The sequence below is a fragment of the Centropristis striata genome, chromosome 15, assembly GCF_030273125.1.
Source record: "Centropristis striata isolate RG_2023a ecotype Rhode Island chromosome 15, C.striata_1.0, whole genome shotgun sequence".
Classification (NCBI taxonomy): domain Eukaryota; kingdom Metazoa; phylum Chordata; class Actinopteri; order Perciformes; family Serranidae; genus Centropristis; species Centropristis striata.
In genome coordinates, this window is record NC_081531.1 from 36,880,291 (window position 1) to 36,952,379 (window position 72,089).

Below are 72,089 nucleotides of genomic sequence, written 5' to 3' on the forward strand. Positions count from 1 at the left end.
TCCCAGAAGGGACGTAAACGGTTGTAATCTGTGACCTCACAACGAGTTCCCACTAATCCTGCACACTGGACCTTTAAATTATCAGCTCACTGAAAAATGATTTGCCACTGCAGATAATGCCTTTGGATTTGGTGTTTTGGTTGGAGATTCGAAGATTGGGTTTTAGGAAATTGTGACAAAAACGAAAAAATAGAAAAAAAATAGACTAAACGACAAAATGAAAAATGTGCTAGCTGCAGCCTTAATGATAGTGTTTTCTGACATTATCGGTTGCTTGTCCAACAGGCTGTTGGCGTTTGAACAAAAAAAATAGTACAACAGGAATAATACTATGGAGAAAAGTGAGCCCAGCTGAGCTCATCTGCAGCCTGAACTGTCCCTTCCTCTATTTAACTGTCTCCTCTACTGGACTATAACCTAAAAGGCACTGCAGCTCCAACACAAGGCTATATAAATGCAAAAACTCTGACACAAAACTATGTTAAAATATGTTTATCAAAATAAACAAAAAGCAACAAAAGTACACGATGATGAAACAAGCAATGCTCTCTTTGCATAATGGTGGCGAGATTCAGAAACACTGCAGAGCTGGTGTCACATAGTCTCATTAATCAATGCAATAATAACTATTATTATATTATAGCACAACGCAGCATGTACTCTGTGGTCTTAACAGAAAATCCTTTAAAAAGGCTAATTTCAAGTGAACGTCTATTGAATTTATTTAACAGTCCATCAGTGATCAAAATAGCAAGGCTCCACATTATTTATGACTATTGAAGTTGATTAATGGGATGTTTGTTAGGAGAATCATGTGCATAGAAGATGCATTATTATTATTATTCCTGCTGCATGACCATGCAAGCAGATTCCAGCGCTGCAGGGAATAGTTAGCCTCTGCCCTGAGTGTGCAGCCACAGGCCACGCTTGGAAAACACTTGAACTGAATTTTTCGCTAGCAGTTCAAACCACCTCAGGGCAAAAATACATGTCACATAATTAATTTTAAAATTGGGTGACCTTTTCCCTTAAGAAATCTGTGCTATATAAATCAGCACGCCAATGTCACGGTGCTGGAGACAGCCGGTCAAACGGTGGTTAACATATTATAAAACACGCGACCTCATTTCTCACCTAAAGTTAAATCCTTGTTTGGATGCATATTATTGAGAAAAGAGAAAGTTCAGCGTGTTGCTGCTGAATGTCTGCACGTGTCTGAAAGTCAACAGTGGAACATCAGAGTCAGTACGTGAGCAGTTTTTGGATCTGACTCTGTTGTGCTGACTCCGACTCCGCTGGCTGGAGACTCAGTATCAGGTGACCTTGGTGATTGTGGAGTGTGTGGACAAGAATAATGAGCCGCCTGCTAACAGAGACTCAGTGGGACCACTAAAGGTGCTCAGGGGGGGATTGACACTACCACAAGATATTGCGTCTGCCTAAGAAGGAAGGTGAAAAAGAGACAGAAAAGCAAAGAGAGACCAACAATGAGCCAGAGTGTGTCACCAATCTTTCTCTACGCCAGAAACAAACACTCCATTTTGATCCCAAAAAAAGCATTACAACTAGATAAAGCCGTCTATAAATAAACACAGCTGTTGTCGAGACTGACAGTACTTCCTGTAGATGCATTTAAAATATAACTTTCAATTCTTCAAATAAAGATGTGAGGGTAGAGCTGAGGAAGATCACATCAGCCTCTTCCTTCTGTCAACAGACAGGCCTCCTCACCTCACCTCCTCCAGTATCATCACAACATCACAACATCTCACAACAGATAACCACAGCCTGGGGTACAAGTGGACCATTACCTGCAAATATGAGCTTTCAATCCACAGCAGCACCAGAGCAGAGAGGGAGAAGAAATCACTGAGTACATCTAAAGGGAGGACAGGACCAGTAAACAGGTCCATCACCACAGCAGAAAGCCTCCTGTCCTTCACAGGGTCTGGATTTACATGCTCCCTCAACATTTTGGCCTACGTCAACATACAAATACCACCTTCCCAACTCAACTTGCTCATTTTTTTCTTTTTTCAGGTAGCAGAAGTCATGGAAAGTAACTTGTACTTGAAGGGACTGCCCTTAGTTCTAATGGCCCGTTATTCTGATAGCTGAAAAACGTCCTACTGGACCAAAAGTCCATCTGTCTGACAGCTGATATCCCAAAAACAAAAGCCTTATGAGCCGTTTGCTTCTGTTTGTTCAGGTTGGAGGGTTTCAGTGTGTATTTTCAGAGCAATGGGTGGTTATTTTCGGGTCGGACAGATGCACTTTCAGTCATTTTTTGTGGACAATCCGGGCTATAGCATTATGTTAAAACAATGCAGACCACTAATCAATCAGACAGAATCCTCCCTAGAATGGTCACCTGAAACTTGCACAAACCAACCGTGTTGAAGGAGCCAATCTACCTCTAATAGCAGCTGCAATTTTTGCATTAACTTTAACCCAGATTATCATAAAAAGGTAGCCTGCAAAACTATGCAGTGCATCACGTCCACTACAACTAACAATGGATGCAGTGCAGACATTCCTGTTGGGTTGCTAATGAAAGGATTCAGTGAGTGGAGATTATGACATTGCAGTGTTAGTACTTATCATCCACAGTATCCATAAAGTGAAAGTGAAAGAAATAAATGAACACGAGGAGCAACGTAACAAATACAGTTGATCCTTGTTGGACTCTCTGAACGGTTGGATGAATATGAAAATGATGGTAATCACATGATCTCAACCTGCTGAACACCTTTACTGTGGTGTGATGTTTTCAACATGCTTTCTACACAAAATTAGGGAAATTATGTTGCAAAAAACATTGTCTATCCTTCCATGAGAGATCCATTAAATCAACAACAGGGAAGCTGGTTTAGTGGTTCATAGTGGCCCATCAGCTCCGACCGTCTATTGTACATAAACTGGAGCTAATTCACTGATGGCCCCACTTAAATCGAGCTGTACAAGTGTGCTTCTTTTTCCATTATTCACTGATGTGAAGCTTTTCAGGACTAGGGTTCTTCAGGCCCTGAAAATGATGAGCTCACAATAGGACAACGGAGAGACAAACAGACAAAGAAAGTGTGAGAGACGGCGTGAAGCGGCGTGGCGGAGCATCGGGACAGAAGTCCGGAAGTGAAAAGCAACACCAGGTGGCCGAGCGTCTGGAGGCAGGCAGTCAAAGAGCAGCGTTGCCTTGACAACTGTGATGCCGTGTTGATGATAATAACGGAGCACCTCACCACCAGCAGCCCACACACCTAATGCAAGAGTCTGTGTTTCATGCATGTGCTGCATCTACACATTCACTTCATTTAAAAGCACTATTATTATTTGATTAGAAACAATAGCATGGCCTGTTACTGGCTACACATCCAGCTGCTGTTTGCCTCTGGATCAGCCTCAACACAGGCAGCATTCTGCCCCTGAGACTTGATTATTATTGTCTTTTCTCTCCCTTTCTTCTCTATCTTTTCAGAGACAGTACAGTTCATCACTCGCCAAAGGCCAGCATCACGCCGTAGGAAGAGGAGCGTATCTGATCCAGCCAACCAGCCATCTGTTCACCCAGCCGCAGTGGGATCTGATCAATACAGCCACAGTGGACGCTGAATGTGGCTGCTGTGGTCTCCCACATTGACTGGAATAATGGATCAGCTTTTGGGTCACAGTGGACTCATTGTAGCAGCAGCATGACCACTGAGGTTCCTGCTCCACACCTCTTTGTTTCAACTCTTTTAATTAAGGAGCTGGGCAGCAGAATTCCCTAACAGGCTTAGCTATTGGCAGCCTCGCAACCACAACTGATTGTTCAATTCAGGGTTTAGTAAGTAAAGCTCTGTATGGACAACACATAGCGCTTTCATTTGTCAGGGTGTCGGGCCCTAATGCTACATTCTCAGATGAAGTGTGGGTCCAGGTATTCATGGTAAACTGGGTCCATTTCAGATGATCGCTCACTGATCTGATGTGGACCAACCACAGTCCGTTCCTCTTCCGCTGCATCAGCTGGTAATTTCTGAGCACATAGCCACTGCAGCATCCTACCACCTCATCCTCCTCCACTCTCTTCTCCTCCCCCACCCTCCCTCCCTCCCTCAACCCCCCTCTCCTCCGCCTCCTCCTTTCCACCTGCTTTTAAATGCATGGCGCTGCCCTGCCAGGCCAGTCTATGCAGGCAGCATCTCTCCTCTCAGCCCCTCCAGAGTGAAGGAGGAGGAGGAGGAGGAGGAGGAGGAGGAGGCCGTGGCACAGGATGGATGGTTATCAGTCTGTGCAGCCAGGGGCTGGCGGGTGGGGGGGGGAGGTGGTGTAAGGGAAGGAGACAAGGTCGGAGTGAGCCAGCAAAGCCCCCCTGCTCCTCCGTGTACTACCAATAATCGATTGGGAGATGAGAGGCGACCTGAACGTGGACAGCTCACCAGTCTGACGGAGAGGAAATGGTTGAGCCCGGCTGTAGGCTGTCCTGCTCCCAGCAAATAGGCCACCGGCTACATGAAAAGCCTTAAATAGTCCACCAAGCCCTGCACTGAAATAAGGTTAGACATTATGTCCACATTACTCTCCCCTAAAAAGAGAATGAATAATGAGCAGAGACCCCCATCTTCATGGCAGATATGTAACATGATGCAGTACACGCCATGGCCTGATGCATGGAGGAGGAACCAGCCTCAGCAGCATCCAGCACCACGTCCTATATCCCCACAACGCATTAGTCTCCAGATCTGCTGTACATCTCGCTCATCTGTTTCATAACGGGAACACCAGTCATGTCAAACCCCCCAGCTGGATTAAAGCCTCTCCTGAGCAGGGCATGGTAGGCCCAGCATCCAGACACAGTCCGATGGGGGTAGAGCTGATAGATAGATAGATAGATAGATAGACATATATCTGATCCATAAATAAAATGATCGAAGCACAGCCACATAAAGCTCCGGCCGCTCCACAGCTCCATACATCACCGCTCTGCGCACAGGATGCAGGCCCTGCTCCAACAATAGGCCTATGCATAATTTTGAGCCATACATATGTCGTTTGGTAGCATAATGCTAGTCGGCCTTTGTCCGATTGATTTAGTTTCCCGGACCGACAGACAGACAGACAGACAGCATACCTGCATGATTTCTCTCTTTAGGAACATTATTGAGTCTCGTGTTGTGCGCAACATTGTAACCATTGTCGGTTTGTGTCCAGCTGCTCCCTCCAGAGGAGCCTTCATAACGGGGTCAGCAGCCTGACTCTCCTCTCTCTACCACTACACTCTGACTGATAATGGGTTTTGCAGCGCAAACGGGTCATTTAGTCAACAATGGCTGTGATTAGACTAGCTCCATGCTCCGCGGGGTCACATGCTTCATCCAGCTCCTTTACAATAATACAGCTTCAAGCTGATTTATCCTTCAACACACAGCGGGCATGTATGCTCCTTTTTTATCCGCAGAAAAAGAAAAAAGCCTCCATCCATCCATCCTCCGAACAAACAAATGACATCATCCTGTGAAAGCCATGGAGAGCATCGTAAATAAAACATAGCGGCTCGCTTCACACTGATTCTATGGCTGCCGTCGCTGTTTCCAACACTTTGGTAACACTCACCAGGTTCAGCACCGTCTCCACGATGTCCCTGTTGCTCACCTCCCCGACCTGGATCAGGCCCACCAGCACGGCGAATTTCATCTGGATATTCCTGATCGGGACAGCGGGGTTGATCACCCCGGCCGGGAGGACCATAGAGCCGGCTGAAGACACCATCCTTTCCCCGGTGGAGCCGGAGCCAGCGCCCGCGGCGACCTGCTGCTGCTGCGGCTGCGGCGCGGAGGAGCCCGGACCCGGAGGATGGGGGTCTGGGTCGGTGAGCGAGGAAGCAGAGCCCGGTGGAGGTGGTGCTGCAACCGGCTTCTCGCTCGACATTTCCCCTTGGAAACAGGGAGGAGAGGAGCGGTCGCTCTGTCTCTCACCTGCTGTAACGCTGCTCTGCTGCTGCTGCTGCTGCTGCTCTACTGATCATCCACTGCAGGAAAACAACTAAAATCACCCTATCCTCCTGAAAACGTGTAGGGATTCATAGGGCTGGAAAAAAGGGGGGATGGAGGTTTGACAGAATGGTAGCCTACGCTTCTTTCTCTCTTCTCCTGTCTCTCTCTCTCTCATTGGCAGGTTGCAGTCAGTGCGGTCGTCGAGGAGAGAAACGCCATGTTGACGCCCCCTGTCTGCGGCAGCGCGCTCTGGCCACACATGCGCACTGGGGCAACTTTCTGAAGCAGAATAACATGGAGCCATCCATGCATGGGTTCATACAGAGCTCAGCATCACCTACACAACTGGCTGTTTTTATGTTTTGTTTGTTCCATTAAATAGTTCTTATTTGTGTCTTCTGAATATTTCATGGCTCTGGAGATGTAAATGTGGGCCGAACACAGAGATTTAAACAGAAATAGCAGCAGTTCGTGGTGGTGGGCACGCTGTGGGTGCAGTTCAGGGGTAATACAGATTGAGTTCAAGCAGTTTAGGGAGTCTGGCTTCCAGACGGAGGCTGTTTATATATTCAGAAGTCATCCATCTGTCCCACTTATCGCTGTCCCTAGTTTAACTCCGCTACCTTTTGTTTCCTCATTAACGTCACAGGATTGCTCTCCTGACACTCATCTCAGGAGAGCTTTTGGATGATTTTCTCACCTCTCCTCTTTATTTCTCTAGTGTCCTTACCTCCCAGCAATCATTTTACCCACCTTGCCACCTGTCTCCTTCACCTCCTCCTGCCCTCTGCTTTACAAAACATCATCTCTTACAGGCCCTAATGAGGAAAATATGACTCTCAAACTATGTATACTCTGTTAGCCTTTGTATGTCAGTAAACAGAATGCACTTTAAGCAAACTATTAAATTGCATTTGCACTAGGCTATTGAATTTGTTTCCTTATGGCCGACATGTCTTTAAGAGGTCGTAGCAGGCTCCGTTATAAAGTTAGAGATACTGTGGGAAATATTGTTAACAAAATCAATTGAGGAAATTGAAGATGGATAAATAACAATTTAAGGCTAAATATTGGCAAGGATTTTTCAGAGGACTCTCTTTACCTCAAGATATCTGAATGAAACTAGGTTCTATGGAGTCCAACTTCATTCATGTGTGATGTTTGTCCCCATAGTAGCATTTTATTGGAGTGAGATCAGTTTTTGCAGCTTGACCTCAGTGTATAAAATGAGCTGCTCATTAAACTTCATAACCACACACTAGTATGAATCATTTCCAGGGTAGATTATATAATGAGGGAGTTTGTGAAAGAAAATTCCAAACAGAAGTGTTTGCAATCCAGATGCCCAAAATGTAAATCTTGCAGAAATCTCCAAAATGTCCAAAATGTTTTCTATGGTGTTCCTCAAGGTCTTAGTGCCTTAATGTGGTGTTTTTAAGAGATTCTGTTAAAAAATGCATAGACGTTTGGTACCCTTAAAACAGGAGCGTTAAACTGATCCATGAAAGTTCCAGATGGCCACGAATCAGTTTGACAACCCTGCACAGCTTGAAATCGTCTAGAACTGAACTAACACATGAACATACAGTACAGGCCAAAAGTTTGGACACACACCTTCTCATTCAATGCGTTTCCTTTATTTTCATGACTATTTACATTGTAGATTCATCAAAACTATGAATGAACACATGTGGAATTATGTACTTAACAAAAAAGTGTGAAATAACTGAAAACATGTCTTATATTCTAGTAAGCAAAGGGTGGTTACTTTGAGGAATCTAAAATACAAGACATGTTTTCAGTTATTTCACACTTTTTTGCTAAGTACATAATTCCATATGTGTTCATTCATAGTTTTGATGCCTACAGTGAGAATCTACAATGTAAATAGTCATGAAAATAAAGAAAAACGCATTGAATGAGAAGGTGTGTCCAAACTTTTGGCCTGTACTGTACATTATGGATGCAAACTGTATTAATTTCCTGCATGCATAACTGTTTCTGGATGTTTTTCTTTAAATGTTCTGACCGTTTCCACCAGTGGCTGCACAGACCACAGCGACTGGTTCTCTACCTGTACATCAGCCTGTTTCACTCTCCAGCAGGACACATCTGCTGGGGCACATTTCCATTAGCAGAGCCACTATAGAGGCTGATTCATCTGTCTTCATCTGAGTGTATTTTCATATGTCAGACGCTCGCTCCCTATTTTGTTTGAAACTCTTACTGCTGTCAGAGGTGACGAGGTGGCGCTGACATGGGACTGACTGACATTTTCTCTGTTTCAAACGTGCTGCATGTGTAAGTGCAGGAGATCATTAGAACATTTTACAGATGAGCAGAGGCCATCTCTCTCTTTCTGTCTTTTTCTTTCCCCCTCAAACCCAATCTACAGCACAAAGGAAATGAAGGACACACACACACACACACACACACACACACACACACACACACACACACAACACTTGCATCTGTTACACACTTTCCCTCACACTCAGAGAAGCAATTTAACAAACTAACACATGCTATCTTGCTCTTGGGTGCACATCCACTTGGGTTCACACACACACACACACACACACACACACACACACACACACAGTCTCTCACACACACACACACACACACACACACACACACACACACACACACACACAGAGGCAGGCTCCCTCTGTGCACACAAACACACTCCTCTTTGTTTTCAGACAAAGGCGTGCTTCTGCAGCTTTGTCATGATTCCACAAAAGACTTCTTTAGCAGAAAGAGAGGTCTTAACCGGGATCTGGTTGGTGATTGGGTAAAAGCACCAACATTGTTCTTCTTCTCTCTCCTCCACCTCATCGCTCTTATCCCTCCCTCACCTCCTGTGAAGGTGCAGTACTTGCGGGCAAGCAGTCATTTTCCCTCTCTGTGGCGGCGGCGTACCTCTGTAGAGCTGTGGAGGTAGTGGAGGTAGTGGAGGTGGTGGAGGTAGTGGAGGTGGTGGAGGTAGTGGAGGTGGTGGAGGTAGTGGAGGTAGAGGAGGTAGTGGAGGTGGTGGAGGTAGTGGAGGTAGTGGAGGTAGTGGAGGTGGTGGAGGTGGTGGAGGTAGTGGAGGTAGTGGAGGTGGTGGAGGTGGTGGAGGTAGTGGAGGTGGTGGAGGTAGTGGAGCTGTGGAGGTAGTGGAGGTGGTGGAGCTGTGGAGGTAGTGGAGGTGGTGGAGGTAGTGGAGCTGTGGAGGTAGTGGAGGTAGTGGAGGTGGTGGAGGTAGTGGAGGTGGTGGAGGTGGTGGAGGTAGTGGAGGTGGTGGAGGTAGTGGAGGTGGTGGAGGTAGTGGAGCTGTGGAGGTGGTGGAGGTAGTGGAGGTGGTGGAGGTAGTGGAGCTGTGGAGGTAGTGGAGGTGGTGGAGCTGTGGAGGTAGTGGAGGTGGTGGAGGTAGTGGAGCTGTGGAGGTAGTGGAGGTAGTGGAGGTGGTGGAGGTAGTGGAGGTGGTGGAGGTGGTGGAGGTAGTGGAGGTGGTGGAGGTAGTGGAGCTGTGGAGGTGGTGGAGGTAGTGGAGCTGTGGAGGTAGTGGAGGTGGTGGAGCTGTGGAGGTAGTGGAGGTGGTGGAGGTAGTGGAGCTGTCTGGTGGGCTGATGATCACAGTGCTGCAGCTTCAGAGGGTTGTGGGCTGGTGAGGAGCAGCAGAGGTGACATGTGTCAGAGAGGGTTTGATCATTGCCGACTGGAGAAAAGGCAATCTGTTTCTGGGCAATTTTCTTGCACGTCTTGTTTGCAGTTAGATTTGGTTTGACAAGCATCTACTATCAGCTGCTATCAGTGAAATCGCTGATGATTCAGTCAAGGCCCGGGCAGAAAACCCACCACAGTTAGGACCTGAAACAGCAGGACAAAGGTTTGCTTTTTGTCTCTTCCACTTCCAAACGTCTGCTATTAGGGACAACAGAGACGCAGGCCTGTAGATGTATAAAGGGCTGACCTCAGACTGGTACAAACACAGGTAATAACTTCCTGTTTACACAGACGGATGTGAGTCATAATCGAGTTGTTTATGTGTGGGTGTGTGCATCCATGTGTACTGCTGTGTGTCTGTTCCTGTGTGTGTGTGTGTGTGTGTGTGTGTGTGTGTGTGTGTGTGTGTGTGTGTGTGTGTGTACTAGAGAAGATGGAAAGAAGCTGATTAGTGAGCTGGCTCAACACATCTAATTGCTGTCCTCATACATGCCATTCGTCAATTAAGCAATTTCATAACATTTAAGTGAACGGATCAGATTTTACAGAGAAGATGCATTTGATTTAAACACTAATAAGAAGAATAAAAACTAATGAATTAGGTTTTATTGAATGCTTTTCTTTTCTTCCCTTAACTTTGTCTGTTTCTGATATTTTTCTCCGTTTATCAGTAGGGAGAGCAGGTTACAGTCCTTGAGCTAAACACTCAACACCAAGCTTCTTTGTGAATGGGTGAACGAGGCTTTATAGCTTTGTCCAGTAAGATAAAAATAATATTTATTTATTTATTTATTAAGTCCATTTTACCGGTTACTGACATTTGATAGCATATTTTTATGTTGGTTATAAACAAGATATTTATTTATTAATGCTAATTTATTTCAAAGAAACATTCAGCTATGGCCTTAATGTCATCTTAGCCTCTGGGGATAATGGACAGGACTTCAGGTTTCTTCCTCTTCTGTGCTCCAGGCTTGTTCACCAATCAATCAACCTGGTCTCCCCTCAAAAACAGCAATATAGCTCGTTTGTACAGGCAGAAAAATACGACTCATATTTACATTTTGGACCGTCCTCCTGCTGACGTAGTAGTCGTGATTGACAGCGATGCAGAGTTTAAATGCTGGATTTCACCTGAGAGAACGGGCTTTGTGTCCCATGTGAAAACAAAGTCAACTATTTTTACATACCTCATGGTGGTCACATCACCCTCCTAACTACTACTTCTGACATTTATTTACTCTTTAAACTGTCTTTTATCAATCAACACTTTATTTCGGACACAGGGTCGGTCCACATAACAATAAAATAAAACACAATGATAAAAAAAAATAAAATAAAATCAACAAGACAGAAACAAAAAGGATAGAGAGACTCCATGGTTTGTGTAGAAAGAGACATAGAAGTTAATTTACAGGTTGAATTAAAATAAAATCCTCCTATTTGACTTTCCAGTGGGACAAAAACACCAGTCTTGGGTCCAAGTCCAGGATTTGTTCAACCCAATGGACCACCTCTCCAGCCCGCCCTCAGCAGATTTTATTACCTAATATTCTGATTTCCTCCCATCCTGTGATAATTACTATGATCACTAGAGGTCGCCAACAAAAAGCATCAATATGGGTCATTAAAAGCATATATTTATATGGGTTATATTATCTAAAAATTATAATAATAATATAACTACAAACAGTGAGTGAGATCAGTCTGAATTTAGACGCGAGAATGAAGAAAAACGATGTCGACGACCAGATTCTTTCTCTGCATATGAAGGCAGATAAATTAAAAAATAAACTAAAGACGAAAAATCTTAATTTGCATCAAACACAATAACCAATGGGTCCTGAGACTGAAGCATTGATGTGTATTAACAGGTGTATTAATCTCTCCCTACTGACGGTTGTCCTTTTTTACTTGCTTGATGAAAAAGAAGAGTTAATAATAGACTAAAAGACTAAGTCCACACTCTGAGGGCATTAGACCGGATTTTCTTATTGGCTCCTTTACTTAGATCCTCTACAATCTTGGGACTACTTTCATATTCCCTGTCGCATTCACTCGGTTGCTCTAATACTGGTGGAATTGCAGAGGACGATCCTCAAAGGACATCACAAAGCAGCTTATTAAAGTTTTAACGATAAAAAAAGAGTGCCCATGGATCTGTCTGAGGGAAGAAGCGCATGAGAAAAAAAAAGGTAATCTTGCTTAAATCATAACCTCAATATTGGTCATTGTCATATTTTAAGGATTACACACTCCTCCATGGGTTAAGAAGATTAGACCATCTTTGCTCTTATGAATCCCTTTCAAACCCCTCTGGATGAACTCAGACGTGTGCAATGATGAAGCCTCTTTTGTCTTAGTCAAGGAAAAATTGCCACTTTGGAGATAAAGAATGGACAGGAACAAAATATTCCAATAGTGAATATTTTTAAACGCATTATTCTGTCTAAACTATTCTTCATTTTCATTATCCAAACGGAGAGAGGCATCACTGAGTGGTAACCAGTGGCGGTTCTACCCAGGGGCCTCCAGGGGCCCCTTCCCCTGTGAAGAAGCCTTTGGCCCCTGCTGTGGCCCCTGTGTCAAATTAATAATAAAATGATCAATTTATAACAATGAACGACGGAACAATTCTTACCTATTTTTTGCTCAAACAATATTTCATTGTACACTAAAGGAACCCAGATTGTGTATAATAGTTGAATTGTGCAATAAAAGCTTGTGTATATATATAAAAAAAGATCATTCTGAATGTACTGCACTTTCAAAATGAAAAAAATCAATTGTGCACAAAAATGAGAAATGTCATTGTCGAACAAAAATAGTTGTTATTGTTGGTAAGTCTCATTGTTTCAATCAATGTATTTATGTCTTCCAAATATATTTAAATTAGATTTTTAAATAACCTAAAATAAAGGATTTGAATGCTTAAACATCATCTCTTAAAAATCAATTTCTCACCTATTTTTTGTTCAAACAATATCTCACTGTACACAAAAGGAACCCAGAATGTGTACATTGTATAATAGTTTATTTGTGCAATAAAAGCTAAATATAAAGATCATTCTCACTGTACTGCACTTTCAAAATTACAAAAAAATAATTGTGCACAAAAATGAGAAATGTCATTGTCGCACAAAAATAACTGTTAATGTTGGTGAGTCTCATTGTTTCAATCAATGTAGTTCTTCCAAATATGAGACTTTTAGCTAAAATAAAGGTTTTGAATGCTTAAATATCATTTTTGACGATTTTTAATGTGGCCCTCTGATTAAACACTGGCCCCTCCTTGGCCCCCACAGTAGAACTGGTCTAGAACCACCACTGGTGGTAACAGTCCCTCTGGTGAGGGAGCTGCCACCAGGGATGGAGGGGTCCCACACTCAAAAAAATAACTCATTGGATGAACTCAATTCAATTGTGGGCAGAATTTCCATCCAACAAATATATGTAGCCCAAACTCAAAACAAGTGCATCGATGCAATATAAAGTACTCACTTTTTTTTACATTTGGTCAAACTCAAATTAAAAACATGTATGTATTGTATTTAAATTGAGTTACCTCAACTCATTTATGTCGAGGAGAGCTAAAATAAAGAAATTGTGTTCGTTCAACCTAAAAACATAGAATTGGAAAACTGAAAGTCATTCTTTTTGGGTTGAAGGGAAGGACAGGGGAGTACATTAATACATTTAGGTTACACTTCTTAAACTACTTTTGATTTGATTTTAATTGATATATTTTCATTGGATAAACAATACATTAATGTGTCACATCTAAGAAGGGCTTGAATCATTTTTTTGAGTGCAGCCTGGGATCAAGGACTGGAGCTCTTTGACTCTTTGACTCTTTGACTCGCTCTAACGTGGAGCTGCTGAACTGTGAATAAGTCCAGCTGAGATGAAACGGCTCTTCAGTGTGATGGAGAAGCTCCGGTACAGTCTGTGGCCCTGACGGCTGTCCAGTCTGCAAGGCCAGCTATTAGAATGTGAAGACGAGAGAACAGCGAACAATGTAGCAACATCTGCTTGTTAGCAGCATCAGCGCTGCTGTTGTCAGAAACACGTGACTGGATCCAGTATGACTCAATCTGCCAACCCCACGGACCCTCAGACCCCCGATGACTCAATTATTATGCGGCTGAGCGTGGCTCAAACCCTCAGAACTTTATTAAAAATTCTGCTCGAGATTTCCAAAGATATCAAATCTGTCATGTTGAATTACTGCATAACCAGATGCACGCCACAACCAGAATGTTCTATGAGTTCGGACATTTTACTCAATACAAAAGTGAGATTTAACTTTGGAGGCAGTGGAATAAAAAGCTGGAGAAGTGTGAACTCTATTTGAAGGAATGTACGGGGAAGATTAGTGAATTAAAGCAACTTCGCACATGAGCTCAGGTAACATACTGTCAAACAACAGTTAGTACAATATCTGGTGAAATACGATTCTATTTAATGTTGTGAAGTGGTCACACATTGTGGAATAAGCTACTTGGTCAAGTTTAGAAAACTATTTTGTTTTGTTTAAAAGAAAGACATATCATAGATTACAGCAATTACTGATCCACATAACGAGATGCTGTAGTGACAGAACATCACAGAGCTGAATACAGAGGTTGTCTTACTTGCATCGTTATTTAATGCAGCTGTTCTCAACCTTGGGGTCGGGACCCCAATTGGGGTCACGAGATGATTTCTGGGGGTCGCCAAATCATTTTGGAAGTCAGCTCTGTCTCCACTGTTCATGTGTTAATGTGTTTTAGTCTTTTTGGTCATTTTGTGTCTTTTTTTGATCATTTTGTGGTCAATTTGTGTGTTTTTTGGTAATTTTGTGTCTTTTTTTGATCATTTTGTGGTCAATTTGTGTGTTCTTTGGTAATTTTGTGTCTTTTTTTGATCATTTTGTGGTCAATTTGTGTGTTCTTTGGTAATGTTGTGTCTTTTTTGATCATTTTGTGTCTTTATTTGATCATTTTGTTTCCTTTTTTAGGTAATTTTTTCTTTTTTGGGTGATCTGAACTGTGCGTGTGAGATTGTGTTCAGTGAGCGGGGGTCGCGGACAACATGGATGTTAAATTGGGGGTCGCGACTCAAAAAGGTTGAGAACTACTGACTTAATGTACAACGTTGACTTTTGGTTTCATAAAGGACATGGAAAGCTGTGTCCCGCAGAGTTTTTACTCTATACTACATCACATGACTTCCTACTTTGCTCCTGTCATTATTACTTTGGCCACTAGAGGTCAGAGCCTAAAAAAACAAATGTCAATATGGGTGGAAATAAGCTGCGCCTCCAACTATCCTAACTAACGAGTTATATATGAATTAGATTGCCTTATTTTTTGCAGGTATGAGTTGAATAGTGACTGGGATGGCCCTCCTGTCACTTCTCCTGCCGTCATCGAAGAATGTTTAATATAGTAACCTCCTTTAGTGTTGCCATGTTTGTTATTTACATCCTGCCAATCCACTAGTTTCATACGGTCATACAGACTTCTCTGGTGTGTGAAATCCTCCAGTAACATGCATTTACACAGGCAAGTACAGCATGCCAACGATTCTGTTAACAACCCAGTCGGTCAAATGTGAAGTTTAACAGCAAGTATATTTCCATGTCCAGCTCCAGAAAGGGCTCAAGATGTGTTGAAACCTCCAACAGACCTTTCTCCTGGCATATTGACTCATCAATAACAGAAGTAACACCAATAAAAGCTGAATTTCTATTCCCTATTCTTGTTCCAGGGTCCTCACATTGTGCATGCTGGATCACTGATCTAAGAGGAGTGGAGATAAAAAAGTGCCATCACTGATGTTATTAGTTGCTCTTGTGCTTTTATTGCCATAATGAGTCAAAATCTGCCCTTTCTGCTGCAGCAAGTGCTGTGACAAATCAGTGATGTTATGCACTGCAGCAAGCAATTTAGATAAAAGTGTCCCTGCACACCATACAATGCATGTAGATGCTCACCTGTCTTGTATATCTTTCCCTCTTCCACCTGTATTATGAGAACCCTGAATCTTCATTCAAATGTCCGGCTTTTCTTGCTCTAAAGCAGGGGTCTCAAACTCAAATTACCTGGGGGCCGCTGGAGGCAGTATCAAAATGACCAAAAAAAGACACAAAATGACCAAAAAAGACACAAAATGACTGAAAAAATTAATTATTTTAAAAAGAAACAAAATTACCAAAAAAGACACAAAATTATTAAAAAAAGACACAAAATAACCAAAAAAGACGGAAAATTATCAAAAAAGACACAAAATGACCAAAAAAAGAAACAAAACTACCCAAAAAGACACAAAATGACCAAAAGACACAAAATTATTTTAAAAAGAAACAAAATGACCAAAAAGACACAAAATGACCAAAAAAAGAAACAAAATGACCAAAAAAAGAAACAAAATGATATTAAAAAGAAACAAAATTACCAAAAAAGACACAAAATTGCCAAAAAAAGACACAGAATTACCAAAAAAAGTAATTAAAGGGACCTTCCACACACAACACGGTAAAGTGCCATTCATATAAAACTCACATTAAACTTTCATATCAAGGTGGGGGCCACAAAATATTGTCACGAGGGCCACAATTGGCCCGCGGGCCGCGAGTTTGAGACCCCTGCTCTAAAGGTTTTAATATGGATGTATATAAATAATGGCAACAGTTCACTTGAAAATATGGTTTCACTGCTTCTGACTACAACAACATTAAACTTCACAACTTGTCACATCTGTAATAATGTGTTTTCCACTGTCACTTTTTACTAGAAGTGCTGAACAACAACAACAACAACAGAGCATAGAAATACTGGTCTGAGTGTCCATGCTTCTAACAGACAGACCAGCGGGTCTGTCTCCTCTCCTTCCCGTCCTTCAGAGCAAATGGCCAGAGCAAGCAATGTGTGTGGACATTTTTACTTCTGCAGATATTCCGTCTAATAAAAACCAGATGCCACCAAAAGGCGCTCTGAGCACGAGGAGCTGGGCACCTGTGCTTCTTGGACACATCACACCTTTTGCTTCATTCTAGACAGTCTGAGGTCAACGTTTCCCAGCTGAAAGGACCAACTCCTCACCTCCAAGTGTTTAAGCTGCACAGCCACAAACAAAGAACCATCTCCAACCTAAACCACAGAATAGACTGTTTGTTAATTCCACCCATACCGACTCAAACATCAGCAACATGTCATTATACATACACTTACAGTTTGCAGTTGTAAAGGCTGCAGTTCCTGTGAATTTAGGCTAAAAAACCACTGATCTAGGTTTAAATTAAAAAAAATTAATGCACATTTGCAACATTTAAAATTCTTTATTGAGCATGATAGTGTTTTGAAAGTAAAAAAAAAGATTCAAAATCACATTTTATGTTGGACTAAAGAACTAAAAAAAGACACAAAATGACCAAAAAAGACACAAAATGACAAAAAAAGACACCAAAAGACACAAAATGACTTACAAAGACATGAAAAGAATTCAAAAATGGACAAAATAGCCCAAGACTCCATAGAGTTAAGTTGTTAACCCATTTCTTGTTCCCTGAAAAAGGCCTACTTGTATAATTCTGAAATGTACATTATTTTCCAGTTTTGGTTAAGCTTACCTTTTTTTATTTACCTCTGGCAGTTCACCACTTACCTTTGGACCCTTTCAAGCTGTTCATTGGACTTGAACTGCTTGAATTTCAATAAAAAACTGGAAAAATTGGGGTGTTCTAAAACTTTTGACCGGTAGTGTACATAAATGATGGAAGTGAAATAGTAACGGGGTGATGTGAGCAGCGGAAGTTACATAAAATGTAATTTACTTTTGTTTTCATACAGGACATGAAGCCCAGTCTCCTGGGTGAAGGAACCCGAGTGTGACATCCGCCATAGAAACTCTGTGGAGGAACGTCTAAAACGTAAATATGAGTCGTATTCTGCTGCCTGTACAAACGCCCCACATTGATGTTTTGGAGGAGAGACCAGTCTCAACAGAAATCCTGGCTGACAGTGAAGTATTTAGAAGTGTAATAAAGTCTGAATAAATTTGCCCTGAGTATAAAAGTAGGACTCCGATATTGGATGACATTCAAGTGTACTTATTATATCTGAAATTCAACAAGTCGAGTTCTGAGTTGTCTGGAAAGCAGTGTTTCTTCTCTGCTTTCTGCTCTGAGAGAGACAAAGAGGAGCTCACGTCCACAAACACTGATTGAACTTCCCGAGGATGGAAATAACAGACAGGAACTCTTCATTTAGCTGGTGTTGCCCTTTAATGTATGCCACATCTGCATGGATATTTGTGCCTAATTTGTTGAGGTTTTGCTTAGGGGTGGGCGATATGGCCCTAAATGAATATCACGATATTTCAGGCTATTTTTGCGATAACGATATTCTTGATGATATTACGAAATACTTAAAAAGATATAGAAAATATGATTTTTTTTAGTCTGTATAAATAAATAAAAATCTAAAATGTAGTGTGAAGTGCAAATCTCAACAGTTGCCAAATACAAAAAAATGTACTCTTGACTCTTGAGTATGAGCAAATAATAAAAATAACCATTTAGGGGTTCCAGGGGCATATTTTAATGACATTTTGTAAAGGAGAATAAAGGTTCTTGTATGTTTTATTTAAGGCATCTTATTTTGACAGTCTTCTTGTAAGTTCTGTGGTGGATTCTGTTAACACACTGTGCTCTTATTTTGAAAGCTGAATGTGTTTAGCGACAGAGAGTAGGTAGCTTTTTGTGATTAAAACAACTTTAACCACGACATCAAGAAGTAGGAACGTTGCCAATATCACGATATGCATTTTTTTAACCATAAAAAAAATATACCGATATTATTGTGAACGATACGATATGGCACACCCCTAGTTTTGGTTTTATCTGTCAGTCTGTGCAGCACTATGAAGTCACATTTGCTCAAAAACAGGCTTAACTCCAACTACCTGACCTTATGTACTGAAATAAAGTGATTTTTTTTCCATTTTAAATCATCTGCATCACATTTTCCTTTTATTAATTGTGCATGCTTTTGGTTATAGTATGCCAATAGCAGAGTGTACACTCAAGGGTACTGTACACACCGCTGCTAACATGGTCTCATCAATAATTCATTGATTGGATAATTTATTCATTAATGACCTTATCGTGGTTGTCTGGAAGAAGACAGTGGATTAACCAGTCTCAGAGGAGACACATCTGTTTCTGCTCTCAGCTTTATGATGTGAACGTGCTGCAGATAAAGAGCAACAACATCTGAAGTCATCACTACAGAACTCAGCTCAGTTCTTTGGATGGTGTGAATCATGTCGCTCGCTTTAATCGTTGAAGAGATTTGTTTTTTCCCAAATCCTGCTATTTTGGTCTGTTAATTAGAGAGTTACATAAGCAAGGCCGGGTTAAGATCAGCCATCACTCCTACAATCATTTTCTTATATCTGTGAAGCAGGAGAGAATATTGAAAGAAAAATAGACAAAAACTGATTTGTTTTTATTTTTTACACATCTAAAACGTATACTCCAGTAGATGAATACTATAATAAATACATGGTCTACATGTCTTTTTCTGCAATCGTCGTAGTTGTTCTTTCTTAATTGAGATCTGATTACGATATGGTTGAAGACGTACTTTTTGTGCACATTGAGTTTTTTTGATGACCAAATTATAATATTTATAATTATTGCTATATGCTATAAAATGTTTTACTTTACTTCATGCAAATGCTCGGAACAAGAAATACAAATTTTCTTTTGTTGTAACTGATGTGTATCTGTTAACTCTCATCATGTACAAACATACAGATGAAAAACAGACCATCTTGAAATGGGATCACAAAGCAACAACCATAGAGTGCAGAACATTTGGACGTTCTGTGACATCACCTCCAGGTTTCTGAAGAGCCGATGTGAAGCTCACTTGTCTCATAAAGCAGCCATGTCCTTAATTATGCAAAACTTTAATATCTGAAATAATTAAAATGAGTGATTTGTATATGAATGGGGGAAATAAGGACAGATGGTAAACATGTTTATTTCTGCTGCAAGTTAGCCATTTTATCCACTGGGATTGACTCCTTTTTGAAGTCAGCCTCAAGTGGACATTTGAGGAACTGCAGTAACTGACGCGGCCAGTTAGCCGCTAGCTTTCGCTAATGAATTTCACCTCTTTCCTGCATTTCCCAACAAAGAAATAAGAGTTATCAGAACTATTGTCCCTTGTTGTGAACCCCAACTTAAAGATATAAGTAACAACAACTCACCAACTTGTTTTTGAGCAGACAACTGGCTTCCTTTGTTGTGCTAACTTACATTATTGCCCTAAATGTCAATAATTTATATTTCCAAGTTTTACCAACTTAAATCACTGTTTTAGGCCAAAAAATACAAGTTGGCTTTTTTGCAGTGCAGTTGTGATGCCATTTCTCATTTGCTCAGACATATAATATAATATATATTATATATATAATATAATATAAACACCATTAAACTTGCTTCTGTGGTAGTTCCTGTTACAGTAGGCATGTTACCACACACACACACACACACACACACACACACACACACACGGTGATAAAAGGCTGGTAAAATCATATTCATGTTCGCTAATAGCACATTATGTATTATTATGTAGTACATTATGAGGTAGTATGCAGATTCTCATTGGTACTAACATACATTCAGTCATTCTTTAGCCATTTCTTTTAAAATCTGTGCACTATCATGGCTACCAAGCTGACTTTGAGCCCTGACTACGTGGAGCCTGTCTCCTGTAGGAACTGGACTTTGTGTTAGCTGGTAATTAACAACTCTTCTGCATTTACACGCCAATTAAAGCATGAAGAGACGCTCAGCTGTTTGTTCTTTCTAAGCTTTTCCACTGAGATAGTCGACTCATACAGATTATTTTAAAGCTAGAAGGCACATTTAAACAGCAAACAAAGGCACTATAATAAATCTTAATTAATATAAAGCACTCATTCACCACTGAACAATTCAGCAGAACTATGACAAATATCCATAACTTACTGAAATAATGCACCGTGCTGAAGCAAACAAAGGCAGAGCCTGAGCAGGGTCTGACCCGCGCCTCTTATCAGATCATGGAGAGCTTTGGAGAAAGCTTTAAAATCACTAGCTTGAACTTTTAGGAGATTTATTGTAGTGGTTATCTTTTCAAAGCAGACTGACGGGCCTGCCCATACTGCTGGCTGGGAGCAGATAAAGACTTAATATGAGGCTGTGGGTCATGAGAAAAGCCCAGTGCAGTATGTCACAAAGACTTCAGGTGGTCTAACAGGGCGGCTCGGTTGGTAGAGCGTTCATCCAGTAACCGGAAGGTCGCTGGTTCGATCCCCGACCATGGCAGCTACATGTCCAAGTGTCCTTGAGCAAGATACTGAACCCCAGATTGCTCCCGATGCTGCGTTCAGGTGTGTGAAGGAATTCCCAATGGTGGCAGGTGGCACCGTTTAGGGTAGCCTCTGCCACCAGTATGAATGTGTGTGTGAATGGGTGAATGAGCATAGTGTGTAAAGCGCTTTGGATAAATGCACTATATACACTACCGGTCAAAAGTTTTAGAACAGCCCAATTTTTCCAGTTTTTTATTGAAATTCAAGCAGTTCAAGTCAAATGAACAGCTTGAAAGGGTCCAAAGGTAAGTGGTGAACTGCCAGAGGTAAATAAAAAAAGGTAAGCTTAACCAAAACTGGAAAATAATGTACATTTCAGAATTATACAAGTAGGCCTTTTTCAGGGAACAAGAAATGGGTTAACAACTTAACTCTATGGAGTCTTGGGCTATTTTGTCCATTTTTGAATTCTTTTCATGTCTTTGTAAGTCACTTTGTGTCTTTTTTTTTGTCATTCTGTGTCTTTTAGTGTCTTTTTTGTCATTCTGTGTCTTTTAGTGTCTTTTTTGTCATTTTGTGTGCTTTTAGTGTCTTTTTTGTCATTTTGTGTCTTTTTTTGGTCATTTTGTGTCTTTTTTTGGTTATTTTGTGTCTTTTTTTAGTCCTTTAGTCCAACATAAAATGTGATTTTGAATCTTTTTTTTACTTTCAAAACACTATCATGCTCAATAAAGAATTTTAAATGTTGCAAATGTGCATTAATTTCAGAGTACACTGAGACATTAAACTGCATCATTTTCAATTAAATTCTGGAAAAATTTGGTGTGTTCTAAAACTTTTGACCAGTAGTGTAAGTGCACCCCATTTTCCATAACAGGACATGATGCTGGTAGATTTGTGTTTCCCATGAAGGTTAGAGGTTTCCATCTTAATATTATATATTTATAGAGGTCTTCCTGGTTTGTGGTTGGACAGAGTAAAGGCAGGTGCATGGCTCTACTCTGCAGCAACAGACTGATTCCTAACCAGAGCCTCCTGCAGGCCAGACTGGAGCTCCACCAGTTCCAGACTGGAGCTGGTGGAGCTCCAGACTGGCCTGAGCTTTGCAACAATTTTGTTGTTGAAATGGATCATTTGAAAGTAAAAGAGGTATTTTATTATTTTTATTTATTGGCTGTGTGGAAGGTTTCTGCCCCGAGGATGCAGATCCTCTCCTGGTGTCGTCCCTCCTTCACGCCAACCCCTCAACTGTTTAGCATCTTAATTAAATATGTTAATTCAATTAGATGTGTTTACTAAAAGAAATGCAGAAGCACAGCGCTGCTATGCATCAAGAGGCTGATTCTGATAGAGTCTTAGTGGGCCAGACCGGGGCAATGACCCAGACACACTACACCTGGTAGGTGACCTGCTAATCGAAGTCAAAATGGGTGATTTGGAGCCATTTCTGCATGTAAGACGAGTCTTCCAACAATAACAGACTTATGGCAATAACCTAATAGATGCAAGCAGGAACTCACTCACACTGACTTGCAGTGGTGGAATGTAACTAAGTACATTTACTCAAGTACTGTACTTAAGTAAAATTTTGAGGTACTTGTACTTTACTTGAGTATTTCCATTTTATGTAACTTTATACTTCTACTCCACTACATTTAGAGGCAAATATTGTACTTTTTACTCCACTACATTTAGCTGACAGCTTTAGTTACTTTTTAGATTGGGATTTAACATGAAAAACATGATCGGTTTTTAAGTTTAAAGTGACATTTTCTAAAAATTAGACCTCATAAAAGCATATTAAATAGTTAAAATGAGCCCTACCTTGAAAAAATAAAATGCCGCTTATATAAATGCATCAACAATAATCATCAAATCATATATTGAAAATATATTTAACAATCTGAGTGGGGTCATTCTGCATAACGAGTACTTTTACTTTTGATACTTTAAGTACATTTTGATGCTGATACTTTTGTACTTTTACTAAAGTAAGTTTTGAATGCAGGACTTTTACTTGTAGTGGAGTAATTTCACAGTGTGGTATTGGTACTTTTACTTAAGTAAGAGATCTGAATACTTCTTCCACCACTGCTGACTTGCAACCAGCAGTAAATGACTTCTTGGCAACATCTGCAGTTCCAGAGAATGATAACTGCCCAAAACCAAGTCACACAAAAATAAGAGTCCATTAATGATGAAATATCAAAGTCATGATGTTCCTGGGACAATGACACTGTTCTTTATCCTCTACTTATTTAGTCGGGAATTTGAATAGGAATATATATTCTATATACAGAATTATTTGCTTCTTATTTAGTGAAATTTAACATTATTTCATTTTATCTGTTATTTTTCCTCCTTTTTCTGTTATTTCTTTGTCTTTAAATCAGTTTTATGTAGTAATTATTGGATTTTTTTTTTGTCTTCTTATCTATTTTCTAATCTAGTTTTAATTTAGTTTTACTATAATTACTCTTCTTATCGCTCTTTAAATGTTTCTTTTCTTTCTATTTTTTATTGCATTTTTTATTTATTTTCTGCCCTGGTGTCAAGTTTTTCAAATTACTTTTGTCTTTTTTTCTTTGTTTTTTTATGGTCTTCGCTAGTTCTGTCTTTGTAAAAATGGTCTTGACAAATTAAGTTTAATTTATAAACTCTAAACTATATAACTAATTGTGTGTGTGTGCATGTGTGTGTGAAGCTTTTCTAACAATGCAATCTCATCATCATAAACCGACATATAAGATCACTGACAACTTGTTTTAACGTGACTTATGACAACAAACTCACGGCAACAATCTTTATACAAGCATTGAGCTCACTGACACTGACTCTATCCAATCAATCGATCGATCCAGCTCAACAACATGATCGATGCACCAACAGGCTGGTAACACGTGCTCACTCACCACCGCTGAGGTCTCTCAACCATCTGGACCGCAGATCGTTTCCTCCCACAGTTCTTTCACTCACTGAGCGAAGTTTCCCTCACCTGCCGCTGCCAGGTGATGCCGCCTGAACTCGCGATATATCGCGAGAAGTCGGCCAGGTGATGACGCGTACACAGGCGAGAGGGGACTGCATTGACACGAGGTGATTATCTGGTATTTGTCTTTATTTTTGTATTATTTAGATGTTTCTTAAATAGTATTAATGTAATGTTTACCCTGCTACTCCCGTTACTGTACTACTGCTGTATATGTTTAAATAAAAAAAATTAAATTAAATTAAATTAAAAAAAAAGAAGAAACAACAAAAAAATAAAATTGACACGAGGTGACACCTCCCTTTTTACTTTGCTGTGATTCCCTCTCAGTGGTTTCTGTTCCACAAGAATAACTTTAAAAATATGTTTTAAAAAAATGAATACACAGATCAACCAAAAAGAGTGTAGCGCCTTTAATTGTAAAAACAGCACATCACTATTCTTCTGTAGTGTTTTTCTATTGGCTGAACATGTCTGATGGTGTGGGCTGACTGGCACTAGACAGGCCAGCTAGTTTAAACTGCAGCAGGCATATTTCTGCCTGGCCACCAGAATCTCTCTAGCTTCCTCCCACAGTCCAAAGACATGCAGCTCACGTTTAATTGGTGACTCTACATTGCCCGTAGGAGTGAATGAGAGAGTGCATGGTTGTCTGTTTCTATGAATTAGCCCTGTGATACTCTGGAGACCTGTCCATGTGGATCCTGCCTCTTGGCTCCAGCCCCCTGCAACCTGAGGTCCAATAGGCAGCTCAGGATACTGAATGAGTGATATATATCAATATATATCTATATATATCTATATATAGATATATATCAAGACTTCTTAGGCAGGGTACGAGCTGGACAGGCACTTCCTATTTCCAGAAAAGGAGAAAAACGTCTGCAGGGTCACCCTGAAAAACATTGATGATCTTATAAATCCCTCTATGTATTTTATCTGAACTCTCTGATAAAATGCCAGCTCTGTCATATCAAACTTCACTTTCTCTTGCACAGCCCATGTCTTCATAATTTCTCCGTTTGCTCAGAAATCTACCCCTCTGGAATAAAGTGGATTCATTTGGTGAAAAATCAATGCTTGATTCTCCTTGTCAGTAATCCTTTCTTCTTCTTTTTTTTTTTGTAGAGTAATTTGCAACATGATGTTCCTCATTCAGTCTCCATGGAAGAGTGGAGCTAAAGTACACCCACAGTGCTGAGGATAATTGACATTCAGGAGCTGTAACAGTGTGCCCTACTTTCAGATAAAATCACTGACATGTTAAATGAGCTAGAAGTTAAAGCGGTGTTTGGCTCATCTTCTGTGTTGTTGGTTTACGGGGAGCTGGGGAGAAACAGAGTCTGGATTAAAACACCTTCATCGCCCTCTAACAGCTAAGTAGGTAAATGTGATTGAGTATTGATCAGAGCGCTGGAGGTTTTCCTGCATGTGTCCGTGGAGAGGACACAGAGGGAGAGTCTTCACAGGGAGAACCCCCTGATAGCTCTTCATAGCTCAAAAACACTTTTCATGGCATACTTTCCAGATTCATTCCTGACCTTCAGGTTCCAGTGGGGCAACAGCACCACCCAGTGGCCACAAGTGCACATAACAAGTACAAAATATGTGATATTTGTAGTATTAAAACAATTAAAAATCAGAGACTAGAGAACATTTCCATAAAAAAAGACATTTTTTGTTGAATTCTGAGATTTTTTTATTCTCTTGTTTAGAAACAATTATTGTGTTTTTCTGTCATTCTGTCAGAAATAACCAGGCATAAATCATCTCATACTCAGCTAGTGTTTGGAGCTGAGAGCTCACGTCAAAGTCACTCACTCACTCTTTCTACTTTCTCTCTCTCTCATACACACATATTTACACAAACACACACACACACACACTCATGCCAGAGCAGCAAACAGCCTCCACGCAGGATGTTGGTGGCACTGTGGAGATATTGTATCATAGCAACACCATAGCAACGCCTACAGCCGGAAAATAAAAACAAAACCAATAAAAAGCTCTAGTCTGCTATTGCTTCAGTCGGCTATTGTGTCTAAAGTTTACATTTCAGCATATCAATATGATAGGAAGACCCTGAAAAGCTATGATGTTTCATCTGCTGGCACAGAAAGCGTTGTTTATATTTACAATACAGGCTGTTTGTTTATCTCAAATGCAGCTATACGGGCACACACACACACACACACACACACACACAGTTTCAAACATGCTTCCCAGAAGCAGTGAAATGGTCACATGTCTTAGACATAGTATAACATGACTGCAAATAAAAAGGTGATACAATATACATCAATATAATGACAATAATAACTTTAGAACATAACATTTAGATCAGATTAACACTGAAAATAGTGACAGAATGAAATCAACATTGATATCCAACATAATGTAACAGCACATGAATCAGTGTTTCTCTTCCTGTGAGCTCATCTTCTCTTTTTATTAACGTTTCACAATGCAATGCTACGTGTAGCCATAGTGTACTGGTCCCAGTCATTCCTGGGAGTTATGCATCATTGTTTGGGGAAGTCTTGACTTTATGAATATAAGTAATAAATTCACAACTTTGTTGGATCATTAGTTGATAAAAGATGCACAGATAATTAAAAAGTGTGGCTGTTGCAGGCATTCAATGTCAATATCAGATACTGTCAGTGCTGTTACTTACTTAATTTAATTTTAGGCTGAGATAAAAGCAGCTCAGGGGTGCTGATACAATATAGGACTGACTCTTCTTAATCCAGTTGTACATTGCTTTTCAACTTTTCTCATGTTGAGGACCACAAAACTAGTAGACATTAGGTCAGTTTAATAAGATTTTGGCAGAATTGAATAGTTTTCAATCACAGTTTAGAGATAATTGTGGTGGAAGTGAATCCTGTGATGAGAATATTCACTCTTACTCGCTCACTATAGTGAATTAAATAGTGAAAATAAAATATTACCCATTTTTCTGAGGCACCTCTGGAACTTCCTGAAGGGCTAATTGATCCTTTTTAAAGCTTTTTTCATGCTGAATGACTTATTTCCAAGTAGAGTTGCAACTATTAGGCGAATATTCTATTATCATCATTAAATCATTCATTTATATTAAATCATTGTACATTCTTTTAAAGGCAGAAAATGAAGCTTTTCTCTGATTTATATCACATTTGACTGAATATTCTTAGATTTTGAACTGACTAAAAGGGCAATTTAAGAGTTGGACTTTGAGAAACTTTGATGGAAATGTTTCACTATTTTCTGATATTTTTTATAGACCAAATGATTGATCTAGAAAATATCAGCAAATTAATAGATCATCGAAAAATAATGTTAGTTTCAGTTGTATTTCCAAGAAACTTCTGAGCACATCTCCGGATTAAAATTAAAATTGGTGCTTTTGAATGATTACTTGTGGAAAAACTCTTTCATTCAGTCAATTTTTCTTTCAACTAATTCAATAATACATAGAAGAAAAATGTTTGAATCAGATTCGTCATGCATATTCCTCTGGCAGGATATGTGACATTTTAAAGAGACAGAGTTAAGATAGATGTCTCATAATAATCAATACAAATATGGGTGTTCTACTTTACGTGTGAGTAACTTTTATGGCATTATTACATGCTAAAAGATCAGTGATAACATCATGAAATGAAGGTGTTGGAGAGTGCAGCCTCCTGCTGCTGGCTGGTTTATTAGGTCATCTTTTCTGCAGAATATTGGATTAGTAGATGAGGATTTGGAAGAATGACCCAGAGCAAAAAGAAATAATACTGAAAATACAAATTCTGTCTGCACGACCTCATCATGATGACAATGCAAAACGGGTTATAAGCCAATTATCTGAAACATCAATGGCTTTTCACAAAATCTAATTAGCTGTTTAAATTTTTGGGAAAGCAACGCTTGTCCCTTGCTCCGTGGGGCGAGAAATGGCACCGAAAAATCTTTTTTTAAGCGATAGAAACGTTGCGATATGTAGTTGTGCAGGACAGAAAGATGCTCGCTCCTCTCTGGGAATGACTGTCACTCAGTACAGGATGGTACAGTAAAGCAGCATGGTTTCCCTCCTGGGTCCCTGGTTCTGGTCCCAGCTGCTCCGGCAGTGTGACCCAACATAAAGCTTCATTCCTGGGTTCAGGTCTGGGCCTGGGTGCTGGTCTGGTCCGGCAGGAGGAAGGAGGAGCGGATCCTCTGGGCCTCGTTCACACACATGTGACCAAATGTTTTGTTGTACCATTCTGGAGATCTCCCCCTGGGACAAGAACAGGAAGTTAATACCTGCAGCGTTGATTCAAACATTGACTCTGAGCGCACCTGAAGGCCTCCCACACCTGAGGTCCACTCTGGAGATGTGGGTGAGTCTGGTCCTCGCAGCTCCGCAGGGCTCCAGGAGGACCTGAGAGTCCAGCACCACCCCCCTCACCGCTCCCATGGGGGGGCTGTCCTCGTGCTCCACAGACACACAAACCAGCACACAGGAGCCTTTAGAGGGGTCGGTACGCCACGACCTGAGGCCAGACAGGGAGGAGCTTCATTATTGATTATTGATTGGTTCATGTGGGAAGGAGAGCTGAATGACTGCAACTAATAATTATTTTCACTGTTGACTAAACTGCAGATTATTTTCTTGATTAATCAAGAAATTCTTGGTCTATAAAACATCAGGAAAAAAGTAAAAAAAATGGCCATCTAATGTTTATGATGTCTTGTTTCGTCTAACAAACAAATTACAATTTTGGTTTCCAATGATTATGTAAACAAAATTATTATTTTGCTGCATTTCATTTCTCAATGGTGGTCTTGTTTTATCTTGTGTTATAAATCTAGCGCACCCTTTCCAGTTCCCACTCTCGCCCAGTTTTGCTGAGCTAGTGACTGGAATATGTTGAATATAGTTTAATATCGCTGAATATATGTATGAATATATGAGTTTTCAGTAGGCTGTAGCAGTGCATTACAACATATTGATTTTATTTATTTTGATTGAATATATATAATTAATTTAAATGTGTATCAACTTATATATAACTTATAATCTGATATTATTTATTTATCTAATTTTTTTTTTTTTTCCAGTGGAATTATATTCCAGAAAAGTTTCCTTAAAGTTTACCAAGTACAAGTATTTGTTTGTAAAACAGTTGAATTAATGCAAACCATGTCCACAGTCAATGCTTAGTTGTGTTAAAAAATTATAATCTCAATATTAATAATTGAAAACAAAGTAACTGTGATTGTGCATGTTGTTTTGCATGAAAAAAATACATAATAGTAATATTATAATATATAATAATAGTTGCCAATTCGTTTTTATTTTCAGTGGACTAATCAACCAAGTGTTGCTCTACATTTAATGATATTTTTAGAAATTAGGGAATGTTTGATGTTAAAATCACCTTAAAATGTATGTTGTGAGTCGTCCATACTTTTTATATATCTATAGATTAATAACAAATTCCTGATCACACAGAGCATGCAGATATTCAGAATGAACTCCTCCTTACCTTAGTACCACGAAGTCACAGCTGGGTTGCGGCGGCATGCTGCAGCAGGAGAACTGGTACACGTCTGTCTGTTTATCTAACGTCTCCAGGACTTTCTCCTGCAGCACCTCAGCCTGCCACAGGGGGCGCTCTCTCAGCAGCCGCTGCAGGACCTCAGCGGGCGCTGCCGGGACCTCGACACACACTCGCCACCGCCTCAGAGGGTTCCCATCTCCCACCTGACACACAAACACACACAGAGAGTAATGTATAGTTATAGTGTATAGATCAGGGGTGTCAAACTCTGGCCCGCGGGCCAAATAAAATTACGCTGCGGGCCAAATTTGGCCCGCAGGCCAGAGTTTGACACCCCTGATCTGGTTTGCATTAATTCAACTGTTTTACAAACAAATACTTGTACTTGGCAAACTTTAAGGAAACTTTTCTGGAATATAATTCCACTGAAAATAAGAATAAAACAATTAATTAGATAAATAAATAATATAAGATTATAAATTATATATAAGTTGATACACATTTCAATTAATTATATATATTCAATCAAAATAAATAAAATCAATATGTTATATACGCGAGGCAATACCAAATTATTATCTTATTATTGTACTATAAAAGCTGACGCCGGTATTTTACGGCGCATTTACCGCTAATACTAGATTTATTATTGTTATTTTATTTTTAAACGTATTAACCTGTTGAAAAACTTTATTTTGATATTTAAATCAGAAGGATGCAAATAGAAAAGAGGCATACGATTTTTATTTAATTTTTATTTAATAAATTAATGACATTGATGTGTTTTTTATTTGAAATTTGATTTTGCATGTCTGCACTATTTAGTTATATATTGCATGTTTATAAGCGTTGCTGGTTCCATATTTAATGTTAAAGCAAAACATGTTTGGTATATGTTAAAAGGTTTATTTGTTCAATGTTGGCCTGCGATTTTATTCAAGTTTTAAATTTTGGCCCATTGTGTATTTGAGTTTGACACCCCTGGTTTAGATGCAGTGACGTTTCTAGACTGTAGGGGGCGCCACAGTTGAGTTCTGGTACCTTTTTAAATGCCAGCTCAGTGTGGTCAGTGGTGGAGCGGGAGACCCAGCCTCTGCTCTTGTCCCTGGCCTCCTCCAGCAGGTTCTGGACCAGCTTCTCTATGTGAGCATGATAGGAACCTTCCTCATCATCCTCCTCCTCCTCCTCGTCCACGTCCTCTTCGTGAGCCTTGCACAGCTCGTCCAGCGGGGGCACCATCAGCTCTGCCTCCATGTAGGAGTTACGAGACTGGGTCACCATCTCCTCTGGGATCTGGGGGGAAACCGGAGGACGTGCACCACATCAGCTACAGCCTGAACACCTCCACCATCTACAGCAGTAGTTCTCAACCTTTTTGAGTCGCGACCCCCAATTTAACATGCATGTTGTCAGCGACCCCCGCTCACTGAACACAATCTCACACGCACAGTTCAGATCACCCAAAAAAGAAACAAAATGACCACAAAAAGACACAAAATGACAAAAAAAAAGACACAAAATGACCCAAAAAAAGACACAAATTGACCAAAAAAGACACAAAATGACCAAAAAAAAGACACAAATGACCAAAGAAGACACAAAATGACCAAAAAAAGAAACAAAATGACAAAAAAAAGATACAAAGTGATCAAAAAAATTACGAAAAAGACACAAATTGACCACAAAATGATTAAAAAAAAGACACAAAATTACCAATAAAAGACACAAAATTACCAAAACAGACACAAAATGACAAAAAAAAGGACACAAAATGAAAAAAAAAAGACACAAAATAACCAAAAAAAGGAAACAAAATTCCCAAAAAAAAAGACACAAAATGACCAAAAAAGACACACAATGACCAAAAAGACTAAACCACACAAACACTTTAACACAGTGGAGACAGAGCTGACTTCCAAAATGATTTGGCGACCCCCAGAAATCATCTCGCGACCCCAACTGGGGTCCCGACCCCAAGATTGAGAATAGCTGATCTACAGCAGACTAACATGTTATACAAGCTCCTGGTTCTGGACTACAAGTGGAGCAGTTTATGTCTTTAACCCATAAGAACCCAAGGTGACACGGTGTAACAAACACTTTAAATCTTCTATAATCTCCCATATTCAGCTTTATGCTTCACATTAACTCATTAAATCCCTAAGTGACGTAAACTCAACACCCTGGTGTGGTGGTCATGTGACTTTGACCAGAAATTACTTCTCCAAAATATGTGTGTGACTGGAAACAGAAATATGAAAAAGCAGCTAATTTTAAAAAGCCTATTTTTTGTTACTAGGCTAAGTTTAAACCCATTTAACACGTCCTGTGTTGCATTTAACTTGTTCTGACCATATTTCCTGAACAAATTAAAGTCACAATTTTGATATATGTTATGGAGATGCAAAAGAAAAAGGCAAGTTTGTGTCTCTAAGCAGAAAATGTGTCTAGTTTTTTTTTTCTATTTTAAAATAAAAAAATACCATAAACATAAATACCATAAACATAAATACCATAAACGCCCATTGTAACGTATTTGTCACATCACAGATCTTCGACATTTAGGTGTAGTATTTTTTTTAGAAAACATCATAAATGTGTTCTATGTGGTCCACTTATAGAACATTTCCTTTAAGGATAACTGGGTCTGGGTTCTTATGAGTTCAATAACATTATCATACAAAAACATTTAAACTCCAAAGCTGATCATTAACATTTTGAAAGGTTTACACTATCCTCTGTGGGTTCTATAAAAAGCTTTTAGCATATTGTAATTCTATTGAAAACTAGACTTCTGCAGCTTCCTCTTGGCTTTGTTTCTCAGGTCTCAGTATATACTGCACACACACTGATGGTCTCAAGGTTGTCATGATATACAGTTTTAGAAATTAGCTCATGTAATTCAGTTATTCTGAGGCCTTGGATGATAACCACTCAGCAGGGAAATATCACTCCACTTCACATCGTTATTTTTGTCTGTTTATGTCACATGTTAAGAAGAAGTTGGGATTCTGTATAAAATGTAAATAAAAGGGTTGGGATTAGACCAAAGGAAACGTTAATAACTGAAGAATTGTTTGGCCAATATGCATGTTTGAGGCTTTTTTTGAAAGGTAACTGTGCTTGTTTAGCATGTGGCTAAAACCTTGCCTTTGCACAGTTTTTAACAGAATATTATTGTATTCTGTTTTAGTAAAGTTTTCGACAAAGTCCTAACTATTTTGGAATCAGGGTTGTATTTTTGTCTTAATCAACACAATGAATTGCACAACTTCTATCAGTCAATAATCGCTCTTCAGTCCTAAGAGGAGCAGTTAACCCGTCATATAGAAATAATAAATAAGCAATAAATGCTGACCTGAAAGAGCCGATGGCCCTCAGTGATCATGTGTGCCAGGCCCTGGGTGGCTGCCAGGTTCTCGTTCAGGTCTTTCTGGTCGGGGCGGCCCGTGGTGTACTTCCTCTGGATCGACCTGGAGCAACAGAAAAGTTGAGATGAACTTTTGTTGGTAAATTGTGGCCAGAGAATCTCCGCAGTGACTCCTGTGACCTGTGTAAAAGATCATTTCTTGCTGTATAACACTGTGAAGGAAATTTGGTGTCTCCTGCATGGTGGGACATGAAGTAGGCGGCGACCTACTTGGTATTCAAGACACAAAGCCTTCTGGGAACTCAACTGTTCTAACACCATGACTGAGGGGAACATGTTGACCAGCGGGCTCTGTCCTGATGTGATGTATAGGGCAGGAAGATAAGGCTTACTAAGGAATCAATGCTGGGAACTACAACAGACATAAGTCGTGCGGTGTATGGGACTTTGTTGTTCTGTAAAAGAGCCATTTGGAGTTGTGCGGTGTATGGAACACGAATATGCTAATAAAACTTGCTGGACAGAGTATTGAGTGCTTTGTGTTTGCAGGGCCGGTTATTCCTACAGGCCACCAAGGCGGCTGCCTAGGGCGCCAAATTGGCAGGGGGCGCCCCCTTGTGGCGCCCTTAAGCATACATCTTTGTTTTAACAACATTGATTAACGAAACATTTTTTAAAAAGCATGGGCAATAAAACCCTCATTGAATTAAATGAACATGCCCCAACCCATATTTCGAATGAAAATGTAATATTATATTATATAAAATATGATACGTGCATGGGTGTCGTCACTCGTCATGACGATGCAGTTGCAAGTCACAAAACACTAGAACTAGATCACGCTAACGGTCGTAGACGGTCAACTAGCAAAATGAAAAGGACCAAACTGTCTGGTGCACAGGGGCGAAAACGAAGAAAAGAGGAGGAGGAGAAGAAAGCACAGTATAGAGGTATGTATAATGTATAAGATAAATGTACATTTAAATTTCATTTTTATGTTTATTTTTATTGCATTTGTATGTCTACATTTTATTTATTTTCAGTCTTTGCCATTCTTAATTTGATGAAGATCTGTGTTTTCTTATTTATTTATTCGTATTTTCAATTCAGTTGTTGTTGGTAAAGTTCCAAAGTTTCTTAAAATAAAAATGTTCTGAGACCATTACCTTGCTTGTAGTTCATGTATCAAATATTAGTGTACAGAAAAATCTCAATATCGCCTAGGGGCAGCCAATGGGCTAGAACCGGCCCTGTGTGTTTGGCCAGTTCACCCATTAACTTAGTGCAGTTGTTAAAATTGCCACGACAACACACATAAACATCTATATCTATTGACACACTTGATGTGTGTTCATCAGTTTGTGGAGGCACCTTGGTGACAGCGTCTCGTTCTTCAGGATGCTGAGGTGGAACAGTGACGGTCCCAGACAAACAGCCAGATTCATCGGCGTCATCTGGTTCTCCTCCACCAAGGAAGTGACATCACGCAGGAAGTAGAGCAGCGTCTCCAGAACCTCCCTGTTCTCATCTGGCATCAGCAGGATGGCCGCTCGGACCGCCTGCAGCCGCTGCTCCTTCGGGACGTCTGGAGAGGAAAGAAAAGTGAGAAACGATTGATGAAATAACCTTTGGATCAGGATTTTGTCCTTTAATGCACATTTCATAAACATTAATCACACAAACTGTAAAAGCTAAACATTTACGTCTCCAGACCCAATAATCCTTAAAGGAAAATTATGGTAGAAATACTACATAGAACATATTTATGATGTTTTTTGTTTTTTTAAAATCTACCCCTAAATGTCAAAGGTCTGTGATGTGACATAAACGTTACATTGGGCATTTATGGTATTTATGCTTAATTTAAAATTTAAAAAACGAGACACATTTTCTGCTTACAGAAACACAAATTTGCCTTTTTCTTTGCATCTCCACAACATTTATCAAAATTGTGACATTAATAGTGCTGTTTAACAACTAATTATTTTTCAGACTGGTTTTTAAGTAATAAAATAATAATAAATCAATAAAAAAACAAAAACAAATAACAATTTGACTTTTTGTTTGCATCTCCATAACATATATCAAAATTGTGACTTTAAATTGTTCAGGAAATATGTCCAGAACAAGTTAAATGTAATAAAGGACACCTTATTAACGGAGTAGAATTGTTAAATGGGTTTAAACTTAGCCTGGTAACAAAAAATAAGCTTTTTCAAATTTCCAGTCACAGCCACATTTTGGAGAAGTCACATGACCACCTCACCAGGGTGTTAAGTATGTGTCGCTTAAGGATTTAATGAGTTAATATGAAGCATAAAGCTGAAGATTCTAGAAGATTTAAAGTCACCATGGGTTCTTATGGGTTAATATCAAACACTGTTTCTGTCAGACTTCACAGTGATACATTCAGTATATTTAATGCATTAGTGATCATTTGAAAGAGACGACACACAGCTTGATAAATAATAACCCGTCTGAGGCAGAAGACTGAAGCTCTCTGGGCCTCGAGGCGACTTACACTGGTAAATATGCAGGAAGGTTTCCCCCAGCTTGCTCGTTAGCAGAGGCTCCGGCAGGTCTCTGAAGAACTGTTTGACCATGTCGGCCACATCGTACGCCGACTGGTCCTCGTAGCTCACTGAGTCCGGGGACAGCTCGCACTGCTGCCTCAGAGCCTGAATACGAGACTTTACTCCAGATTTACGGAACAATCCCACCTGAGACGTGAACCAGAGAAGAGTTGGACAAAGACAATAGAAAACAAATGATTAATCAGATTTTATTTACAATTATGATTTTTGACTCTCATCACAAGAGATAATGAAGGTTTTTATTTATTTATTTAACATTTATTTAACCAGAGAATATCCCACTGAGATTAAGAACCTCTTTTTCTTTAAGGGAGCCCTGGCCAAGAGGCAGCAAACACTAAATACAGTTACATATTTACAGAACATACAGACCTTAAACACTTTATCAGCAAAGAACTATATTTGGTAACTTCAGGTAATATTTTGAGAAAAAAGTTGCAAATTTATTAGATTAAAGTGGCAAATCTACAAGAAAAAAAGTTGCAGATTTAAGAGATTTAAAGTGGCAAATCTACGCGAAAAAAAACGCAGATTTACAAGAAAAAAGTGGGGAAAAAATCAACTTTTTTCTCCCAGATTCACCACTTAAAAACTATGCATTTTTTTCTCATAGATTTGCCACTTTAATCTCGTAAACTTTTTTCTCAAAATATTATTTTCGTATGTTTTTTTTTTTACACATTCTGGCAGTATGTAATATTCTCCAATATTCTCTAGGGTTGAAATTTGGAATTTGCAAGTATTTCAATGAGATCAATGATCAATTTATACATTTAAAAAAAACTTTTCAGTTTATTACTCATTTTCAGTGATTCAGTGAATGCAAAATGTTTCCAAATTATGATTCTTTGATATAATCAAGCAGCCCTAAAAAAAAGCAAATGATTTGGTCTATTTGGTCTCATAAACCTACTGGTTTAATGCACTATTCTTCATAAGCTCATCATCATTTATTTCATGTGAAGTATACATGTAAAGTAACTAGAAGGGGGTTTTTCAGATAAATGTAGTGGAGCATTTCCTTCTGAAATTAGAAGAATCTTAGTATCATAACATGAAAGTAGTCTAGTAAATGCACTGTGTTGCATTCCAGCCCTGATGAGCCCTGTGCTAAGAGGAAACGTCTTCAATAACTGCTGTTTTCTCTCTAACCTGGTCCAGACAGTGGGTCCGGAGGTGGCCCAGGGCCTGCTGTAAACACAGCGGCAGCGGGAAGCCACAGCGCTGGACGTGGATGATGAGAGGAACGCCGAACACACTCTTCTCTTTGTAGTCTGGCACCTTCATGCGCTTCATAAATTTGGGCACAGACCTGGGAGGGATGGACAGAGAACAATTAGGGAAGTGTTGCTGTCATTATCTTCCTCTTTAATGCAAACACAGGTCAACAGAATCTCCCTCACGGGGAAAATAACACCAGACAGGAGAGAAACAACGTTAATAACACCAGGATGTGCCTGTTGGTCACAGAATGAGACGACTGAGGACAGTTTTTGTGCAACACTGGCTCCTTTAATCATGCGAGTACAATGCAGTAGTGATGAGGTGAATGTTATGGCTTATTTCCTGAATTATGAATGAATGCATAAAGCATGAGCTGTAGAGAAGAGGAGACCAACCCACCATGTCCAGCCGTGTTTATTAGACATTGAGTATTTCTCCATGATGGCGGTGAGGCGCAGCAGAGAGAACTTCTGCAGCAGGCTGAGCTGGCCTGCTGATTGGCTGCTGATCTGCAGAGAGGACGCCGGCTGGTTGAGATGATCAGAGGTTCTGAAACTGGGCCATCGTAGTCTACATAAGGAGAAAACACCAGTAAAGAATGAGAAACAGAGTGATTCAGTTAATATAAAGACCTTACAAGCTAACTTAAAAGATCATTTGGATCTTACTATCATTGTTTTGGCCATTTTTCCTATTTGTCGTAACAAGATTGTGCTCTAACGTGATCATTTCTGAGATCTGGGAATGTGGAAACATTTATAAAAAGAAATCCAACAATCATATTGGTTTTTAAAAGAAAACAAAGGCATTTATCACTCAAACTGTTTATCGTTAACATCAATCATAGTTTATAGACCAACTTCCTAGTTCACTTCTAACCTACTGCACCACAGTTCCACTGTGCAATAAAGCATTAGTATTTATACTTTTGGTGCACACACTTCCAGGTCTGAAACATGAAGCCAATGTGTAAGAGCCCTTAACCTGCATTCTTTCTACTGGCCATCAGGGGGCGACTCCACTGGCTGCAAAAAGGAGTCTGACTGTATGAAAGTGAATATGAAAATGACTTTCATACTTCTGACTAGAGTTATTACCTCAGTAAACATTCTTATGAGTTTATGGTCTCAATTGTCAGTTTTAAGTCTTATCATCAGCATGATGTTTATTTAGTAAAGTATGGTTCCATTTAGAGGAAAGTAGATGACAAAGAAGTTTTTTTTAGCAGTTTTAACTTGACAAAAGTTAACTGTAACATCTTGATAGCCTAAAAAGTATTGTTCAGCATTGTATTAAAATCCACCAAGGCATTTTTTTCAGGACTCTTTTAAGCTTGTCTTATTGCCAGCCCAAATAATATCACAGTCAACATGAATATCAGTCACATCTTGCTAACCAAACTAGTTTCTAGTTTTTTAGCATCTTCCTCCAAAGTTCCACAATCTCATCCAAATATGGTCACTTCTCGCTCTAAAAAACTAAATGGCAAAGGTGAAAAAAGGCCAAAACCAACCAAAAGAAGAAAGAAAAACCAGCCAATGGGTGTCATGGAGGTCTTAAATTAAGTCTATGCCACTAAACTGTTGGCTCGCCTGACTGTCCAAACAAAATTTTAAATTTCTCCGTAGTGAATTTTCCATGTTTGAGGCCTCAGTGTTACTTTAATGAGAACGATGTCATCACAACAGCTGAGCAGCTTCTCACCGCGGTCTGGTCAGCGACGCCCCGACTCCAGAGTCCCGCCTCTCCCGACTGGTCCCTGTTGAATCCGTGTCGTTCAGGGAGACCCCGTCTCTCTCGCCTTCACTGGGGGTGGTCCTGCCCTCCCCCTCCTCCTCCCCCCCCCTCCCCCTCCCCCTCCCCCTCCGGCAGCACGCTGCGGCTCCAGTGGTCGACGATCTGCTGCAAACCGCTGACGTGCTGCACGATGTCGTCCAGGTGAGGGAACAGGTTGTCCTCCTTCTCCAGGTCCAGCAGGTCTCCCGTACTGGCGTAGAGGTGGGAGCCCGGGACGTTGTCGTAAACACTCACCCTGCTGCCCCGTGGAGCTCCAGGACAGGGTTTGGACAGAGGTTTAGCAGACCAGGGCTCGTTGTTGCGTGGAGAGGTTTGGGGGCCGTTGGTTGCGTCGGCGGGGGCCGGCGCCAGGCTCTCGATGGACAGAGCTTTGGGGAAGGTGCCTGGTTTGTGGTCTTTGGGGATATGGATGAGGAGGTTTTCATATGAGTGGAACTGGTTTCTGCCAAACTGACTCTGTCCTTCAGTCCTCTTCCCTTGAGAAGGCAGCTCCATGTCCTCCAGGTACATGCTGCTCCTCTTATTGGCAGTGCGCTGTTTCCTGCAGACGGGCTCTTTGACTCTGGGCGCCGCTGCCTCGCTGCAGGGGCTCACGCTCACCGTGGACGGGTCTTTATAATCATTTGTTGGGGAGATGGAGGAAGTGTCTCCATCAGTTTGGTCGTCATGTTTGGGGCTGAGCTCCAGTTGGCTGATGGGAGTACACTGGAGCATCTGCAGCGCGTGAGGCTCCTCCCCCTGCAGCACGGGCCCGCTGATGACCAGCGGCGGCCTGCGGTTTGAGCTTTTCCTCATCGTAGATGGCCCCCAGGTGCGCATTATCTCCATGCGGCGCAGGAACTCTTTGGCTTTGCTCCGCCTGGCTTGCCCGTGGCGGCTGCTCTTGATGGGCAGGGAGTTGTAGTGGGAGAGATCTCTGGGCGGGTTGTAGGAGGCAGACAGAGACGCCATGGAGATGGAGTCAGGCATGGCGGAGGCAGAGTCCTCGCTGTGCAGAGAGGAGATCTCTGTGATCTCCTGCTCGCTGAGGTCCGTCAGCACGCTCTCACTGCTCACCGTGCTGTGAAGAAGCCCCTCCCCCTGACCCGTCGGGCTGCTCTCACCGGCGCTGTCCAACAGGAAGTCCTGCAGGCGAGACCAGCGCCGGCTGCTCCACTCAAAGGTCCACCGCTTACTGATCGCCAGCGGGTCTTCTTCATCAGAGTCATCGCCCTACGGAACCATAAAGAAGGTATCAGAGGATTAAAACACAAAGCCCTCGATAAGAGTCACTACAAGGTTAAGATGATTAAGAAAAAGGTCCCGGCCCCGGATAAGCGGAAGAAAATGGATGGATGGATGGATGGATAAATAAAAATAAAAATATTCAATTTGAAACAAACTTGCTGTATTTCTTAAATATGTTGTCTATTTAATAAATAGACTAGTTTTATCCCTGAAAACAACTGGCAAATGCCAACAGAGCACATCTAATATTCCTCTCCTTCCTCGTCCTCTGACTTTCATTTGACTTCTAGTCCATCTGGACAAATAAATAAAAAGTTATAAACAAAGTGTCACATGGAAACAACACATATAGATTTATAATTCATCCTCAGCACTTTAGAACATATCTGGACATTTTGTGTGCAGGATAAACACAATTCATTAGTTTTGCAATACAAGTAATGAGTTATTTAGTTCAGTTTTCACAAGAGCAATCTGTTTATTTATTATGATACTTCCTTGTTTGTTTTGGGAGAAAAAAATCCCCGGCACATTTTTACTATTTCTGTTACTTCTCCATGTTGGGTTACATTAGCTTCATACTAGCTGAAGATTTTTAATCCTCTGGTTGTGTCAGTGCTCATATGTAGCTCAGCCAGAGAGGACAGCCTTTACAGTCAGTTACTGAGCATTGATCCAGTTAACTGGTTGCATGTTGAAGCATGATTTATTGTAAGCTATATGAGCCTGTGTATTATTATTTTTATAGAGCCAGCTGGGCCTAATGTTGCACTTTGCTCTCAGATCGTCGCCATGCACCTTCAATTTCTATTTACTTTATATGTACTTCCAATAATTAAACTTTTTTTTTAAAATGTTTGTAATGCATGGTACCCTGATACCCTCTTGAATCCTGTTTACTTATATGTTTATTGAGCTGTAAAGGATATTGAACCTGTTATCCTGTTTTTAGCCTGCAGAGTTAGAGATAATGGGCCATGGAGATATAGGATGGCACTCTCTAGAAATTATATTCTGCATGCACATTTTTAGAAATTCAAAATTCATTATGCAATACCAAGAGTGAAATTGCAGAATGACAGAACCCTCATCAACCGTAACTCAACCGGACCAGATGCAGACACACTAGAGTTAATATGAACATTAACATCAGAAGGTGAATCTCCTTTGAGGAATGATATCATCACATCACATGTTCAGATGTTGTAGACTAATAACTGATTCTGTGAGAAATAATGAAAGTTAGCTTCTGACTTGCTCTTTGCATGTGTTGTATGTACTTTGCCTCGGATCAAAGCATTTGCTAAATTTAACTCAAATTTAAAAAAAAACAAAAAAACAATCAAATTCTAAACTCCACAGAGACATTGTGTCTATTCATTACAAAGATGACGGCTACAGTTAAAATAATCAAATCAAATCAAATCAAATCAAATCAAACTTTATTTATACAGCGCTTTTCATACATAAAAATGCAACACAAAGTGCTTTACAAAAAAAAAAAAAAAAAAGAATAAAAACAAACAATAAAAATGACAAAACCCACCCCTCCCTCCCCCACATACACATCTGTAAGTATACATACACAAACATGCACACACACATTTAGTCATGCACGCACACAAACACACACAGACTCACACACGGCACATACTGATTGATGTGTCTTACCTTCTTCTTGGGGTGGCTGACGTCCAGTTTCATGGAGGAACACTTGTTCAGAGTGTTCAGACGTCTGCAACACAGAAACACAGTCAGCTGCAACACTTTCACTCTCTCATCCTTCACTCCTCACCGTCTCCCTTCCCTGCTGATGTTTGCTGACTATATCCTCCTCCATGTCTCTCCTTTCTCCTCCCTCCCTCTCTGGTCCTCCACCTCCCTCCCCTGCAGCTCCGCCCCTCCTCCTCCCTCCCTGCTCCTTCATCCGTCAGCCTCTTCTCCTCCATGCTCTGGAGTGCTGGGTGAACCTCCCTACCAAGAAGCTTCTGTCTGGCCTGCAAACATCCCATCTTCCCTCCCACTTCCTCCCCCTCCTGCAGCCCAGGGTGGTGCCCAGTGGCTGGTTAGGAGGGTGGTGTGTCTGTGTTGGTGCCTTTCAAGCTGGGATCATTAAAACCATGTTTTGGGGCTTGTGACCTCTGTCGTCTGAAGGATTTCAGCTGCTGAGAAATCTTCTTTTGTTCACTGTTTACTCTCTCTGTCCTCTCATACAAGCAGGCAGACAAGAGCTGTTTGTTGCTACCAAACCAGAAAACATACCAATAGGAGAAAGCCAGTTGTCATATCTATTGTCTCTCTGGCAGAAAGTAAACATTCAAGTTGGAAAATATACAAAAGAAGCCACTGGAGTCTCCACACCCTGTATTTTTACTGCAGGGAGCACAAACAGTTCTTCCTGAATATATCTGTATGGATTTAGAATCTTATGCTCTATGCATGATAGTTTTACAAGCATGCTACTAACGATTGTTTTTTGTTATTGAGTATTTGTTGATTATTTTCTGTAGTAATTGAATTAATTGTTGGTTTTTCCCTGTGATGTCTTTAAATTTTATGTTTTGTCAGTCCAAAACCAAAAGATATTGAGTTTAATATATGATGTGAGATGGAGAAAATCAGGAAATGTCCACATTAGAAAGACAAAAAACAGCATTTTCTGCCTTTATTTCATGAAAAATGACCTTAACAATTAAAATATTAACAATAAAGCGCAGCTCTATCTAGCATTTTATCTCAAATATAAATAGTTCTGGTAAAAATAGTGTAAAAAGCGAACAAGAGAGAGCTGAATAAACATGTTTTACATCTCCTGAGACAGTTCTCAGGGGGTCTGGTGTGTATTCTCCCACAATATAGCTTTTTAGGAATCACTAACGCTATAATTACCACACCCTCCTTCAGCAGAGGAGAGGAGGTGAATGGAGGAGAGAGATAAAAGATGGAGGCTGTGCTGGTGCAAGTTGGGAGAACTTGAGTGAGAAGAGAGGACCGGGAGATGTGAAACAAAAAGATGATAGAGGTGTGCAAAGAGACTTAAAACAGACTCTCAAAGCCATCTGGGGGAATACAGCGTCACCCCTCCTCCCCCCTGCTGCCCCCCGAGGGTCTCTGCTCTTTGAATGGGAGATCAGAGAGGAGGAGCAGGGAGGAGGTGACCAGATCAAAGCCAGGGGTGTGTGAGCAGGAGTTCATTATAGGTCGGGGTCAAACATGGATCATTAGCGGTTCAGACGAGGCCGCGGGGACAGGAGAGGAATCTGACATAGTTAGATGTGTGATGGGGAGAGACGGTAGCGTATGTTTGAGTGTTCAGTGTGTTTTTTATCCTCACCGACATAAAGGCTCCACCAGGTCCCGGTCCAGGAAGTCGTGGTCCCTTTTCACTGCGGAGATGTCAATTGGAAACTGGGAATCTGTAAGAAAGGAAGGAGAAAATGGTAGAATGAGAGATTAAGATCTGTTATGTCTAGCCTACATGTCCAAGTATCCTTGAGCAAGATACTGAACCCCAAAATGCATCGGTGTGTGAATGAATTCCTGCTGGTGGCAGGTGGCACCGTTTAGGGTAGCCTCTGCCACCAGGATGAATGTGTGTGTGAAAGGGTGAATGAGTCAGTCTGTAGTGTAAAGAGCTTTGAGTGGTCGCAAAGCGACTAGAAAAGCGATATATAAATGCAGTCCATTTACTATTTATACTGAGAAAATAATAAAAACAACTTTATTTATATAGTACCTTTAAAAACAGAAAGTGTTTTGATGGACAAAACCAAGAAATAGCAAAAGGCAAGAGGCAACTAATCAACTAAAGGCTGCAGGACAGCTGGACAGAGCCAAAGAGAGCCAAACATTCAGAACAAGCAAAAGAAGCAAAAACTAAATTTAATACAAGGAATCGTTGAGGACAGAATATGAACAAATAATATTTGTCAGGGGAAAAAAATAATAATAATATTAATAAATAATCAAACAAATAATCATAATATAATATAAAAAAGTACAAAAATCCAACAAAAAAAGAAGAAGAGTAAAAACAATAAAGACAATAAAACAGTAAAAAGGAGATAAAAAAGGAGACGACCTCACATAAAATCAGGTCTATAAACATCTTAGGGACGGGTTTCATCTCCTCAGGCAGGTTCCTCCACCTGATGGAGGAGGAACCGTCACCTTCACACCTGAGACCAGAAGGGAGCGACCTACCTGAGGATCTAACAACATGGTCTCACAGGAATCCGTGGAATAGCCACGGAATCACTCAAATTTCCGTGAAACTGACACGGATTTGGCTACAATGCAAGTTAATGCCAGTCATATCCCGTGGCTATTCCAACATACAAAGTGATTATGTACATTCACTGAGTGAATATTTAGAAAATAAAACATATATTTCTCGCTAGAAATGTGATCAAAATCCATTTTTATGCAGAAACTAAGTCAAAATATCTGTCCGCCATGTTTTTTGTTCTGACCGCCGGGACCTTGAAAGACACATAGGACTTCTATATGGATCATATAGGGCCAACATTCCCACAACAAACCTTGGAGTCAGACCCAGATGACCTTTAAAAGTGATCAGTAAAATCTTAAAATCAGGACAGGGAGCCGATGGAAAACCAGTGAGAAGTTAGTTAATGACTGACAGGAGACAGGAGTTAACACATGAAGTTTACAGAACACACACACACACACACACACACACACACACACACACACACACACACACACGCACGCATACACACACACACACACACACACACACACACACACACACACAGACTTTTTAAAGACCCAAAATAACTTGAATTCCACACAAAGCCAATGCCAAAATGACTCAAGCCTTTTATTTTGGTGATCCTCTGTGTGTGGTGGCAGACTGCAGGCATCATGTGCAGCCGCAGAGTCCATAACCCCACATTACTGTGTGTGTGTGTGTGTGTGTGTGTGTGTGTGTGTGCAGCTAAAGCAGGACTGCAGCATTTTTAAGAGCTCCTTCTTAGATTACTGGGGCCGTTTCCTGTTTGTGCCTCAGCTGGATGAGACCTGATGATCATCACATGAATGAGCCTGTAGGCTTCACATGGAGGTGGAGAGAGAGAGGACAAGACGTGGAAGGAAGGAGAGAGAGAGAGAAGAAGAGTGAATGGAAAGCAATTAAATAAAGACAGAGAGACAGAAAGAGACAGTACGGAAAAAGGTGGAAGAAAAGAGAGAGAGAGAGAGAGAGAGAGAGAGGAGCTGTGAGAGTCCCAGCAGTGATAACAAGGCCTTTCCCATGACCCCTCCCTCTCTACAGGAACTGAGGCCTGGAAATAGAACGCAGTGGCCCAGAAGACGAGAATATGAAGATGGAGTGGTGGCAGAAAGAAAGAGAGAGAGAGAGAGAGAGAGAGAGAGAGAGAGAGAGAGAGAGATGATGGAAAATATGAGACAGAGAGAAAAACAGAAGGAGGATCGAAAACAAAAGGAAAGAGAGATCTGAAGTCTTTGCATTGGCAGCTGGGTGACTACTGGACTTCAGCTACTGTGTGTGTGTGTGTGTGTGTGTGTGTGTTCTTGTACTTCCTACATAGTGAGGACCAGAACACGTTTTTAACCAACAGAGTGAGGACATTTTTGCAAAGTGAGAACATTTCGGCCGGTCCTCACTTCTTTAAAGGCTTTTTTGAGATTTCAGTCTTTGTTTTAAGGGTTAAAGGTTACATGATAATGATAATTAACTGAAACTGTATTGTGTGGTTTCAAAACTAACTAAAATAATAGTGAAAATGTCCTTCGTTTTCGTCTTTGTCCACTTTTATCATACATAATGAAGATGGATAAGGCAAAGGAAATAAGGCAAAATTTCCTCTTTTAATCTCCCACCCAACAAATACCCCATTACAAATAACTAAAACTAACACTAAAACTAATAAAAACTAAACTAAAACTAGCAAACTCACTCTAAAAACTCATTAAAACTAACTGAATTTGAAAACAAAAATCCACAACAAAATTAAAACTAAAACAAATGAAAAATCCAAAACTATTAGAACCTTGCAAGGGAATTCACTGTTACAATGAGGGTCCTCACAAAGATAGAAGTACAAGAATGTGTGTGTGTGTGTGTGTGTGTGTGTGTGTGTGTGTGTGTGTGTTACCTTCATACAGCTGGGCGTACTGTGGAAATCCCGCCGCTCTGAGCCAATCACAAGCCTCCTTAGCCTCGATTTCTGTAATGAGAACAGAAGCAGTAGAAGCATGTTTATTACCCACATCAACACATCAATCATCATGCATTTATGGTTCCATCCTGTAATATGCAGACTAAAAACATGATGTAGCATTTCTGTGGAGGAAAGTCCCCACGTTGTTGAATTTCCCTCTAAATTCCAGCGGGCTGATGTCTTTTATATGCACAGCTTGATGTGAAGTGTTAATTATTGGCTCTAAAAATAAACAAAAGAGTGAAAGAGAGAAAGAAAGAGCATGGCACTGTGTTTGTCTGTTATCATATCTCAGCATGTTCAGCATACGCTGGAGGAAGATCTCACAGAGTAACGTTTCCTCTGGGATTCACTGGAATGATGAGACTGGGAAGGCTGGCCGTGGGCCAGTGACCAACAAAAGGAAACACAGTTTAACATTAAACATCCTGTTCTTCAGATAAAGTCTGATTCAGCCGTTAATGTATGAATTTAACACGCAGCACCACACCCCGTCAGCTGCTGCCGCCAGCACACCACACCTTCTACACCACTTTGTTTTACTACTTTTTTCCGCCAGCATATGTAACATTCACACTGCTAAACTGGCAGCCCAGGCATGTGTGTGTGTGTGTGTGTGTGTCTTTTCTTTATGAGCAGACGCTGATTAAACCACTGTGTGAAGCTTTGTGCTGACAAAGACATTTGAATGATTTTGGTGCCAACAATTACGTGTTTTTAAAGAGAAGAATGTTAAAAAATCCAACAATGTATAAGTTATACACAAAACGTTGGGACGTTGGGTGAAACAAAATGCATCAAATCCAAAATTCAGTGTGTATTTACACACACAAAAGACAGTTTGAATATTGAATATACTGTATTTGTACAGTTTTTAATTGGAAATATGTCCCAAAGGATTAACAGATGAATGCATTCTGTGTGTGATCATCCTCTGAAAACTCACAGCAAGGAAATAATAAAGGTAATAATAATAAAGTCTTAAAGTTAAAAATGCACTGTAAACAATTGTCTTGTAAATTATCAGTAAAATACTGGCAGCAGGGTTGCAGCATTCTACTGTTAATGTTACAGTATGTTACTGTGATAAAACCACATACTGAATTACAGTAAAATCCTGCATTTCATTGATTTTTACAGTAGACTAAAACACAGTTCAATGCTGAAGCTAGTTGCAATATTGTTGCAGTAAACAATGCAGTCATTTTCTGTAAATAGAGCATATTACTGTCTGAAAGCCAATCAAATTAAGCGCTGTCTTCACTGTAACCTCAGTCATTTTAATAAACCATATACTGAATGAGTTAGTTAAGTAAAATACAGCCATTAAAAAAATGTATGACTTAGAAAATATCACATATATCATATATTTTATGGGAAACAGCAAGCTACCTACAAATTTTGCCCGGAATGCATTGTTTTCTACACTATAATACCTTTTTAATGGAAAACAGTATGTTACTGTCACAGTTTGGCTGTTTTCTTACAGCAGTTACAATACAAACTTCCACATGAAGTCATTTAATATAATACAATAATGTCACTCTCCTTGAAAAACCACCAGCAGCTATTTTAATCCTGCACATTTCACTGCCCTGATCTGAAATACAGCAGCCGAACCTCACTCTCTCATTCAGTCATTCACTCTCACTCACTCATTCAGTCATTTAAAGTGATTTAACTTTAAGCCATTTAAAGGAGCTGGCAGTGGACGGAGACAGGACCACAGAAACACAGGGACAAAGTTCAGCAGGGCAATAAAAAGCCTCCGTCTCCACCATCAGAGATGAGAACGCTCAGAGGAAATGATCCTTTCACCGCAGTCCAGCAATTACATCCTTCTCCCAGCATTCCCAGGATAACTCTCTAAATCACACATGAGGCAACACCAGAGCACAGATTCCTCTGAAACAAATTCCTCTGAAACAGAGACAAACAGTGAGAGGACTTACTTGAAGCCCTCATCGTGCGACTGATGACATGCTGCTAATTCTCAGTTTTGCGTCCATCAGACTCATCAGTCCTCTCGCAGCGTCCATCCAGTGGAGACGGTTCTCTACTTTCTACTGCTGCCGTCTCCACCACTAGTGTTTACAGCTCCCTCTCCCAGCCGGCCCCATGCAGCTTTTCTCTTCCCTCTAATTTTCTCCTCAGCCTCCTCTCTCGCACTTTCATACAATATCTGTCTATTTTTACAGCTCTCTCTCTCTCTCTCTCTGGCGTTCTCTGACACTTTCCTTTGTCCTTTACGTTGAATTAAATATTGTTTCCCCTTCTTTACATTTTTTCTTGCTTCTTTCTTCCACTTAATGTCGTCTCATCCTCTCAGGATCTTCCCTCCAAACAAAAAACCTTCCACTCATCCATCAGTCCGCTCTGCTTCTTTCCTTCATCACCAGAGTTGCTGCTGCCCCGTCACGTCCATGAAGGAAATGTCTGGTTTCAGCTGGCGTTGCATCAGCCAGCCGCTCTGCCAGCCTGCTGAGGTCACAGACTGCTGGACGTTAACTTCACATGTCAGCTGAAACCTCCTGGAACCTCCTGGAACCTCCTGGAACCTCCTGGAACCTCCTGGAACCTCCTGAAACCTCCTGGCAGGACAGAAGGAGACTCCGACCTCTTCACTAATGCCTTACTGCTACAGCCATGTGTCTACACACACACATGCATCACACAGCAGCAGAGCTGCTAGCCGTCCAGATGTTGTTGCCCCCAGTGAGTCAGAGGATGCAGAGAGGATGAGACAGACAGACAGACAGACAGACAGCTGGCTGGAGATGGACAGACTCGGTGGGAAAACCCCAGCAGCCGCTGATTTACTGAACGTCCCATTGAAAAGACTCTGAGAAATCAGAAACAACAGGAGCTGCAGATGAAGAAGTATATGTATCCAAAGCCTGATTTCCTTGTTTTTGCTCAGTGCTGCAGGATTCATATTTACAACAAACACTGTAGTTTATTTTGAGTCTATCCAAGTTTTGGAGTCATAAATAGTCAGCGGAGCACCAAATGTTGAACAGAAGTTTCTCCAAGCTTTAATCTCCTAAATACCCAAAAAAACAGCTGAAGAGAGGGTTCTCTGCATTATAAAGGTTAAAAAGGTCCACTTTGATCACATGCTGGTTCAAATAAATGCATGCTGTGTTGTGTTGTTTAATTCAACTATTGTCTTCATCTGATTACTCTATTTATTGTATTTTTTTCTCCATCATGTGATTGATACTGTTGAAACTGTTTTTGTTAATGTTGCACTGAAGGTCTAAATTAAAAGTGGGCTTTTATTATATTAGACTATTTATTATTGGAATTATTAGAAAACCTGCTATATTGTTATGTAATGTACATCATTATCAAGATATGAAATGACCTAAAACATGTTGGGGTTAAAGATTTTGGCCACATCAACCAGCCCGACCGAGAAATTCACAACTTACTGCTGCTGGTGTAACTTTTGTTACACCAACAGCAGCCAGCTGTTCTAGAAAATTACAAATGTTAAAAAAAGAAAGAAACTATGACTTGTTTGCAAGTTTTCAAAACCATTGTCCAGTGCCATGTTTTTGCAGAATAATTAAGATGAATATATGAAAATGATCTTTGAGGTATGGTTTGAGTTTTCTTAATGGATTAAAATAAAGTAAATGCATCAGTTAAGCTCTATCTGTTTGCTATGTGCCTAAAAAACAATCTATCTATTTCCTAAATATGAATAAATGACTCATTCTTGCACATCCTGTTCATAAACAATTGACACTGACGTTTCTAGATTTGCATTAAAAAGTAATCAATAGTTATGAAGCCACTATAGTCCCCAAATATAATTCCTTTAGAACAGGGATTCCCAAAGTGTGGTGCGTGGACCCCTGAGGGTGCGTGAGATGAAAAATGTAATGGCGGTCTGATAATGACACAATTACATTTTTTTCTGCCACACATTAAAGACGTGTTATTGATTAATTAATAAATAAATACAGGCTATTCAATTTGTATGGCATTTTTTGTTCATTTTTGCATCTATTTTGGTCATTTTTGCATCTATTTTTTGGTTGTTTGGTAATTTTTACATGTATTTGTGGTCAATTTGTGTCTATTTTGAGTCATCTTTGGTCATTTTTGCATCTATTTTTGCTTGTTTTTGATCTTATAATGAAGCGTAGAAGAAGTTATCTTCTTGTTCTTGTATCATTTTTCCAGCCTGTGTTATGATGACAGGTTGTGTTCACTCCACGCTCATTTAAATTTGCTGCAATTTTTGTTCAACGCAGCTCAAAATATTCTAACATTTTCCCAACTGATCTGCTTTCTGCCTCTGATCCTGAGCCTGTCATCATCCTCCACCTTTAATATGGCTATAAAAACTCTTATTGCATTTTGGTTTTTTTGAAGGTGTGGGGGATTGGGGGGGGTCAACACAGTTGGGAAGTAGAAGGGGGGCACGGCTAAAAAAGTTTGGGAACCGCTGCTTTAGAAGAAACACAATGGTGTGTGTCTCTGCAGTATTTGTGTTATTGGCAAAAAAACCTCTTTGTGTTTGTGCACCAAGGTGTCAGCATGGGAACAAAGCTCCGCTGTTCATCTGGGAGGATTTAATCAAGAGATTAATTTGTACAAAAACATGTTATCAGCAGGCCCCAAAACACACAAAGTCACGCAGTTAATCCAAACTGCCTACGGAGCTTTTCCTTCAGCCCGTTCCATGTCAGAGCATTCCTGCTGAGGAGGATATATGACAACAGACCCTCAGCAGGGACAGATGGTGTGTGTGTGTGAGTGTGTGTGTGTGTGTGTGTGGGACAAAGGGGCTGCAAGGTGGTTCCTTACATAACAAGGATTCCTGCTACATTACATAATGCACACAATAAAAGCACCCCGAAGTCTCTTCTCTCAGAGTGTTCCTTTTCTTTTCTTTCCTCCCTTCCCTCCAGCACCAGTAACCTTGACTTTCTGACAGTCTTTTCTCTCTGTTATGTCTGTCTTGTGCCGGCTCTTAAGGACCCTGAAGTGCCTTGCATGACATCATTTCCTGCCCTGAATTTCCCATGCGTCCACAGCGGCATGTGAGCTAAGAACAGCAACAGGAAGTTCCTGGACTGAACATGTCAGCTGGGAGGATTGTTACACAAGAAGTAGTGTTTGCTTCATTTTGAAATATTCTGAAATGCGCCAGGTTTGAAAAGTATGTATGAATACACTGTTCATCATCGAAAGAAACTATAAAAACAGGCACTGTTGTAATAATTTGAACTTTCTTTGAACAGATCGTTGGTTATGAGCGTTTCTGTTTGAAAAAGTAACCAAAAAGAACGTTAAAATTGATGATATTTCTGTCACAATCACTTCATTCTTTATTTGTGATTTAAAACGTCAAAAATAAACCGTTTGGAATTACCAGATCCTGTTAAAAACATTACATTCTGTTCCTCAGTGACACTGTGGAGCCGTGATTGATTCTGCATGTTGGGGCTGTAAATATTAAAATGTTTTTACAATATTTCTGACACTTGTGGGCACTTGGAAAAGTGTTGTTTGTATATATTCAATTTTATTCAATTTAAAAAAAAAATTGACTTATAGATACATTAACTTGTTCCCACTTCTAGCCATGATTGTTCTGATTCCATAGAGGTGCAGGACTATATTTTATATATATTTTACATATTGCAGTGAAATACAAGGACACAGCGAGTAAAATGTAAAAAGAGCAAAAAATGCCCTGAAACTGTCCAGGGTTTAAAGGGTTAAATGTGTCCTTTTAGTCAAAAATAATTTAAATAACTCCAGTGATAAAGGGTAGAGGACGTAGCTTAGAGTATGTAAAGGCTGAATAGGCAGAGAATTAGCAGTCATAGTACTTCTACACACACACACACACACACAGCCTGGAAAGCAGCCATATTCCCACATAAGCTAAAGTACTTAGTACTTCATGTTTAAAGGTCACAAAGGAGGAAAAAAAAAAGTATTGAAGAAGGCAAGAAGAGTGGTGATGGGAGAGAGGGAGGGAGGAAGGGAGGGAGGAAAGGAGGAAGGGATGTAGAAGACGAGCATGTCTGTCTGGTCTCGTATGGTTCATGTGGATGATGTTGCTCAGGAATGTGCCGTAAAAAAGCATCAACATGTAATAAATGTGTCCATCACTCACTGATCCAGACAATAAGACAGAAAGTCACCGAGCAGCTCTGAGTGTTATGATGAGTGTTAAAAGGCCGGATTAATATGATGATGATTAATATGATGATAATACTTTATTTATATTTTTCATTTTATTTTTATATTGTTTATTATCTATTATTACATATTATATTATATATATTATACTATATACTGTACTATTATTATTATTATAATTATATTCCGTCTAGTCACTATAGCATTGTTGCATCATATCACCAGTTTAATTATTACCTTCATCTTGTCAACCATCCTACCAACTGATGATCTTCTTTTCTTAACTTCTTAAGTGTTCTTGTCCTTGTTCTGTTCTGTGTTTTTTTTTTCTATTGTTGTTTTTATTTATGCTACCTCAGTATTTTATTCTATTGTATTTTATTGTACTTGAATACCGGACTGCTGTGACAACCGAATTTCCCTTCGGGGATGAATAAAGTAATCTATCTATCTATCTATCTATCTATCTATCTATCTATCTATCTATCTATCTATCTATCTATCTATCTATCTATCTATCTATCTATCTATCTATCTATCTATCTATCTGTAGGTGAGGAAATATTTGGTGTATTTCTGGTTATGCCACTTTTCTCCAGCAGAGGGCGTTAAAGCAGTGTGTCACAGCTATGCATTTATTATTTATTTATTTATTAGGATACATGGTGGCTGTATGTCCTGCATCTTTCTATTTATGATTGTATGGCAGAGAAAGAGTTAACTGTCAACACTCCTATTTATAATTACATTTTAGTTACATAATAGTCTTTCTCCTAGTCAAAATTGTATTTGAAGCTAATAATGGTAATTTAAGATGTCCACGATTACATTCTTAGTAGGAGAACATTTATTTTGAGATGTCTGAGACTTTAATTGTACGGGTCGAAACCAGATTTTAAAGTATAAGAGGAGATTTCTATTTCAATGAAATTTAATTCTTTGTAGGCTAAAAAGAACATTTCAGATATGCACAAAGTTATTGTTCCTCGGAGAAATCACATCACTTTTTGCAATTTGTGTGGATCAGGCTTTTAATTTCAATGATCCATAACTGCATTTTTGATTGAATTCTTAGGAGAAACTTGTTCTAAACTTTGTTACCCATTTCACACATATGCAATCATATTTTTCCTGTCAGAATTCTAATATCTGAAATGGAAAACCATTCCAGATATCCATACCGTCATTTTAAAAATCGATTAGTATTCAAAGACGAGCTGGAGGACCATGATGAGGACACCATGCAATAGGAAAATGGCTGCGCATTTGAAGCCACAATGCAAAAAAAAATATTAATTAATTATTGACATTTTGACATGTAAGTCTTCTTTAGAGTATTCAGAAAAAGCAAAAAAAAAAAAAAAAAGTACACATTAACAGAGAGGAATGGGGCACTAACTTGCCTGTTTTCACCATTTTTTTTTCTTTTGTATAAAATCCATCAGTAAATATGTTATTATGGATATTGGAACTATGAATAGAAACAAACATATTGTGTATACCCTTTGACGGGGGGATAGGACACTGTTTTCTGAAATTAAAAGTTATGAGGAGTTTTGGAAAAACTGGATTGTAGAAATCTGATTCAGGAGTTTTTCCTTGTGATAATTGAATTATAGATATCCAGAATGTTCTCTGTTCCTGCCTGGATGAGAGGATCAGTAGTTGTGGTGAGTATTAACTTTTCCTCTCACAGATAAAACACAGAGGGATCATTTAAAGGAAATGCTGAATAAATAAGAGAAGAAACAAAGCATATGCAGATGCTTCACACAGGGAATGCAGCATCACTGAATGATTCAATATGTTAAGAATAATGTTCAGCAACAGCACGTTCAACAATCAGTTTTGTTTTTTAGCATTAATTCTGTTTTAAATATACTTCATGTTTGTCCTGTGTGACCTGTGACTTCATACTGAACGTTTGTTTGTATCTAGTATTATGTTTGGATCTTTGTTTTTTTCTTTATTTGAACTGATTTATGTTTTGGCCATTTGGCAGCAAAACACTAACATTTCAAATTGATGTAGCTAACCTGTTAGCACATCCATCAGACTCAGAGCAACATTAGCATTCATTAGGAATCATGTTCATGACAACCTGATGAAGGTAAATGCAACATTTTCTCTCCTTCTTCTCTGATTCTGGTCTCTGAGGGACAGATGTTCCTCTGTGTTCAACACCTAGTCGCTAACTTTGTTTGCTGTTTCATGCTGAGCAGGAACCATAGTTACATGATTATGATAAAAACATTGATTATTCCTGCTTAAAAGGTATAATGTGCAGTTTTTCCCCATTAAAATGTCTAGAAACGACCACACCTTTACAATATCAAGAATGTTTCCAACAATCAAGAAATCGTTAATTTCATTCTAGATGATAGATTAGTTTTTGTGCACCATCAGCATTAAGGTTGTCTGACAGAAGCAGTCATATATGGACTTAATATGCAGTTTTAAGCCAGATTTTTATGATATAGTTTTTGGATCTTTGCTGGGGTTTTTAACTCTATATTTTAATCGGTTATTATTCTAATCATTGGATTATAATATGTCTGGATCTCTCGTCCTCTCTGGGATGTGTTATATCCACCAAACAGCAAAGAAAAAACACTGATTCTCAACTTGAAACTGTTTTTTAATGACCTGCTCCATGTGTTTATGAGAGGAGGAAACTTCTTCTGTTATGAACACTAAACAGATCCTAACTGGTAGAACAATGGCAGTAAAGACAACAACTCCATGAAAATACCTACTGTGTCTTTAAACTGTCACCCATCTGTGTATATGAGCAAATATAATTCTAAATGGGAGGAGAGGGAATGTAGTTGATATAGATTAGACTACACTGTAAAAAATAATCTGTTTAATTTACGGTAAAATACCGGCAGCTGTGGTTGCCAGAACTTCACCGTAAAAATTACAGTGAGTGGGTTTTCTATTCTAAATTTAAATGTAAATATCAGCAAAAACTGTAATTTAGTCTGAATAATCCTGTTATTTTTAGGGTAATTGTGTCATTCATTCACACATCATGGTATTTCTCCATAAATTTTGCATGAAAATGTTATATTTTACAGCAAAACTGTGTTTCTTCCATTTTATGACAGAAAAAAAAGTATACATTTTGTGCTATTCTTTGATTTACGGTAATTAAAAGTGTCTAATACAGTGATATACAATTTTTCATTTTATGCCCTATTTCTGATGTATTTAACAGTGTATTACTGTTATTTCTACAAACCTTTTTTACAGTGTAGTTATGAATCAAATTATTGCTTTACCAAAGTTTCAGATGTAGGTTTGATGAGGTCATGGAGTTATTTTTGTTTCGGTGTGTGTGAGAGCTGAGCAGCTGCTGGGAATAGGAATGCAAAACGTGTATGAGTAAGAAAAAAGAGAGAAAGAGAGAAAGAGTGCACGAGGGAGGATAAATGTGTGTAAGAGGCAGAGAGTCACAGATAAATAAGTCATACCATCATCTCAAAGAAACAGGCAGAAACTTGCTGCACCATCTACATTCCACTGTCTTCTCTCTCTCTCTCTCTCTCTCTCTCTCTCTCTCTCTCTCTCTCTCTCTCTCTCTCTCTCTCTCTCTCTCTCTCTCTCTCTCTTTCACTCAGTTCATCAGTTTGTTTTAGACGCTGCATACAAGATTTGGCTCGCAGACACAAATTCATCAGTGGTGGATAAAAACAAACCCTTTCAAGCCCTGACAGGTCCCTGCTGCTTGGTCGTGTGTCATTTTAAATCAGAACAACACGATCTGATCTCTGTTACCAACATCACACCTGGTGAGAGCTCAGAGAGGAGAGAGACTCAAGAACAGCCCCGAGCCTCTTCCTGCACACTTCTCCTCTCTCCTCACAGGGAAACAGGAGTCATGTGACGGGAAGCTGAGGAAGTAGCCATGGAATAATACAAGCACAGACACAAACAATAACACTCACTCCTTCAGGGTTTCACTTCTTTTACATTCATGGAGATCATCTTTGGCTCCATATGTCCCACTGATTCAAACCAGAATGAAGTGAGAGTACTGGCAAAAAAAAAAAGCTTTGAAAGGAATGATAAAGTAGAAGATTGATGGGTCATTTCAAAATGTCGGGTCTATTCATTGTTGGGGTTGTGTAATACTGAAAAATCGGTCAAATTCTGAAACATTCCTTAATGAGGAAGACAGAATCTCACATGTAAAAGGCATTTTTTTATGTTTTAAAACTTTCTTTTGGCAAAGTTTGCATTGTTTGAACCTGCACCCGCTTCAGTTCATCACGTGATGGAAAGAAAACTAAGTTTTAAATACTATGAAGACATGATCAAATCTATCCATGTTCCATCTCCAGTTTGTAAAAGAAAACCCCAAAAACGTCAAATCTGGAGGTAGAAAATTGGCCTCAAATGATTAAATTCACCTAATTTCTTCCTTTTTTTCCCCACATTATCACGTTAACTGTCTGGTTCTACCTTGTGCCAGCCTCCGCAGCAGCTGCTGGCGTGCAATGATGCGTGAGAGTCGGAGGGCGGAGCGGCGTCTGGGGGTGTGGCCTAGCCTCAGGTAGTAGTCGTGGCCGTCGGCCGTCATGGCCTCCAGGCAGCTCTCTTCCTCCTCGCTGCTGTCACAGTCGCTCTCAGCGTCTACGCCGTCGCCCTTCACACTCACAACACTTTCCACAACGTCAGCAGAGTCCTCGCCGTCCTCAGCGTCAGCAGCATCCCTCACGTCCTCAGAGTCAGCGTCCCCGCGGTCCAGAGTCTCCGTAGAGCCCTCAGCCTCCATAGCAGCTCTGAGCTAAGACTTCCTCCCTGATCACTGGGAGCACTCCTTCTGAATTCCTCCTCTGACAACATGCCCTCACTGGAAGTCAGACAGCTCCACACCCCACCGCCACTCTGCCTCCTCCTCCTCCTCCTCCTCCTCCTCCTCCTCTCTTCTCCTAACAAACACACAGCTCATCACACCACCTGACTCATGTAGACCTCCTTCTCCCCCTGACTTCACAGCTTCCACCAGGCTTTCCTTCCTCCTGCTCTCATGACTCTCAGCCAGCGGCTCCAGAGCTGCTCTGCTTCCTGACGCTGAGCCAAACACACTATCTGGTTCTGTACACGCCTCTGGCCACTGTACGTGTGTGTGTGTGTGTGAGCAACATGGTCTCACAGGAATCCGTGAAATAGCCACGGATTCGCTTAACTCAAAATCCGTGGAATAGCCACAGAATCACTCAAATTTCCATGAAACTGACACAAAATGACTAAAAAATGACACAAAATGATAAAAAATAGACACAAAATGACAAAAAAGACACAAATTGACTAAAAAAAGACACAAAAAGACACAAAATGACTAAAAAAAGACAAAATGACCAAAAATAGACACAAAAAGACGCTTAACTCAAAATCCGTGGAATAGCCACGGAATCGCTCAAATTTCTGTGAAACTGACACGGATTTGGCTACAATGCAAGTTAATGCCAGTCATATCCCGTGGCTATTCCAACATACAAAGTGATTATGTACATTCACTGAGTGAATATATAGAAAATAAAACATATATTTCTCACTAGAAATGTGATCAAAATCCATTTTTATGCAGAAACTAAGTCAAATATTGATTTTTTTCACAAAAAATGAGAGAACTGTCCGCCATGTTTTTTGTTCTGACCGCCGGGACCTTGAAAGTCACGTGACTTGGAACAAACCAATAGGAACAAATATCCATGGAATAGCCACGGGATATGACTGTCATTAACTTGCATTGTAGCCAAATCCGTGTCAGTTTCACGGAAATTTGAGTGATTCCGTGGCTATTCCACGCATTTTGAGTTAAGCGAAATCCGTGGTTATTTCACGGATTCCTGTGAGACCAGGTTCGTGTGAGAGAGAGAGGGAGTATCTGAGATGTGAGATGTGATCAGATGAAGGATCCAGAGAGCATATTACGGCAGAGTAACATGGGAAAGGAAGAACAATAGAGAGTGTGTGGGTGTGTGAGACAGCGCTGAGGAATTTCTGGAGGAGAAACCTATTGTTACTGTGGCTGAGTGGGATTTTAACGCCACTCAGAAAAGTTCCTTCCATCAAATTTATATTACAAGTCTTACATGTAATATTTCTGCATTGAAATGTTTAAAAACATGTATATATGTGCTGTTGAGTCCTGACATTGTTACAAATGTTTCTAACAATGTTCAAATCTAGAGAAGTCAAGCTGAATATACACTACCGGTCAAAAGTTTTAGAACAGCCCAATTTTTCCAGTTTTTTATTGAAATTCAAGCAGTTCAAGTCAAATGAACAGCTTGAAAGGGTCCAAAGGTAAGTGGTGAACTGCCAGAGGTAAATAAAAAAAGGTAAGCTTAACCAAAACTGGAAAATAATGTACATTTCAGAATTATACAAGTAGGCCTTTTTCAGGGAACAAGAAATGGGTTAACAACTTAACTCTATGGAGTCTTGGGCTATTTTGTCCATTTTTGAATTCTTTTCATGTCTTTGTAAGTCATTTTGTGTCTTTTTTTGTCATTTTGTGTCTTTTGGTGTTTTTTTGTCATTTTGTGTCTTTTTTTGGTCATTTTGTGTCTTTTTTTAGTCCTTTAGTCCAACATAAAATGTGATTTCTGAGACATTAAACTGCATCATTTTCAATTAAATTCTGGAAAAGTTGGTGTGTTCTAAAACTTTTGACCAGTAGTGTATATAAGAACATTTAAAAACTAGTCAAGTTGAGCAAAGTGCTGCATAGATCAGAGCAGGCAGGAACTAAACCAAAGGCACAAGTTTAAAATCATTCACACTTAAACTCTGCCATTAAAAATGTGTTTTGAGCCTCGACTTAAAAAATTCAATGGATTGATTGGACGCGGTCCGCCCTGAGCTTAGGTTCAGATGGAGGAACAGAGTCAGCTGACCTGAGTGACCTGGAGGCAGAATAAGGGGTTAAAAGACCTGCGATAAAGGAGGGGGGGCAGCCTCTTTAGGGCTTTATAGACCAAGAGGAGAAGCTTAAAATCAGTTCTGGAGCAGAAACCGGTGAAGAATTGGTGTCAGAAACATTGTGGACACGGCCAGGATCAAACAGAGCAGGTCTTTACCAGGAGACGGGTCAGAAACTAAAGGAAACAAGGTTATTTGTTACTTAACTTCAGTTTTTAAAGAAACCAACGTAACTACACAACTTACACCATTAACGTTGTTCTTGTAACTACTTCACTTTTGGCATTTATGTGTATTTAATTTACTTTTTAAACTGTCTTTTATAACACCTCACAAGGAACTTTTACCTGAGAGAAGTAGTTCTGCAGCATAAACAAACTGAAACTTAAAATAAATTGTAACAAAACAGTCCACGTCCTTTGGTCATAACTAAGTGTTATGGTTGCCTGCCAGAAGTTGCAATGAATTGAGTTTTTATGCAGTTTTAAACCATTTTTTAAGGATATTTTAGATCTTGGTCGCGTTTTAATCAGCAGATCAGCTCCAGACCCCCTGCTGACAGATTTTTTTAACATGAAAATTATATATTTTGTGTTTTTACTGGTTTTAATCTTAGACTCAGAGTATGACAAAGGTCCTAGCTGCAGAAAATGACATATTGCACATTAAACAGAACTGATTCAGCAGATATAAACCACCACATCCCCTGCTTTAGCCTCTAGATAGCAACACATCCAACAGCAATGTGCTGTATAGTTAATAGTAAATATGAATGTGTGACTGAATGGAGCTGGAGGATAAATGTAAAGAATGCAGATCAGACTTTGACCCAGTTAGTCAGAACAGTTTGTCAGGACTGGAGGATATAGGGGGACACCATTTAATTCACTTTAGGGAGGTAATAGTGGGCCGGGTGCACGTGAAAAGTAGGTCATAGCAAAGTCAACTTCAGGTCAGACACACACACACACACACACACATTCTTGTACTTCTATCTTTGTGAGGACCCTCATTGGAACAGTGAATTCCCTTGCAAGGTTATAATAGTTTTGGATTTTTCATTAGTTTTAGTTTTAATTTTGTTGTGGATTTTTGTTTTCAAATTCAGTTCGTTTTAGTTCGTTTTTAGAGTGAGTTTTCTAGTTTTAGTTTAGTTTTTATTAGTTTTAGTGTTAATTTTAGTTATTTGTAATGGGGTATTTGTTGGGTCACACACACACACACACACACACACACACACACACACACACACACACACACACACACACACACACACACACACACACTGATCTCACAGCAGAGCTCCAGTCTGAGTGAACATGCTGATGTTGTGAAATATAAAATCTGTGGCTTGATTTGATTAGACTGCCCTCTTGAGGAAATCTGAATTAACTTTTATGATTTAATACCTCTTTAAGTCAGTGTAGCTTCATTGACAGACACATTCTCCGATGCAGGGCGCAGCAGGCAGACACAGTCACATGATACTGAGCTAAATAGATGTGTGTAAATGGACTGGGCTGTAGTAAGCAGCCAGTAATATAATATCCATCTCTCTATCTCAATTACAGCCGGCAAGACTGAACAGAAACCAACCTGGAGAGGAGACTGAAAATCAGCTTCAGTTATGTGATAATAAAGAGGAATCAAATATGTAGAGACAATCTGTTGGACAATATAAGGAAAATTAAATACTATAGTGGTACTGTGTGCTGCTTAGTTAAGATGAGGAACACCCCAAAATGAGAAAAACATATTTTTCCTCTTACCGGTCGTGATTTTTATTGATTCTCACAACTAGTAGCCAGCTAATATTCACCTGATATCAATTAATATCCCCACTCAACACACATACATTAAAAACCTGTCTCTAAGTTAAGTTTAATTTCAATGTTGATCATCGTTTTGTGTCATTTCATGCTACAATAAATGGCTGTGGCTTGACTTGACTTGCCCAAAGAGACCATAGCTATCTTCTATATAATATATAGAGGGAATTGTGGGTGTCAACCTTAACATTAATATATGTTCTAATTTATATTATCCTGTTGATCAACATATTCAATTTAATAACAGTTATGGATTACAGTTTTTAAAAAATGTAACATTAACCATCACTAATGATCCAATTTGACTAAAACATTAATTTCACTGCCTGGATATTCTTTGTCTGAGCCTCATTAATAAGCAACATCGCTTCTTTCATGGGGGACTTCTATTCAGGATGGGAATAATTAATCGATGATCAAATTAATGGTCCTTAAGAATTTGGTCGATCTGATGTTGCCATTGAATAAAGAGACAAAGAACGTAGTATTTTTTACACTATACACTATGGCTTGTCTGTATTTAAGAGCCCTAGGCCTTTTGAAGCGTGATTAGTTACCTGTTTCTGTTATATAGACTACTGTTTACATACTTTACATACAGAAATAAATATGTTTTATTTTTCCCATATATTTCCCATGTATGTTTTTATACATAAAAGAGTTCAATTGAATTTAATTAATAACGATTAATCAATTAATTGATCGTTAACATAATAGATGTTGGACTTGGCAGGTTTCTTTTCTTTCTATTATTACTTTAAGGCTGCAGAGCGCCTCCTACTGTCCTGGAATCATTGTATTCTAGCGTTTCTTCAAAATAAAAGTCCTCTGCTACCTCCATGTTTTTATTCGGTTGAGACACACGCACATGTTCTAAATATTGAGGGGATCTGACCCCAAGTTCACTTTGTTATTATGCCTTTCACAATTAAACTTCCTTTAACTGCCCTGAGGTGAAAGTTTGCACTAAGGATGATACAGATTTATCACAAAGATGTGCAGAATTGATTTAAAAAATTGCAATATCAAGAGACAAAAGAAATGAAGAAAAAGCTGCTGGTCTTGTTGGAAAAATGATCTAAAGGATGCAATTAATAAGCTCCACAGTCTTCAAAGCCTGCTCCCATTAAATATTTAACCTATAGACTCGCCGGGGGACACATTTCCTGAGCATCTCAGGCTGCACATGGACTCAAAAGAGACTATAAAACTATGTGAATGTGATTAGGTGCAAAGCAAACTAATGTGTGTACTTTACTAAATTTTATACTAAAGACTTGCAGCAGCATCATGTTGCATATTCAGGAGGTTTGTAGTTTGTTTACGCAGGTAAACACGACTTCCTCGAGGGAAACATGAGAAAATGTTGCTTTTTGACATTAATGAGAAACTCACATTGATCAACAGGAAGCACTGAACATAATTCAACTGAGAGCTGAGTATTTTCAGGTGAAGTAGATGAGGTTATTCAAGGTAAAGATTTAGATTGGTATAACACACACACACACACACACACACACACACACACTGAAAGCGACTAAGACCCACAAATCCTGCACGCAAAGGGAGACCCGACCCCCCTCCACCACCACCACTAACCTAAAAACCTGTGGGATTACATCTAAATCCAGGTGCTATTATGTTCTCTCAGTTTACACACACACACACACACACACACACACACACACCCAAACATGCAAACAACTGAATGGAACCAAACTAAAGTCACTATAACAGTTTATGTCCTCAGTTGATTAATGCATCCAATAAATGATGCTTACAGCTGAAAATGTGCCTTTTAAGGTAAATATTATTGCTTAACCAAAAAGAAGCTTAAAATTGTGATTTCATTTTATCTATTCTACATGTGTCATTTAAAATGTTGCCAAAAATAAACCGTTTGCACTAACCGGATCCTGTTAAAAGCATTAAATTCTGCTCCTCGGTGACACGGTGATGCCATGGTTGATTCTACTGAGACAAATCTGTTCACACAGAGCTGAGAGGAGAGGACAGGAGAGGCTGTTTACACAGAGCTGAGAGGAGAGGACAGGATAGGGTTGGAAACATGCAAATAGTTCAATATGTAGAATATGTGGAGACACATTTTTCCCAATAGTCATGACACAAAGTGCTGCTGCAGGACTTACAGATTGCAGTGAAAAACAAAGCCACAGTGAAAAAAAAGAGCAAAAAAACCCTGAAAGTTTTGTGCAGCAAACCTATTGAATTCCTCCCCACAATGCATGGTTCCTCACAAATAAAGCTCCAAATGTAAAACATCTGAGCAGCTCCCAACATGGACTACCTTATAGAATGACTTATTCATATCCATAGAGTGGAAAATGTACCGCTGAATACCAGCCATAACGCTGAGGCCAGATGTGCACATTATAAGGATCCCCCGTCTCCAAACCTGATCCAGACAGATGTGAACTCTGTGCCCGGGGAGCTGATGGGTTCAGCAGTGGAGGGTGGAGGAGGGTGGAGGTGGGGCTGAGGGTTTAAGGGGTTCTGGCTGGAGAGAACTGGATGAAGGGCTGATAAAGTTGGGGGAAAAGAGGATTACTGGGGGCAGCAGGTGCTCTCTGAGGATCCATTTGGACTTATTTCTGCTCACTAAGAGCAATATCCATCTTAGTTATCAATCACGCCACAGTGAAATGATTTTAACAAAGCCTAAGTAGAGGCTTTGGCTGGTAAAACATGCAATATATCACTGCAGTGCACTTGAATACCCCGACAGGCTCAGTGGCTCTGACCGATATCAGGCCTGTGGTGGTTTGTGGTGAAGTGAATGTGGGAATTTTCTTCTTTTAATTTGCTTAAGAGGCAGACATCTCAGTAATTACATTAACCCAAGGAGACAGATAGACAGATCTCTCTCTCTCTCTCTCTCTCTCTCTCTCTGTGTCCTCTCTCTTTCCTCCTTCTCCTCCCTCTCTGATACACAGTTAAAAGAGAAAGAGAGAGAGAGAGAGAGAGAGAGAGAGAGAGAGAGAGAGAGAGAGAGAGAGACCTCTAACTGCGCATCCAGGCCACTGTAAATATAGAGACTAAACCCGACTGACCCTCCAAACTTGCTGCATTGGCGCGTACATGGAACATTTGACTCCATGCCCAATGAAATGTGTAATCCAAGACATGCAAACATCTGCAAAAAAGCCAATAAGCAAAATAAACTCCAGAGTAGAAGAAGGAGTGAAGAGCAGATCACCAGGCTGCTCTCCTCTCACAGCACATGCCTGCGCTGCTTTCAGCACTAAATTTGACAATGACCTTCCCAAAATATCAGGGAGCGCGCTGCGCGTGACGCTACATGCATAACACAGAGGGGACGTGTACGTGCATGCACACACACATACATACACACACATACATACACACACAATCACAGAGAGAGAGAGAGAGAGAGAGAGAGAGAGAGAGAGAGAGAGAGAGAGAGAGAGAAACTTGCTATGAGCTATTCTGCAAAGTTGTTCTATGATAAATAGAAATGTGAGGAAATTATGGAGCCCAAGCAGAAAAAAATGCATCCATGTAGTCAGAGAAATAATCCAGAGCATGATATAATGAATTTTTAAACACTATCAGGGTGATTCAAGGTAACAGCTCATGCTGCTATCTGACAGACTAGTGCCAGTCAGAATGAGAACACAAACTGTATTCCGCATATTAAAACATAAAGCATAAATCATAAATCCGCTGTGTGCTCTTGGCTCTCTGACCTGCCAGCCGCCTCTCGCGGACATTCCTCCACAGCAGATCCCAAGCCTTGGACGTGGAGTCCCGCAGCTGCTCGCTGATGGACCGCCGCAGCTGGAGCTTGGCAGACCTCCGCTCGGCTGTCATTGCGGTGCAGCAGGACGCATATTCCCCTCACTGAAACCCTCAGCACCGCTATTCCTCAATGCTTCAATGCTTCCTCTGCTCTTTTAGTCCAGGTTATCCACAGCGCGCCCCGGCCGGCCGGCTGGCTGGTTGGTTGGTTGGCTGTCTGGCCGGCTGGCTGGCTGACTGGTTGGCTGGTCGGTTGGCTGGTCGGTTGGCCGGCTGGGACAGCGCGCCCCGGCTGCCTGCTGCTGAGTCCGGCTGCCGCAATGGTCGTCACCGCTTCACCTGGTGGAGCTCCTCTCGCGCTGCGTCACCTTCCTGCAGCAGTGGAGGCGGATGAAGTCGCAGGATTTGGACCATAGACTGTATAACCGGACCGGCTGGAGATCCTGAACGCATCCAGACTAGTTTGAATCCTGGTCAGCCCGCTGCTGGATCAGCATGTCCGGACGGAGAGAGCTGAACTTCTGCATGTGAGTGAGGAGCTCTGACAGGACGAGCCAGATGTGAGAGGCGGTTCCCCCTCCTCTCTCTCTCTCTCTCTCTCTCTCTCTCACACACACACACACACACACACACACTCTCTCTCACACACACACACACACACACACACACCAAACCTACATGCTCCCCACGACCCAAAACCACCCACTCACCCAAACAAGGATCTCTTTCAACCCCCTTGATACACACTAATAACACACACACACACACACACACACACACACACACACACACACTAATAACACACACACACACACACACACACACACACACACACACACACTGCTGCCAGGAAAAGCTTTCTTTAGCATCTCTGCTCATTCAGTCACAGATCTGACCTCACAAGGCAGCTGTACAAACTGTACAACACACACACTGATGGAAGAAGTATTCAGATACTTTACTTTAGTAAAAGTACTAGTACCACACTGTAAAATTACTCCACTACAAGTATCAGTCCTGGATTCAAAACTTACTGAGGGAAAAGTACAAAAGTATCAGCTTTAAAATATAGTCCTACTTAAAGTATTAAGCAGCATTTTAATTTCGTCAAGGGCTCATTTTAAATACTTATTATACTGTTTGGTGTTTTAATTAATAATAATGTTGTTAATGTAGTTGAGTAGTATAAAACTAAATTAAATGGAAAGAATCAAATAAAGTAAAAGAACAACAACATTGTGCATATTTTCCTTATTATGTTGCTTCCTTTCTAACTGATCCGAGAGGAATCTTAAAGAAATCTGAACAAATACACAGCAGAAGCAGAGCTGTGTCCAGACTTTTGATTGGTGGCTCAAGGGGAAGTTATGCATGTTGGAATAATGTTTACGCACTATTTCTAGCTGCACGTCTCATATCTATTTTAATTACAAACAGTATTTAACAGTTTCTTACATTCCTGTGTTTAAAGCTCTAAGGTAAGATAATTATACATTCCAAATATAATATAAATATTCCATACTTTATTCCTTAAGTCCTCAAAAAGAAATTACGGCTGCAAAATTGGCTGCATACGAAAGGAAAAAAATGCACATTTAAAATGTCACAGAATAAAGTACCAACAAAATTCAGTTTGGTGGCCAATCAGATTTGAGGGGTGACACTCCCTGGATACTCCCTGGATACACTGAGCAGAAACGCAAGCGAATATCTTGAAAATATCCAAATTTGTCTTATTAAAAACAAGAAAAGATATGGAATCCTAGGTTGTGTTTAACAACAGCAAAACTAAATTAAACCATCCATTTATTAAATCCTACACAACTCCTGGATCATAATCTTAGTATAATGTATCCAGCTGTATGCATAGTACTTACCAAAAACGTTTCTATTTAAAACATTTCTGCATAAACAGACTCACACACAAATAAGTAGCATGCCTGCACAAGCATGAGATGGTTTATGATGCCTTTTTAAAAAATTCTCAGTTCACCGTAAATTCATGCAAGAACATCAAGGTTTTCTTCAGAAGTGCGAGGGAACAGAGGGCTGCATAACTGATTTACAAATGGTCATTTTGGCGGCGGAAGTATTCCTTTAAGAAGCTGGTTTCAGCTTTTCTTGCAGCCGATTGGCAGACTGTTTCTGTGATGTTCAGGTCGTTATCTTCTGGAATAAGAAAAACCCAACGAATGGACAAAGGAATCCAACACTTTGGTGTTTTTTTCCTTTAGCATGTACAAGTAGGTGATTGCATCACAATATGAGTAACTGAATATGTGATTAAGAGAAATAAAGAGGAGGTTACTCAACAGCATGCATGCTCTCTCTCAGTCAGCCTGACAACCTGAAGAGAAAGTGCACAAACATCTCTCGTCTCTCTCGTTGTGAGTCACTTTTACGCCTCTGACAGGTCAACAGTTTGACTATGAGCTCTGAGTTACTCCGTGTTATCCCAGGAATGTGAGAATGATCAGACTCCTCAGCTGCCGCCCGCCTGACACCATCGGATGTCCTGTTTGTGGTGTTGAGTTCCAGGTCAGCTCAGATCCACCAGCAGGGACCTGAGTCGACATTTGGCCTGTCGAAACACGCTCGACATCCAGACTCGTCAGCAGAATCCTGCTCATCTGGACACAGAATACCACTTCACTGCTATGCTTCACTGTCATAAACTGGGCTATGACTAATCGCTGGGGGATGAACAATCTAGTTGAAAGTGAAAATGGGATTTGTGCAGCTGGATTGCTTTGACATCATGCTGAAGGGGAGACTTCCCCTGCCTGCTGTCTGCTGAGGAGCAATCCACTGATTTATATTCCTGAGTGACACCACAGAGATTCATAGCTGCCACTGGTGGTCAGCAGGGAGGAGAAGGGAAGAGAATGAACAAAAGGAAGGAGAGAAGTGAGGAGCTGAGGGGCACCGATGGGTGTTTGATCTCATCCCTTCAGGCTGGGCAGAAAGAGGCCCACCCTCCCTTCTAGTTGGTGTTATTATCCCTCATTAAATGGCCTGCTCCATCTTTAATCTGCCCATTGAATGGCCAGTTGCCATTTCGTTACATTTCAATTTTAGTTTTAACAGGTTTAAGCACTGTTAAAGCCAGCGGTTTCATTCGATTTATGCTACAAAACTTTTTCTCTAAGGTTAGGGCAAAAAATGTTTCGGCGTAGTGAAAGATAGGTTAAAAAGTAAAATAAATAATTCTAAAAGTTGTACAAGGACAACGTTAATACTGGAAGTGATATAATAATGTTGGTTGCATAAAAACACGACCCACTAAAGTTAAGGGACACAGATGCTGGTTTCCTAGGTTTGTTTCCTTAGAGCAACTTTTCAGGCTTTATACTTCATTAATATCCGTCTATATTGTTCCTAATTATTATATTTCTTCATGTTTGAATTGTTAATACTTTTATATTTCTTGTTAATATTGCTTGTTAACTATCTATTGTTTATTTTTGTTTTTGCTGAAAGTTCCCCGTTGTAGGACTAATCAAGGAATATCTTATCTTACCACATTTCCTTACTTCCTGATTTGCTTTCACACTCCACGATGTCACTTCTGCCTTCGCTTTGTACATCATTTACAACCACTAGAGGGCGCCAGCAAACAGGACATGTTTATATAGCAGTCCATTCAATGAGCTGGGATCTACTCGCTCTACCTCCCTATAAACACTCGATAAACAGCCTGTCAATACTGGATCCAGGATCAGATCTGCTGAGGATGATGAGACCACCGACACACAGAACAGAGAGGAAGCAACACATCATACTTAATGATTCACGGAAATAAAACTTCTGATCAAAGTTTCATTTTCCTGATTAGCTTAATGAGATTCACGAGCATTATATTAGCAGATGAAGCATCAGACTGATATCAGAGTCACACGCTATGTTTCTGTCACATGTTATTATGTGGAAATTAAAAGAAGCAGACTGGGAGCAATGGAACAGGATCACACTGCAAAACAAGTTGGTGAAGAGAGGAAGAGATTTCCACTTATTATAAAAAGAAAACAATGTAAAGGCAGTAAACAGGGCTGTTTACAAACCTTGATCTATATAATAGTTATAAATACCCCTCACAGTTTCCTGCAGCCAAGACAACATGTTCTTGTTTTGTATCCTGTCTATTGATTGGAGGTTAATAACTGATGCAAGCATGTTGAATCAGCTCTCTTTTGGTCTGGATTAGACCACGACACATGTGGGCGTATGTGGGATTGATTTGTTTGCAGCGCTGCCTCTCTGAAGGCTCTGAAGAAGATATAGGTAGTGATGCTGTGCTGCAGACTTACATTCTGAGTGGGAGAGCACTAATCAGGGCCAAGAGCAGGACGGAGAAGATGATGCTGAGTGGGAGTTTTCACAGCAACACTTGGCAATCAAACTTCTTTAAGAAGAAGAAGAAGATTACTTTATTAATCCCTCAATGGGGAAATTCAACCTCTGCTTTTAACCCATCCTTTTTACACACAAGTGAACACACCATGCAAGTGCAGTGGGCAGTACCTGTCAGTAACGGGATTCGAACCAGCGAATCTCCAGTTGCAAGCCCAATTCCTAACCTCTAGGTCACCGACTGCCCATTACGAAGCAGTGAAACACAGGAGAAGATAAAAAAGAAATCCCTACATGTTTTGAATGAGGCATCACATCACAATGCTTCGTGTTTTGAGGGAAAGGTCTATCATGAAGTCTTGGATGTTGGGGATGTTTTCAAAAGGGGGTTGGATTAGAGCAGAAAACAAGAGATTGATGTTGATATTTATATCTATATATATTTATATACTGCTTTAAGAGGGGGAAAATGGCCGATCTAGTCATTTTTTTGAGCTGGAATGACAATCAACCTTTGTTTTTGCACCGATTTTTCACCACTCTGTACCCAGAGAGATACTTTCACAAACATTAAACTTTATCATACAAACAATGTATTACATTGTCAGCCAATTCTACAAAATAAAAGTGAGAAAATAAAAAAAAATAAAAACATCATTATTGTTCAGTTTCAGTCAATTGCTGATGATTGAAAAAAAAAAGGAATTGAAAAATTAAGAGCAAACATAATTTAAGCAACATTTTCTGCATTGTATATTGTTTAAAAATGTTTTCATAACCGCACATATCAGACAGCATATACATTGATACCAATACGCCTTTGATAGGGCCCATATCAGCTGATCATAAAAGCCAACCAGTATATCTGTCGGCTCTAGTTTGGACCAGATGAAGGAGATCTTACAGTCGGTGGACGATGGTAGAAAACAGAAAGTGAGTGTGAGTAGGATGTGACGGTCTGGCTGTAATGTGTGTGTGCGTCTCATTTATTTATTCAGAATGTATCAGCGTTGAGTTACACCATGCATCAATGCATATATATGAAAAGGTTGTGTGGACATCTCTTATAGTAAGGCATTGGATTTTATTTATTTATAAAGCTCTTAGTGGAAACTTGCCATCATATATCACTTTATGTTTTATTAAACTGGTCTCATAATCATTATTCTCCTTCTCAAGTGATCGACTAATGCTTGATGCTCCGCGTGTAAACAACATCTGGAGGAACGTCTTTTAGTTTTCTGCTGCAAACAACAAAACAGAACACATCGTAGCTACAGGTCAGTTTAAAACCAGAACAACAAACTATTCTGTTCTTGAATGTAACAGAGTTTTTTTTTTATTGTTTTTTGTTTGTTTCTAATTGCATTGTGTTTTTATGATTTGTTGCTCTTCCCCTCAGTGATTTCTAGAGATTAAATGAAGTTAAATAATAAAATTAAATTAAATAATAGGACTATGCTGTGCAGCGTGTAAACAGCAATATGAATTGAATGCTATAAGAAACTTGTGCACCTTAATCGAAATATTGTCTTATTTAACCAGCAGTGGCCTTTAACACAATCATCACATTTTCTGAAAAAACACAGGTTTCAGTTGGCTAATTAGAACAGAGAAGTGTTGAATAATCCCACTGCTTTTTCATTTGCTTTTAAAGTAAAAGATGAAGGATGACGTGTCTTGTAGAGTCGTAGTAACTCAGTTGCAGAGCTGAAAATGGCTGAAGAAAGTGTAGAAACAGAGTGGATTGTGGGCTGAGAGACAGGATGAGGAGAAACAAAAGAGACCACAGGTCAGAAATTAAACACTTCTGTGTGGGAAAACCACAAAACTTCCAGTGACTTTGATCCAGGGAGAGTTTGTGTTCCTCTGCTGTGATGTTGGAGGATATGATCTGTGGATGGTGAGCTGGCCCTGAGGTCAACCTCTGTCTCACACATTCCAGGGCTCTGACAGCCAATCACAGCAGCCCAGTGGACATGTTCTCTGGACAGGACTGAGATGTGACTTTCAGAAGGAAAACAGCAGAGAGGCTGTCTCCAGGGAGATCTAGCAGCAGCCGTAACAGAAACAGACAGAGCTGGTTTGGAGAAGGATGCAAAAAAGAGGAGGAGGAGAAGGTGGAGCAGAGGGAGGAGGAGTTTCCTCCTCTTCTTCCTTTAAGGTCATTTCAGGTTAGAAAATTGTGTCAGAAAAGCAGCGAAAATCTGCACAAACTGCACGTGATGGTCACAAAGATGCTCAAAGTCTCTCTTGCATGATCTGTCTCCAATCACATGAAGTCCTCATAACGTGAAGATGAAGCAGCATGTTTCCCTCTAAAGTACACTGTCAAAAATAATCTGTTAAATTTACGGTAAAATTCAGGCAGCTGTGGTTGCCAGAATTTCACCGTAAAAATGACAGTGAGTGGGTTTTCTACTGTAAATTTAAATGTAAATATCAGCAAAAACTGTAATTTAGACTGAGTAGTCCGTTTATTTAAAGGTAATTGTGTCCTTGAGACAATATGGTATTTCTCCATTCATTTTACATGATTTTTAAAAATATTTTTACAGTAAAACTGTGTGTTTTACAAAAGTTTTGTTCTATTCTGTGACAGTAATTAAAAGCGTCTATTATGGTGATATGCAATTTTTTATTCTAGGCCGTATTTCTCATGCAATTTGACAGCATTTTACTGTAATTTCTACAAACACTTTTTACAGTGTACTGCCTTTACTTTTGATGATGATAGGAGATAAGGTCAAATATATGAAGTATGAAAACTAGAAGTAGATGTTTTCCTTATTTTACCTCTTTTATGTTATATTTGGGAGCAACATTTACAATTCTTCACTGAGCATGATTGTGTTTTTGAAAGTAAAAAAATATAATTTTTTTGGTTCAAAATGTTGATCCAGTTAGTCAAAGTGAATAAATAATGATCAGGCCATATAGGTGAAAGAAATGATACCAACAGGACATGGTAAACATTATTTAATATAAACAGGCAGAATGAAGAGTCAAAAAACTGCAAAAATAGGCCAAAACTCCAAACACTCCACTATTTCTTCATCACAACTAAA

General features: G+C 39.9%; 2 protein-coding genes and 1 pseudogene across 4 annotated transcripts in view; all 3 read right to left on the bottom strand.

Annotated features, from left to right (window-relative positions):
* nbeaa (neurobeachin a) overlaps positions 1-6,171 on the bottom strand; it is a 182,056-nt gene extending 175,885 nt beyond the window's left edge. For all 3 annotated transcript variants that reach the window (XM_059351421.1, XM_059351419.1, XM_059351420.1), the window contains exon 1: positions 5,593-6,171. In XM_059351421.1, the coding sequence (XP_059207404.1) occupies positions 5,593-5,907 (315 nt within the window). In that variant the 5' untranslated portion in view covers positions 5,908-6,171. The remainder of the gene's footprint in view (positions 1-5,592) is intronic.
* Positions 6,172-25,698: 19,527 nt separating this feature from the next.
* LOC131986458 (stAR-related lipid transfer protein 13-like) lies at positions 25,699-41,483 on the bottom strand (annotated as a pseudogene).
* Positions 41,484-43,082: 1,599 nt separating this feature from the next.
* On the bottom strand, positions 43,083-56,906 carry LOC131986256 (stAR-related lipid transfer protein 13-like). Its single transcript, XM_059351110.1, has 3 exons — positions 56,594-56,906; positions 45,893-45,964; positions 43,083-43,168 (listed from the first exon to the last, which is right to left on the bottom strand). The coding sequence occupies exons 1-3, from the start codon at positions 56,904-56,906 to the stop codon at positions 43,083-43,085; spliced, it is 471 nt and encodes a 156-aa protein (XP_059207093.1).
* Positions 56,907-72,089: the final 15,183 nt, after the last annotated feature.

What these genes read in the sequence shown, in the direction of transcription:
- LOC131986256 (XM_059351110.1), bottom strand. Translation starts at nt 56,906, where the DNA reads ATGGAGGCTGAGGGCTCTACGGAGACTCTGGACCGCGGGGACGCTGAC. An exon ending in GCTGCGGAGGCTGGCACAAG is followed by an intron (nt 45,965 to 56,593) that starts GTAGAACCAGAC and finishes TTCTCATTACAG; the next exon opens with AAATCGAGGCTAAGGAGGCT. An exon ending in GTACGCCCAGCTGTATGAAG is followed by an intron (nt 43,169 to 45,892) that starts GTAACACACACA and finishes CCTTTCTTACAG; the next exon opens with ATTCCCAGTTTCCAATTGAC.